General features: G+C 43.3%; 1 protein-coding gene across 2 annotated transcripts; it reads left to right on the top strand.

Annotated features, from left to right (window-relative positions):
• The first annotated feature begins 2,604 nt into the window (after positions 1–2,604).
• Positions 2,605–59,383, top strand: LOC110085072 (protein lifeguard 3). 2 transcript variants are annotated; one of them, XM_020804897.3, is made up of 12 exons: positions 2,605–2,778; positions 43,296–43,512; positions 45,668–45,759; positions 46,282–46,346; positions 46,753–46,806; positions 48,150–48,200; positions 48,745–48,784; positions 49,693–49,730; positions 52,900–52,987; positions 56,161–56,256; positions 56,675–56,728; positions 58,447–59,383. In XM_020804897.3, exons 2-12 carry the CDS (start codon positions 43,320–43,322, stop codon positions 58,591–58,593), a joined length of 918 nt encoding a protein of 305 aa, XP_020660556.3. In that variant the 5' UTR covers positions 2,605–2,778; positions 43,296–43,319; the 3' UTR covers positions 58,594–59,383. The 2 variants fall into 2 exon arrangements, with proteins under 2 accessions (XP_020660556.3, XP_072841378.2); XM_072985277.2 differs by lacking the exon at positions 2,605–2,778 and adding an exon at positions 31,241–31,379.
• The last annotated feature ends 3,804 nt before the right edge of the window (positions 59,384–63,187 follow it).

Here is a 63,187-nt window from a genome sequence, read left to right as displayed (position 1 = left end):
AAGATTGCACCAAGTGGCATATTGCACCTCCACCTGACCCCAGGCAACCTTATAAAGCCCACACCAACCTCCTCCAAAAGAGCTAGGGTAGACTTGTCCAGAGAAAGAGAGAAATCAGTCAAAGCAGCCATGGAAACATCTGGACTCACAGAAGATCAATGGCTTCTGTGCTTATCTTGTGGGACAACCCGCATGGAAGAGAGATTTCACTGAGGGAAATGATATGAGAGTAAATTGTTACACACATAATCCAGTTATGCTGTATCACGACTCTCGCTCCACTCCCCACAAAAACCAAAAGTACACTTAAGTACCCTAAATCTAGTTACAAGTGGCTATACTTTGCCCAGCAGGAGGGCCATGCACATCTCACAATATTGATGCAGAATGTGACCTACATATTTCGGTAACCCAACTATTGTTTCCTGACAGACTTCAAAAACAGCCCTGTTACATCAGAGAATAATCTGGATGCTAGTAGAATAGAGCTAGATGTGGCTAAATGTGGCTTCATTTGTTTCGTCTTGACTATCCGAAGAAAGGGATAGTTCTTTGTGGTCTCTGTGGATGCACACTAATGGGTTTAATCTGTGCTTGCGCAGAGGTCTCCAGAATATTCTAGAGCTTTATGATATGTTCGTCAAGGACTGCCCCCCTAGCCCACTTGGCCCACCCGTCCTGGTAATTACCTCAGTTCCTTTTTGTTGCTGAGGTCTCTCATTGAGCTCCGTTCGTCTTTCATCTTGATATCTGAGAAAAATTGTAAAGACTTTCAATTGATTCTACCAACTTCTATATATAATCAAGGGAAATTGTAAGAGACTTTTAAGCAATTTTCCCTACTGCCCCCCCTTCCCCGCCGTTTATGGCCCCTCTTCCCCCATTTAAAAGATGCACCTTGTGTTCCAACAAGGTCCCCCTTACAGACGGCCACGATCTCTGCCTTTGGGTTTGTTGTTGTTGTTGTTGTTGTTGTTGTTGTTGTTTTGGTCTGGGAGAATCTCAACAGCCTTCTACTTGTCAATTCTGCAAGAATTTCACTAAACAAGCCCTTAAACTCCAGCAACAGCATCTTAGATCATTCTTCTGGGAACGTTCCTTGCAGCCAGTCCCAAATATCTCAGCCCCCGAAAGAACCTCCGGGTGCAACTACTGCATCTCCGGCAGCTAAGTCGATTTCCAAGACTAAACCGAAATCTAAGCCCAAGACTCCCAGTTCAACAAAGTCCATCCTGGTATCTCTTCTATTGTTTTCAGGACTGCTGCTCATCTTCACACCAAGGGTCCCTCTACACACACCGGTGTTGCCTCTGCTGTTCTGAAATTGTTTTTTGTTGTTCTGACTTTTTTTTGGGGGGGGGGTGGATATTTCAATAGATCATCCTGGTATCTATGTCTGTACATGAAAAGGGTATACAGTATGTTGCTGGATAAAATGAGTTGTTCGTGACCTGAGGCATTTATTATTACCACCTGCAGCAAGCAGAGCCAACTCTACCAAGCCAAAGTGAGGGAACAGCTGTTTCTGGATGTCCTGAAAGGGTTGCAGACTTTTAGATATTTAGCTTATTGTTATTTTATTTTTACTGCCAGGGAAAGAGTTATTTCTGACCTGTGTTCTCTCAGGTAGTAAAGCAAACAGAATCATGACCAGCTTCAGATTCTATTTATCTTGTCTCTCTGTGTCCTGATGCAGCCAATTCCCTTTGGACACTTGATCAGTTCTTTCAAGCAGAATTTCCTTAACATTCTTCCTCCTTTCAAGAAGAATCATTTAAAATTATCAGGAATTTTGATACATATGTTTAAAACCATATGTATCAAAGGGGCAATGAAAACAACAGACAGCACATCTACAAAAGTGCTTTTCTGCTGATTTATGGACTGAGTTATGGATGGATGCTTCTTTTCCTGCTAACAAGGCTACACACCAAAGCCTAAACTGGGCCAAAAATGGTACTATGGAATAGGAAGGGGAAATCCTTGGCCCTCCAGATGGTTTGGACTTCAACTCCCAAAGCCACATCCAGCGTAGCTGACGCTAGGGATTGTGAGTGGTTGTCTAGACCAGTGGTTCCCAACCTTGGGCCTCCAGATGTTCTTGGACTACAACTCCCAGAAGCCTTCACCACCACCTCTGCTGACCAGTATTTCTGGGAGTTGAACTCCAAGAACATCTGGAGGCCCAAGGTTGGGGACCACTGCTCTAGACCAGTGGTTCTTAACCTTTGTTACTCAGATGTTTTTGAACTGCAACTCCCAGAAACCCCAGCCGGCACAGCTGATGGTGAAGGCTTCTGGGAGTTGCAGTCCAAAAACATCAGAGTAACAAAGGTTAAGAACCAGTGGTCTAGACTCTGGAGCATCTGGAGGGCCAGACTTTCCTCGTTCCCGATACAGAGGTTGCTGCCTATTTTTCTATGGCCCTCAAAGAAAGTTGAGGTCGTCCTGCGCCCCTGGAGAATTTCGTCTTCCCCTTAGCTCTAATACAGTACCCTAAAGTCGGCGCCACTTTCTGCCGCCAGTACCGAGGAGTGCCTGTGGAGGGCGCGCTCTGCTTACCGTACCCACCGCTTCCCTTCACCGCCCCCTTACCTTTGGGCCAGAAGGGGAGTCACCCTCTCGTCTCCGCCCCGCCAGCACAAGAGGTTCGTTGTTACAACTTCTCAGTAGGAGCCTGGCGAGCGGAAAGGCGGCTAAACTTTAGTCTTTCGGAAACTTGCAAGGAAAAAAAAGAGTAGAAAACGGCGCGCTAGAAAGGCAGGTGTCCATTTCGAGGTAAGGTTCGACCGGTTGGGGAAAGGGAGGAGGAAGTGCTGGTGGTGGCTTGTTTGCGGTTGTTTTTCCGGGCACCGGATCGGATCTGGACGCGGGGAGACGTGAGTCTTGTCCTCTTTCCTGGTCAGATTCCTTGTTCTTTTAGGTGGGTTCGTGGGCAACAGAAACTTTGGCATCTGGCTTTTTTAAAAATTCGGATTGTTTCCCGTTCGCGAGGTTCTGGGCCACTTGGAAGGGAGGGTGCGCCTCGGCTTTGATCTTGGCGTCGCTTCGCTTCAGAAGCAAGCTCCGCGCTCGGCTTCTTTCCCAGTGCCTCGCCCTGGTCTGCGCCCTCGGCCGTCTTCGCTCCCTTCATTTGCTGCCTTTGCAGGGGCGAATTCTTAAAAGAAGGAACCCGATACTCGTGTTGTCTTGCAGATCGTTGCCTTTTGTCCGTCTGCTCAGGAGAACATACAAAAACAGACTGTGGTTACTGTACTTGTGTTAAGAACATCAGGGTTGTCACTTTGCTGGAAAGCCAAACCTCCTCGAATACGTTTGAAATCGCCTTCAGTGCTCACACAGGGGCTGCTTGCGTATTGATTCGGGAATACACTGGATTTGTTTAATCGGTTCATGCCCTATTTATTTATTTTTATTTAGTTAGAGAGTTTCATTTGTAAGCCTCCTTTGAGAACTCAAGACAGTTTGCAAGGTTAAAACAAATAATTTTTTTAAAAAAATAAACAACACATTAAAAACAAATTGAACTGTCGCAATAATTAAAGCATTCTTTAAAAACAAGCGGAACGCTAGAAATGAGCATGCAGGGACTCGGTTTAAAAGTTTCATGTTAAAATTAAAGTTAAAAGCCTTCCTGAAAAGGTGGGTCTTCATCTGTTGGCAGAAGGATAAAAGGAAGGGGGCAATCTAATCTCTCGCGGGAGAGCGTTCTACGGTCTGATCCCACCTCCGCCAATCTTTTTTATGAGACCGAATACAAGAAATAATTATGATGATCGAGCGATTAGGTGATAGGTAATCTAGCGCTAATTTCATTATGTGAGAAAGAAGCACCACCCCTTCCCCATCATTACAAGAACATAACACAACCCACCATGCAGGGAAAAGTCCATTTGAATGGTTCCGGCTTCAAAAAGTAGAACCCCCCCCCCTCCCCAAGCGGCAGAGAAAGAAAGCTGCTTTGGGAGCAAAAAGGGCTGGACCAGTTTGGTCAGCCTTTGTATCATGCGGTCAGTAAAAAATACTTTGAATTCACCCATTTTATAAGTGGAGCAAATCCTGCAGTATTTCACCATGTAATTGCAGCCACAGAAGCACTATTGCCTTGTGTATTCTAGGACTTGCTTAGCCTAGATAGGGAAAGAATTTGTGATTGCAACCGGACACAGATTAGGTCCAAGTGGCTTTCTCAGTGAGAGCCACCTTGGCCTTCCTATGACATTCCTCGCCCAGTACCCTCACCTCACTGGGTAAAAAGGTTTACAGGTGTTAATATTATAGGGTAAGAGACTCGAGCACTTTCTCTACTATTGCAGAGATGCTTCTATTCCAGAATATAGGGAAGTTACTTTTTGGGGCTATAACTCCCAGAATCCCCAAGGAAGCATGGTTGAGGGATTCTGAAAGCCATCGTCCAACAGAGTAACTTTCCTGAGCACTCTTGTCTGAGGCACAGAAAGATGGGCAACAGCTAGCTAGCTGACTGCCATGACGATTTTGCTGCCAATTTTTTTTCTCCTTGGGTTGGTTTGTGATGGGTGTGGTACTGAGACCCATCAACCAGCTTCACATGTACTTTGCCTGTATATGATGCCCCTCTCAGGATTCCCCCATCATCCAGGACAAGGTCAAATGAATAGAGAGGAATGGGCTTTCTTCATTAAAGCACGCTAAAGGTATGGGGCTGTTTCCAGGGAGATTTTTTTTGTCTGTCTGTCTGTCTTCCCTGATCATATTTTGGCATTGGACAATAAGTATTATTTCCCCTCAGGCCCTTAGTTTAATTTGATTTTGACTCTGCTACACTTTCATGTTGCTTGTAGTGATTTTGGTGTTTTCATGGTTGGTTTGTTATATATGTGTGTGTTTAGCATTTCTGTATGTGTGTTTCCCTTTTGGCAGCTGTCTTAGAAATCGGTATAAATCCCTCAAATAAACAAATTAGACTCTTGATAACATGAGAGAATTGATTTATGGGCCTACTCAGTTTTGGGCCAGAGTGAGGCAGCTGCCTCAGACAGAAGTTATGGAGTGTCCCAGAGAAGATAGCAATGTACTGGAAGACAGAGCTGCCTTTGTTGTGCAGCCTGCCCTGATCCCTGCAAGCTAGCCTTTTGCAGCCTTCAAGGACAGTGGAAGGCTGTAGAGGATGCTATCCTGTCACCAGAGTTGGGAGTAATACAGTTAGTTAAATTGCCAGTCCAGTTAGCTTTCATCTGTAGATGAAATGTTCTGGATGGACATATTTGGTTTTTTCCTCTGGCAGCAAAACATCTTGGGCTGGCCCTATTCTGTGCTATACACAGCAATAAACAAAAGGAGAAAGAATTACAGCCTCTTCTTCTATGAGGAGTCAGAGCAAAATATCCTCTTAACTCAAGTGAAACTTTCCTTAAGCCCCACTGGGACAGGGGATGAGACAGCTGCTGACAGAAAGTGTGGTCTCTTAAAGGAAGGGAGGAATCCAAGCAAAACTTCATGAGAATTGTGTTGGTAAAAACACAGTGACATAATGGGTGGGGCAAGAACTGCGTCAGCGTCTCGGACATTGGTCAGCTGATGACAGCCGTTCCTTGGTTTTCCCATGAGTCTCTCCACGTGTCTGACACATTTATTTACATTCTGACTTCAAGCTCTGGCATGCTCTAAATGTTTTCTATACCACCCTCCCCATACTATTCTAGTGCTCCATTACAGTCAAATTTACAGTTTGTTTTCCCCACCCCCAGTGGAAATCTACTGTTCCGTCCCTGGTAGCTCTTTACCTTTCCCCAAGTTCTTGCCTGTATAATGCATGGAATGAGGCTGCAGTCTGTACGCATACACTAGTACACATTAGGATTTATGTCTGATAGAGAAAACCTGTACAAGATTATACTCTTATGCCACTTCAACTCTTCTGCACACGTATTTGGATTTGGCTGGAAACCCACCCACCCCCACTCAATGTTGCTGTGGTTCCTTTGCTATAATCAGTTATTGCCATGTTTAGGGTAGGGTGAAGTCAGTTAAGATGTGTTAAGTTATCCACCAAAGCCATCTGGTTTTTAGTTGACTGATATAATTTGACGAGTCACAATGCACATTTGTGCATAATCAGAACTTCCTCCTAGGCTTCTTTTTGGGTTCCACCACACATTGGATTATTTCAAAAGTTTCAGCTCGCTTCACTACTGGGAGACGAGCACTTAGCTGTGCACACACTTCAGGATGCCCTCGGACAAACTAAAAGACAATCCTTGAAGTCCAGCCCTACGACTGAGCAGAGTGAGGTGGTTGTCTCATGTTGCAGATGTTGGGAGGTGGCAGCAAGGTTTTGGAAGACAAAACTATGTGTACTACTTGGCCCTCTCTTCACTCCCTGAATCATCCTGCATTCTTTAAGCGAGGTGGACGATTCTGTAGCCAGTGCTGAAGGAAGAAGATTCAGGGTTTGACGATCAAGTGGGAGAGGATGCCATCTTTGTCTCAGACAGCAAAATGCCTTTGACAGGCCTTGCAAACCATACCCTGAGTTGGGACGTGTAAATTCTTCATGTCTGAGGCGAGGTTCTTCTTTTGGAACCTAGTGAGGGCCCTGCACTCAAGAGCCACTATCCAAATATTCTCACCTCTGTTTTTAATCTTAAAGCAAACTTAAAACAGCCCACACCCTTCCTTCAGAGGCTAACAGCACTCCAGGAGACTTCCCTAAAATTTTCAGTAGAGCTTTTCATCAGAATGAAGGCTTGTGGAGTGTACGTTCCTTGTTTGAAAAGTTATTAGCCTCTGAAGGAAGGCGTGTGAACTCCACAAGGAATATTTAAAACGAAAGTCAGATGTTCAGCAATTGCTGTAGCCTCAAGTTCTTCCTCATAGTTTTTTTTTAAATTGGGTTGTCCTGTCTTTCCTTCCTTCCAGCCTGATCAGTCCTTTCCAAGCAGGCACAACCTTCAGGCACCTGACAACATGTCTTGCTCTACCAGCTTGGTGTTTTATTAGTCCTTGCGTACTGATTCCTGTTGCGTTCATTTTGCCATTCAGACCGATGAACTTGTTGAATAAGGAACTGGGAACTAGTAGCGAACTTCTTCTGAGGTGGCCCTCCAGAGGAGGAAGCATAGGAGTTGTAGCCCAACCCATCTAGAAGGTAAATGGGTGGAGGACATCTTCCCCAATATGCCTGCAGGATGTTAATTTGGGGAAAGGGCGGTTTAGGGTTTGATGAGACAGAAGGGTTGTCCTGGGTTGAATCAAAGTTTCTTATGGCAGTTCAGTTGCTGTTCTTATTCACATGGGATGTGTATTTATCCTGAACCATTTTTGCAACAAGAGTCTGCACTGCATCTCAAATCAATACATTTCTCATCAGGATCATAGGTCATCCACTCTCCTCCATCATTAACCCTCTCCTCTTCCTCACCTCCTTTAAAAAAAAACAATCTTGGCAAGTGGTGTGGCACTGAATTGATCTAACAGTTTGTGAAGCTGTAGTGCTTATCTGGTAGTGCTCAACTGGAAAAGCATGATTTAAAAATTGTTCAAAGGAGAGCAGAGAGGATGCTTCTGCTGTACAGGCATAGCTTTCAACATGGTGCAGTGTGCCAGCTGAGCAGGAGGATCGCCTTCAAGTGGCTGCATCTTGTGTATCCTCTGAATTTTTAAAAAGTTATTTTCCATTTTTGTGTTAGATAAGCAGTGCAGTTCCTGTTAAATCAATTAAGTGCTGTGTAACTTGCCTTTAAAAAAAGATACTATACCATACTGTCCTGTACCTAGGACACACCCGCCACTGCCCCTTTGGACTGATGCATGCCACAAACCAGAAAAAAGTGATGCTAGTGTAATTGCTACCGAAAATACTAGCTCATGCCAGCTGAATAAATAGCAATGAATATCTATGAAAAAAAGGCTCAGTTTATTTGCTGTTAGCTGTATGTATGTAATTGATGGGAAATATCAGCTCTGGCACAAATCATGGGGTCAATTGCAGTGTTGTTGCATCGTGAGATTTTAAATGGAAAGGCCCTTCTTGCAAATTGGGTTAGCTCCAGGGAACTCATCTCTGCAGATGTACCTTCTGATGTAAACGTCTGACAGGCTGAAGACATAAGATTCAATATTTGATTAACATCCAGAGAACGACAGGCTTAGGCTTATCAAAACACAAAACTAGTTTCAAACTGTATGAGTTTTTTACAGAAACAAGGAAAATCTAGGTACCTACCACTAGGGATGTGCCCCTTGTAATTTTTGGGATACAAATCCCATAATTATCTGTTCTGGGAGTTCCACCTGACAGATAGATACCTAAATGTGTCTCAGTTGGAAGAAAGGCATAAACTTGAATTCTTAGCGCCCTGTGTAGGCACAGTTCTGCCCAAACTTCTTGTTCAGAAAGGAAGCTCCCAGTAGCACAAGAACAGCTTCCTTTCTGAAGTTTGAGTAGAACGAGACCTAGTATGGCCACTAAGCTTTCAAGTTTAGGCCTTTTCCCCCAGGTGAGCCACACAGGTGTCTGTCTGTCAAGTGACACTCCCAGAATGGAGACTTATGGGGTTTGTCATCCAAAAATTCCAAACAGCACATCTCTAGCTACCACTTGTGGTTTGAAGCAAGATTTTGAAGGGGGTGGGGAAGGGCAACTATCAGACCAGCTATTACTTCTCCAGTTGTGTTTAAGGAACTGAGAGATTTTCTGTGACATTGTGTCAGTTAAATGTCCCTATCAGTTGCTTTCCTGGCATCCCGACCCTTTCTACGCATATCTGGTTGAATAGCTGAGGATGGGAGCAAAATCAATGAGAAATATAGCTTGACTTTTTTGTTCTGATTTGTTCCAGTTTGGCTGGATTTTCAGGATTGCTTTCCTCTCAGTTAACATCTTTGTTCTTGGAAAAGGCCAGATGCATCTTTAAGGCCAGATGTATCCTAAGGTCTAGATTTGTAGCAGAGCCATTGGCCATGCTAGCTGGGGGATTTACAACCTGGCAAAAAATAAAAGTTTTCAAACTTCCCTGGGCTACACACAGTGACTTTGCACTGAAATGTGAGATTGCAAAACTTTTTCCTATTTCTTTACAATAGACCTTTGTAACACATTGGGAGGAAAAATGTTAACTGAACAAGTTTCTGGGGGGAGAGAGAGCGAGAGAGAGAGCACTGCTGCCATAGCCTCACTCCATACTAAGTACATTTTTTTAAATTTAAAATGTTTTGAGAAAGTGTGTGTCAGTCACACCCTGCTTAGAATGTTTTCCCTCAGGGCTAAATCAAGCAACCTAGCATGCTTAAGATTCACTAGTGTTCTTTTATTGTCTTTGTTTTAAAACCCATCTTCTAGCTAGGAAGGGATCAAACTTTGGACCCATCAGCAATAACCTCAAGTCTGGGAATTCCAGCTTGTTTTTACGTTTTTGTTTTGTTTTGTTTTTTTGTAATGAGAGACTGAAATTGTCAGCAGATGTGAAATAGAGTCAGAGTTTTGAGCCACAGAGTGGAGAATTACAGGGCAAGATTACTGCCTGAGGCAAAGGGTGAGATGCTGTTTCGTATACAGAAGTCAGCTGGACTAGGAGGTGAGCAATGCTGGTGATGGCGCAGTGACGTCTGCTGCACGTAAAGGCAGCAGGCCAGTTAAGGGGTGCAAGACAGATACATGCAGCTCTGTCCCTTCAAAAGAAGGGAACAGCCATCAATTTGAGAGTAGAGTGGCCATCTACGCATCACCAAAAGAAGATGTGTAATACCATGGAGAAGATCTTGACTTGTATAAATTGCATATGACCATGTATACATGCAAATACAAAATTAAATACAGTGGTGCCTCGCTTAACAGGTGCCCCATTTAACGACGAAATCGCATACTGACGAACTTTTTGCAATCGCTTCTGCGATCGCATTGCAATGTTTTAAATGGGGAAAAATCGCTTTGTGATGATTGGTACCCTGTTTTGCTTACCAATTATCGCAAAGCAATGATTTTCTAACAGCTGATCGGTGATTCCAAAATGGCCGCTGGGTAAAAAAAATGGCCGCCTGCTGTGTTTAGGGATGGATTCCTCGCTTACCGGGCAGCGAAAATGGCCACCGTGTGGAGGATCTTCGCTTAAAGGTCAGTTTTAAGCCCATATGAACGCATTGAAGAGGTTTCAATGCATTTCTATGGGCTTTTTAAAATCGCATAGCGATGAAATCGCTTTGCAGCGATTTTTGCTGCACCGATTAATGTCGCTATGTGAGGCACCACTGTACTACATCTCATTTGACTGAGGAAGATTGTCACCAGGTGTCCAGTGGGCCTACTGAGTCTGCCATCTAGATGATACCTTCAAGATGGGCAGCTTCATGAACCTCTCTCACTTTCTGGTTATTTATTTTCAAGTCAAACATGGATTGGAGGTCTGAGTAAGTGGATTTGTCCACAAAAGCTCACATTAATGTATAGCAGTTGGTCTTTAAGGTGCTACAACATTTTTGTCTTCCTAATTTTTTATTTTATTTTTGCCTGATATAGATTGAACGGCTTATCAAATGGAGGTGAACTTCAAAAAGACAAGTGTCCTCTGGCAGTATTTCAAATAGAGGACGGTACTGCCCTTCCTAAAATGAGAACATTTGGGCCACTCTATTCAGAAGGGAAGTCTTGGGGACTGCCATTCCTGCCCTCCTCGTCTGCCACCTGAGCTGACTGATTCTCACATTCTGCTTAATGGTGGGGCCCACCTTGCATCTAGAGTTCCTAAAAGTTCGCCTTGTTCCATAGTGAAGTGCCCTAAGGTCTGATGGAGAGATCATTCTGCCTAATAGTATGGTCAGTCCTGGAGAGCAACTCTTTTGTATGTAATCATAGTGGTGGGTTGCATCCTGATCCTGGAAGTGGCTGTCACCACTCCTCCTTTTTTAATGCCATGAAACTGTGTATGAGTCGACAATGCTACCTCTCCCTCTGCCCCTCTCATAGAAGCAGTTTTCCTATGATACCTTCCTCACATGGATGTGAGATTTATGCCCACTTTATGACTGAGGGGAGGGGGACTCAGAATTTGCTCTTAATCATCTGCTTGATACATCACACTTCTCCACTTGCAGCTACCAGTTGAGTAGGATTAGGCAATACTGTCAATACTGCCCACATGGTTATCTGTGACAGGGATAAAACAAGAGTGTCTGCACTTTCAGTCTTGTGACATGGAACAAGTTGCAAAATATCCTGTGCTTAGATTCCCCGGAGTTGTCACCACCACTTTAAATGATGTCTGGGTCTGTGAAAATCCAGGGATATATGCCGATGGGGGAGGATAGATTCCTTTTCAGAGATTTTATGAAACAACTTAATAACTAAGTTAAGCAGCCCTGCAGAGATGTAAAACCAATCCTGGACCTAGATAGGAAAATAAAAATCTACTCCAGTTTCCAATTCAGTGTATTTATCAATAACCAAGCAGAGATGTTTAGAAATAGCCAGCTGCTTTAAAAACAAAATGGAACACAAGTAGTGTTGTTAAGTACGTTTGTCCATCTTTTAAGAATATCTCAGTAAACACCTTTCAAGTGGGAGAAACTGGAGAGTTCTTATACCTGAGATTTGTGGCTTTTGTTGCTTTCTATGAAGTTGCTCCCAACTTGAAGCAATCTTAAAAGGGTTTTCAAAACATGTGAAATGTTCAAGGAGTGGTCTACCATTGCTACCCTCTCATGGGTTTTCATGGTGGACTGGGGATTTGAACCCAGGGCTCTTGAATCCTAATCTCACACTCTATCTGACACTACCTTTCTACACTACACAGGCTCTCTTAGGAGTATTCTGTTCCCTCTTCACCAATCATCCAAGAAAAAAGGAAGTTTCTTTCATAAGCACCGGTGTGTGGGCATGGGTCTGACGGTTCCTAGAGAGGGAAATTCAGTAGGTTAGGGTGCAGCTAGGGGGGAATAGAGTGGGCCTCCCAGATGTTTTTGGAGTGGAATTCCCAAGGTCTCTCTCCACTGGCTGTGCTGACTAGGGATGGTTGGAGATTGTGTTAATAACTTCTGAAGAGATCCACGTTGTACACTTTGAGACAGGAGGAGCTGACCATACACCTAGCAAGAATTGCCTGTGATTCTTACAGGTATGGCTCTGGCCACTTTTGAGGGGTTGACAGGTTTGGTGTGATTGTTTAGTTTATTATTATTATACGGTCATAGACCCGAAAATACAAAAATAAGCACATTATATAAAATATACAAAATAAGTAAATTGTTAAAATATATCAGCAGTATAAAACATGAGTCATGTACTTGTCTTATAACATTTTGGTGTGATTGTATTCCTGCATTGAGCAGGGTTTTGGACTTGATGGCCTTGTAGGCCCCTTCCAACTTCACTTTTCTATGATTCTATGATCACAATGGGACGTAGTGGCACTGCGGGTTAAACCGCAGAAGCCTCTGCTGTGAGGTCACAAGACCAGCAGTTGTAAGATTGAATCCATGCGACGGAGTGAGCTCCCATCGCTTGTCCCAGCTCCTGCCAACCTAGCAGTTCGAAAGAATGTAAAAATGCAAGTAGATAAATAGGTACGACCACAGTAGGAAGGTAACGGTGCTCCGTGTCTAGTCGTGCTGGCCTCTTGACTCTAGAAATTGTCTATGTACAAACGCTGGCTCTACAACTTGGAAATGGGGATGAGCACTGCCCCCTAGAGTCAGACACGACTGGACTAAAGGTCAAGGGGAACCTTTACCTTTGCCTATGATCACAATAGGGCTGTTTAGGCATTCATTGAGGTACAAATAAAACAAGGGAGGAAGAAGTCAGGATTTTGCCCATTGGCCTTGTCCCCAGTCTCAGATATTCAAGTGTCTGATTTGCATTTAACCTACACATGTAAGAAAACTTCTGCCCTAAAGCTGGGCACCTGGAATGTACGGACAATGACCCCTGGCTTTCCTGACTACGGCTTTCCTGACGACCTGCAAGAAATAGGCGATGTGCGCAAGACAGTTGTCATTGACATGGAACTGAGTAGACTGCAGATGGACATTGTTGCCCTGCAAGAGACAAGACTGCCAGACTCGGGATCTGTCAAAGAAAAAAACTTCTCATTCTTCTGGCAGGGAAAACCATTGAATGAGACCAGGGAGTATGGTGTTGGCTTTGCAGTCAGAAACACCCTTCTGAGATCCATTGTTCCACCTACTATGGGGAGTGAAAGAATCCTGTCTCTGCAGCTCCACTCATCAGCAGGACCAGTAACCCCCATTAGTGCATATGCACCAACACTGTCATCCACTACAGAAGTGAAAGGCAAATTCTATGACGATCTGGCAGCTACTATCCAAAAAGTCCCTGAAAGAGAGGCACTGTTCATTTTTGGAGACTTTAACGCTAGAGTTGGTGCTGATCACAACTCTTGGCCCACGTGTCTAGGCCGTTTTGGCATTGGAAAGATGAATGAAAATGGCCAATGTTTACTGGAGTTTTGCTGTTATTATGGTCTTTGTGTCAGCAACACATTCTTTAATATGAAGCTGCAACACAGAGTTTCCTGGAGACATCCAAGATCCAAGTATTGGCATCAGCTTGATTTGATCCTCACTAGACGTTCTAGCCTTCCTAGTGTTACGATCACACGCAGCTACCAGAGTGCTGATTGCGATACTGATCACTCCCTGGTGTGTAGTAGAGTAAAACTGCGAACAAAGAAATTGTATCACACGAAAAAGGAAGGAAGACCACGTATTGACATCAGCAAGACTCGTGATCAAAGAAAAGTGAAGGAATTTGCCCAAGCGCTTGAGGAAACCCTTCCAGGTCCAGCGAATGTAAATGCACCTGAACGATGGGAACACTTCAAGACCGCTGTGTATAACACCGCCTTGTCCACCTTTGGCAGGAAGACCAAAAAGATGGCTGACTGGTTCGAAGCCCATTCGGAGGAGTTAATGCCAGCCATCGAGGATAAGAGAAGAGCTCTAACAGCATACAAAACCTGTCCTAGTGAGTACAACCTGCAGGCTCTTCGAGCTGCTCGTAGCCAAGTCCAACAGGCTGCCAGGAGATGCTCCAATGATTATTGGCTTCAGCTCTGCTCTCAGATACAGATAGCAGCAGACACAGGTAACATCAAAGGAATGTATGATGGCATCAAGCAGGCCTTAGGTCCATTACAGAAGAAATCTGCTCCCTTGAAGTCTGCTACAGGTGTGATCATCCAGGACCGAGCACAGCAGATGGAACGCTGGGTGCAGCACTACTCCGAGCTATATTCCAGAGAGAATGTAGTAACCGAAGAAGCATTAAATAACATTGAGTGCCTGCCTGTCTTGGAAGAGCTGGACAGCGAACCAACCTTAGCAGAAATAAAAGCTGCCTTGGATTCCCTCGCCTCTGGCAAGGCACCTGGAAGGGACAACATCCCTGTTGAAGTGCTGAAATGCGGTAAGGAGATTATCACCACCGAACTGTATGAAATCTTTTGTCTCTGCTGGAGGGAAGGTGGAGTACCACAGGACATGAAGGATGCAAATATCGTCATATTGTACAAGAACAAAGGAGACAGGGGCGAATGCAATAACTACCGTGGCATCTCTCTTCTTAGCGTTGTAGGGAAGCTGCTTGCCCGTGTGGTGCTGAAGAGGCTCCAGGTGCTTGCAGACAGAGTCTATCCAGAATCACAGTGTGGATTTCGAGCTAATAGATCCACCACTGACATGGTATTCTCCCTCCGACAGTTGCAGGAGAAATGCAGGGAACAACAACAGCCACTCTTAGTGGCCTTCATAGACCTTACAAAAGCATTTGACTTGGTTAGCAGGGATGGCCTTTTTAAAATACTTCCCAAGAGTAGATGTCCACCTCGTCTCCTTAACATCATCAGATCCTTCCATGAGGGAATGAAAGGCACTGTAGTTTTTGACGGCTCAACATCAGATCCCTTTGACATCCGAAGCGCAGTGAAACAGGGCTGTGTCCTCGCACCAACCCTTTTTGGGATCTTTTTTGCTGTCATGCTGAGGCATGCCTTTGGAGCTGCAACCGAGGGCGTCTATCTCCGGACTAGATCAGACGGAAAGCTCTTTAATCTCTCCAGATTGAGAGCAAAGACCAAAGTCCAACTGAAATGCATGCGGGACTTCCTCTTCTCAGATGATGCAGCAGTTGTTGCCCACTCTGCTGAAGACCTCCAACAACTCATGAATTGTTTCAGCAAGGCCTGCCAAGACTTTGGACTAACAATCAGCCTGAAGAAAAAACAAGTCATGGGCCAGGGCATGGACTCACCTCCTTCTATTAGCATCTCCACACAAGAATTGGAGGTTGTTCATGACTTTGTGTACCTTGGCTAAACCATCTCTGACACCCTGTCCCTGGATGTCGAGCTGGATAAACGCATTGGCAAAGCAGCTACCATGGTCTCTAGACTCACAAAGAGAGTATGGCTCAATAAGAAGCTGACAACACATACCAAGATCCAGATCTATAGAGCCTGTGTCCTGAGCACACTCCTCTACTGCAGTGAGTCCTGGAGCCTTTGTGCACGGCAGGAGAGGAAGCTGAACACCTTCCATATGTGGTGCCTCCGACGGATTTTTGGCATCACCTGGCAGGACAAAGTTCCAAACAGAGTAGTCCTAGAACGAGCTGGAATATTCAGCATGTATACATGACTGAAACAGCGACGTTTACGTTGGCTTGGGCATGGCGTGAGAATGGCTGATGGTCGGATTCAAAAGGATCTCCTGTATGGAGAATTAGTGCAGGGAAATCACCCCAGAGGGAGACCACAGCTGCGATACAAGGATATCTGCAAGCGGGATCTGAAGGCCTTAGGAATAGACCTCAACAGATGGGAAACCCTGACATCTGACCGTTCAGCCTGGAGGCAGGCAGTGCATCACGGCCTCTCCCAATTTGAAGAGACCCTTGTCCAGCAGGCCGAGGCAAAGAGTAAGTCACAAAAGCAGCAAAACCAGGGAGCTGGACAGGGGACAGATTGGATTTGTCTTCAGTGTGGAAGAGATTGTCACTCTTGAATTGGCCTCTTCAGCCACACTAGACGCTGTCCCAAGTCCTCCATACAGAGCACGTCACCATAGTCTTTCGAGACTGAAGGATGACTAACTAACTAACACATGCAGTCCACAGGTGCTCCTGCATGTACACTCTGTATTGTGCTTCCCATGTGTTGGCAGGATTTGCACACAAAGGAGCCTGTTCTATATGTATGAACAAGACCATTCTCTTCCCAACCCTATTCTTTGTTTGTAATTCACTCTTTTCTATTTAAATGAATGTTTGAACAAGGTCTTGAGTGAGCAAGGAAGCAACAAACCGAAACAGAGGAAATTACAGTAGCACTGGAGATGGTAGTGGCGAGTGTCATGTGGCCAGTGCATAGTATGTCAACAACTTGGCAAGAGGAACCTAGTAAGGGTGGACTACTAATGTCACTATAGAACAGTTCTTTCTAAAAAGAGGCTGATGGCTGAGGCATTCTATTTTTGGTGGTGTGTATAAGAATTACTCAATTGACCCAGTGTTCCTGTAGGAGTTGTCATATGTGACATGCCTTCAAGTTGAAAGGACTCGATTCTTGAATTGTGATTCATGCAAAAATGTAACAGATATCCCTCTTTGATGGAATGCTTCAGTCACACCCCATGTAGAGTTGGAACTGAATTGTCCTTTCTTCCAGCAGAGGACCGAAAGTATGCACTGACACATTAGAGGTACAGCAGGCAAACTCTAATGGATGACCAGTCTCAGGATCTTTTCCTGGACTTAGAGAGCAGTTTTGGGAATTGTTGCTTTTGAACAGAATGGGAAATCTTTGGCCTTCCAGATGTTTTTGAACCCCAACCTCCACCAACCCCCAGCTTTCCAGAATGGAAAAGGAGTTGGAGTCCAAGAACATCTGGAGGGGCACAAGTTGTCCACAGTTGATCTATTAGAAAGGGATGGACAGCAGCATAAGAGGAGGAAGAAGACGGTGCAACATTGTTGTCCCTCGGTTTCTATGCATGAGAGCCAGGTGTCAGCAAACTGAGGACAGGTCTCTAAGATTTGCATGAGATTTATACATGTAGAAAAACAAAGAATGGGGAGATTGAGGGAATAAAGAGCCTCCCAAACAGCACAGTGAGTACCATGTGTGCTCTGTGACCATGCAATACTATTTTGATTGTTGAATTGGAGGCAGAAGGCAGAAGACCAGCGGAGAGGAAAATTATATCATTGGAAATAGTAACATGGAAAAGTGTGTGGTAGGCAGAATCCCAAACAAGAGTACTCTGTCTATTGCAAAATTTGTTGCAGGTCTGACTCATGTTCATATGTTTTTTCTTGGGTCTGTATTTCTAATTATGGTAGCTATTAAACAAAATACACCTTTCCTGTGGACTTTGGAGTTTGATTGTTGGCTGAAATGTCATGTATGGGTGTGAACATGAGTGTGCATAATGTTTGTATAATGTGCCCTATTAGTGAACTGCATCCTCCCACCTGCAAATTTGAATAGCTGTTCAATTACTAGTTTTGGTTGATGTGTGTGCTTATTTCAGAGCAGTTGAACTGGGCATATTAAATAAGAGCACGAGCTGTAAATCATTTGCTGCTTATAGAACTGAAAGGACCTGTGTTCTGCTCCAGCAAGTATGTTAAGTGACATCAACTCTTTGTAAAGAGTTCAGAGTTATTAGATGATCTGCATCGGCATTGCAGAGTAGATTTCTAGCTTCCTGTAATGTAAAATGTCACCTCCACTGTTTAGTCTTTTAAAGCAGAGGTCCCCAACCCCTGGTATGCGGCCTGGTGCCAGTCCAGGGCTGCAGAGACAGACGTCCCACCCCACCTCACTCCTGTTTGTGCACTCCGGTGCACCTGCACAAGCACTGCCATTTGCACATGTGCATGAGCGTGGGTGGTGCCCTGCCTTCCCCAGCCTGTCCATGGTGTTAAAAAAGGTGGGTGATCCCTGTTTTAGAGGAAAGGCTAGCAACTACTTTTTGGGGAGGGGAATATTTTTAGAGTTTGGAAAAAATTATAATTCTAGATGACAAGCCACTAGTCATGCTAAATAGGGAATACTGAAAATCTAAGCCCAAAACCATAAAGTTTTGCAAACTCTGGTAACAGTTTGTATGGTTTCCAACAGGCATAAAAATGTAGCTAAAGGTGATCCCTCCCAGTCTTGTTCTATGCAAACTATTGAGGAAAGATAAGATTACTAAAATATAGTAATTCAAGTTGAAAAATGTTTTGCAGTCAAAATATATATATCAAATGGCATTATTTTGAATTTGCTGCCTTTGGGCCAATACATTCAAAATGATTGCTGCAATTGGCCACTTTGAATTAATCCCTGAAGTGGCTGTTTCTGTATAGCAATTCTATAAAATTCACCAAATTCCACACAGGTTTCAGGTGACTTTTTTCATGTCACTTGTTCTCTCCCCCACCCTGTTCATTTGTGTCAGGAGGACCACAGTACAACTGATAAATATATCGTATAATTCTCACCTAATAACTGGCAATATCAAGAACCTTTGGGGCAGCTAATATCAACTTCCCCATGGTACATGTTTTGGGGCATAGAGTATACACTTAGTTGTGAAACTTTATGTTCTTCTCTGAACTCCCAAAGAACTGAGTTCAATCAAAAGCCCCAGTTTCGTAGGCTTACCTTAGTTCTGCCAACTCCAGTTCATAGCCTATTAAGTGACCTCAGGTAATCCAGTTCTTTGTGACTGGAGGCTAGACTTTCCTAGGGTGCCATACAATTTAATAGGTGGGTCATTTTTTCCAAATTATAGTTCTGGCATTCTCTGCTATTTCTTCAGGATTCACAGATGTTCTTAAAAACCTTCTCCTTCATTTTAACCTGGGAAGGATGGTAGCCAAAGAGTGGATGCCCATTTGTTGTTGAGGCTTTAAACCTTTCACTGTTAGCTGTTACCTTTCTCCATATGTAACTGAATACAGTGCCCATTAGATAATGGGTTTTATCCACAGAGATTGGCTTCAGACATCCTGTGATGATTCTGCAGCTTTCATTGAGTTCTGTGTTGCCTGGGCTGAACTACACTACATTGGGCTGGCATATTTGCCTGTGGAGTAGCATAGGGGTGAGGCTGTAGTTCTTAGTGTTTGTCCTTATGTCCCTCAACTGGTACCGAGTAGCTTTCAAATAATACTGTTTCCCGTGGAGATATTTTGCTTTGTATTTTCACAGTGGTTCTTATAGGTCAGTGTATAATCCAAAATAACAACTAGGTATTTGAGTACAAAACAATGATCTAGTAAAATTGAATGCTTTTCCAGGTAGGCCGAAGTTTCCAAGATGCCTGCTTGTTTCTCAATTTGAAAGACACATACAGTGGTGCCCCGCATGACGATGATAATCCATTCCATATAAATCGCTGTTTAGCGAAATTGTCGTCATGCAATGCATTGAAACCCGTTTAATGCGTTCCAATGGGGAAAATACATCGTTGTCCTGCGAAGATCGCCCATAGGGAAGCCATTTCGCGAGCGCCGATCAGCTGTTAAAATGGCTGTCCTGCGAAGCATGGGTCCTGAAAACACAGGGAAGCCATTTTGCAAAGCCGCTGATCAGCTGTAAAAACCATTGTCTTGCGGAAAAACGGTCTGCGAAGCACGGACCAAATCATCGTCCAGTGAAAATCCCCCATTGGAATCACTGTTTTGCGAATCGCTATAGCGATCACAAAACCTCATCATCATGTGGATTTGTCGTTTTAGGAGGTTGTCGTCTAGCAAGGTACCACTGTATATCATTCTTGTAGGACTGGGTTTAAGTTTTCAAAAAATCTTGTGTTTTTGCAAAAGGGTTGCTATTATTTTAATTTGTTTATAATCCTTGTTTAGATCATAGAGGTTTTGCATACTTGATGATGAACAGTACCAGAAGCAACTGAGAAATCAACAAAAGCTGTCCCCGTGATATTCCTAGTTTCAAAGCTGGCCTCAATATATTGAATTAAATGTAGAGTTTGTGCTGTACATTTTTTCCCAGGTCATAGAAATCATAGAAAAGTGAAGTTGGAAGGGGCCTACAAGGCCATCAAGTCTAAAGCAAGCATGTTTTGGTGACCAGCACTTCTGCTCAAAGCCCTTTGACAAAAATGTTTTACCTGTCATAAAGCTGTAACTGTTGAATCACCTGATTAAAGGTTAAAGAAGCCTTTGTCAATAAAGCAAGATATTTTGCGCCGGTTGAGTATGGGGAAACATCGCTAAACGGAACGGGGAAACCCATTGGGCACAAAACTCACCGTTCAGCGATGTTCCTCCATAGTGGCAGCCATTTTCGCGCCCTCGGTAAGCGAGGGCAGGGCGTGAAAATGCTGCGCGTGGCCATTTTGGGTCATCTGGCGGCCATTTTGGAACCGCCGAACAGCTGATCCCCTGACGTCGCAATGTGAGTTTTGCCCATTGCGACCGTCGGTATGCCTTCCCATTAGCGATCCCAAAAAACGGATCGCTATGCAAATTCATCGTTCTACCGTGCGCTCGTTAAGCGAGGCACCACTGTACTTTGAAAAGGCAGCCCTGGTACACTCCATGATAAAACTGCCTCCTACTCTAATTAGGCTGATTAGACCTCAGCTTTTTGGGACTGGTAGAGTTGAAATTTTGTATCTAAACTGATTAGTATTGGGGATGCACAAATTTTGTTTTTTTGGACTACAATTTCCAGAATCTCTCAATCCAAAATGCCAGAACCTCTCATCTGTATGAGTTGCCTGCCTCCCAGTCTGCCAAGCCCCTCTGTTACTTTATAGGTACAAGTGCATTTGTGCAGACGGATTAGACTACAGTATTTGTTCCAGGTCCTTAAGGCATACTTCAGGTTTGCAGGATTTACTTACCCATGAGATCCAGGGCCAAAATATCGGCCGGCTGCATGAAGCAGACAAAGTATTGAGAAACAAGGTTTTCCGCTGGCCCAGCACTGGGACTGGAGCTCCCAAACAATTGTGCTCACACACATATCTACTATATTTCTATCTTTCCCTAATATTGTTTACTTCAGCAGCCTAAGGTAAACAATTTTTAAAAAGGTTCTTTGTTGTTACTGTTGTTTAACCACTGGGGTTTGGAAACTGTCCCTCCTGCCTGGCCCTGTTTTTAAGAAGTCTATTACATGACCCCAAAGGGGTTTACCTCCCGCCACAATAACTGAATCTGAATCTTGGATCCACTATGTTTTTTAAAAATGGGCTAGATAGGATATTTCCAGCTTGTGACAGTCAATGCAATAGGGACAACACCTCTGGATTTACTAAAGAACCCAGAAGGGGTTTGCTTGAAAAGTTGTAAATGTTTCTTCTCTCCTCCTATACACAAATACACAGAAGGATGGCTCTCCTCATTCTGTGTTCTAGCAACAGGACTCTCCTATTTGAAAGACAAGTACACACCAGCTGCTTATATTTGTACAGTCAGTTGGTTGAGTGACTGCTCAGCCTGGGAACATGTGAAGGCACAATAAGAACTAGACATGGGGATGAATATAAAAACAAATTGCGATATTCAACAAATATTGCTGATTCGTCAGGTACTTGTTGCTTCGTATTCTTCAGGTCCAGAGACCCTGACGAATACGAAGCAAGAAATGTACCCCTTTTATATTATTCCCTTTGTCTATCCCTGTCTGCTTATGCCCCCAGGGATCAGCTGTTCCTTGAGGGCATACACAGAGAGGGGTTTTCCCTTTGGCCAACTTGAAGGGAATCCTGCCCCCTCTTTACAAAGATGCTGGGGATCACTTTGCTCAGACTTCCCCTGTGGCATAAACAGGGGAAGCCTGACCAAGAAATTCCCTCTGCTATCTTAGCAAACAGCGGGGGGGGGGGGGATCGCTTTGGTCAGGCTCCTCAGGGTCTATGCCGCAGGGGCATAGAAAGAGGAAGCCTAAACCAGTTGATGTGTTCCCCCCCCCCCCCCCGCACGCTGTCTTTGCAAAGACAGTAGGGTGTGGAATCACTTCAGTCAGGCTTCAGGCTTCCCCCATCTTTCTATGCCTGGGCAGGCATAGAAAGACAAGGGAAGGGGGACCCAAGTGATTCCCCCACCCCTGCTGTCTATGCAAAGAAAGCAGTGGGGGTGGGAATTGTGTCAGTCAGACTGTGGGGTGGAGGGCTCAGGTTTTTTTAAAGATAGCCCCATGGTCTGTCTTAAAAAAAAGACCCAACAAACCAATGAATTGTTTCATGGTTCTTTGGGCAACCGGGGTGTGTGTGTGATTCATGGGTCGTGAGTCATCAAGGTCGACCGCATGTCTAATAAGAATCAAAGGACTGTTTTTTTTTCTCCTTAATGCTGAGTTCAAATTGGCCTCTTGCAATTTGAAGAGACCCTTGTCCAGCAGGCCGAGGCAAAGAGGAAGTCACAAAAGCAGCAAAACCAGGGAGCCGGACAGGGGACAGACTGGATTTGTCTTCAGTGTGGAAGGGATGGTCACTCTCGAATTGGCCTTCTCAGCCACATGATATGCTGTTCCAAGTCCTCCATACAGAGCACGTTACCATAGTCTCTTGAGGCTGAAGGATGCCTACAGGGGAGTGCTGAGTCACTGCTACAAGTCCTGCGTACCTAACTTGAGAAGGATGGGCTCCTGGATGAGAGAGTTTGGTGTTCCATCAGATGGCGGTCCTGCAGCACCAGAGCTTGGAAAAAGGTTACTTTTTTGAGAACAACTCCCAGTATCCCAGTGTCTAGAAAGCCAGTGGGCATGCTTGGTGGGAAATTCCGGAATGTGTACTTGAGATATATTGCATTGAGAATTTATTTCACTTTTGGAATAGGTCAGGCTCTGGCACTGGAGCCTCTGGCTAAAAATAGTCTGAGAGCAAAAGGCTTTCCTGTATTCCTGTTTGTAACTGCACAGCATATCACACACTCTCTGCCTTGACTATATAAAGGCAAAGTTTTTTTGGGGGAAAAAGGACATTGGAGTCTGGGAATCAAGCAAAAAACAAACAAACAAACAAACAACCCAAAACTTATATTGGAACTCAGAATTCCCAGTGCTTATATTGGAACTCAGAATTCCCAGTGCTTATATTGGAACTCAGAATTCCCAATATATAATTTTTATTAAGCAGATTTGCAGTTCACTTTTTTGAGTACAGACTTCACATAGAATTGCAACTTATATGGGGAGGGAAATCAAGAACACTTTTTCCTGCAGTTTGGAGGAGGGTGTTGTGAGAAAACTATGACATGTGGATGAAACAATTATCCCTTGACTTGGAAGCAGATGCACTATAGGTCGGAAATTTGTGTTTGGCACCTTCAAAATTGATCCACTTGGAAGAAGGGGTGGTTTAGCTCTTTTTCCAATCCAAATCCTACCTGACGCTGATGGTAGTGCTGTTGTATATATGTGTATTGAGCCGGAGTAAGTGGGATGGGATACTGTTTCAAGAAAATAGGGACAAGTTAAAATGCCCTTGTTCCTCTGTACCACAGATTCAGATTCTGAGTCATCCTCCTTCCTTGCATTATATATATATATGAACACAAGGAGAATCTTAGATTTCCCACATAATATATAGCTAAGCCCTCCAGGGCAGGAATCCAGAGGCTGTGTATGGTCTTCTGGTCATTTTTGTCGCCACTTCCACTTCCTGGATACCTAAATTTTCACACTGAAACAATCCCTACTATAGGTAAAGATAAAGGTTCCCCTTGCCATTTAGTCCAGTTGTGTCCAACTCTAGGGGGCGGTGCTCATCCCCGTTTCCAAGCCAGCGTATGTCGTAGACAGTTTCTGTGGCCAGCGTGACTAGACACAGAATACTGTTACCTTCCCACTGTGGTGGTACCTATTTATCTAGTACTTGCATTTGAACTGCTAGGTTGGCAGGAGCTGGGACAAGCGATGGGAGCTCACTCCATTGCGTGGATTCGATCTTATGACTGCTGGTCTTCTGACCTTGCAGCGCAGGGGCTTCTGCGGTTTAACCCGCAGTGCCACCATGTCCCACGATGTGGGAATATCATGGCACTCTTGTATTATTTTCACTACAACCCCAGACTTGCAACCACAGATCTTTGCATAAGGCACAAGTGAGATCAGAGTACTGTGTTGTTATTGTTTTCCTTTTGGGTTTAAAACCATGTGTTAGTTAATTTACTTTTAGCTTTCTGTATTTAAAGCAAGAGCAGTCCAGGGGTGGAGTTTCTTGTAGCATTTCTTTCTGCAGAGAGAGACTGGCGGCTTTGCTGGAGTCTCATGACCTAGAAAGAGTGGTCACTTGGAATGATTTGAGGCTGATGGAATCACAGTGGACATTGCCAGAAAAGAAAAACCTGAAATATCAACTGAAATATCTCTGGTTGTTTGTGTGTGTGTGGATGTGCAGGGATGTGTTAAATCCAAAGATTTGGTTTGCAAATCATTAATCCATGTCTGGTTGACACAGGGTTGGATTTGGCTGTTGAGATTTCAATGTTTATGTTTGACCATGAATTTCCATCATGGTTCCTTTACTTGGAAGAATAATAAACCATCATATAACGATTGTGATGAGAAATACAAAAGCTAACAATAACAGTAACAGAGGTGAGAGAGCAAAGCTGCATGGAAAGTTTTTCATTTAGTTTTCAGTTACTAATAAACCTTTAGATATAAAGTCTGTTGTTAATGAAAAATAGATTGCTTAGGAATGAATTCATAGTCTAGAGCAGTGATGGCTAACCTTTTTGAACCCGAGTGTCCAAACTGGGAAAAAATAAATTTAAAAAATCCGGCAGGTGGCGGTGGAAGGGGGAATCCCAGGCACGGAGGTGCTTCCAGACCCCATTCCAGATTCGCCTCCATTTGGGCCCAACCCCCGCCAGTGCCACTTGCTTCGGATCCTGGCCCTCCACCTGTTGGGGCACTAGCACTGCGGCTGCAGCCTCCTCCTCAGGTTTGGCTGCCAAGGGTAGCGATCCAGCGATTTTGGCTCGCATGCCGGCAGAGAGGGCTCTGCGTGCCAGCTGTGGCACATGTGTCCATCGCTGGTCTAGAGTAAAAAAGACATTTTGCATATTAAGTGCTGCTGTCTGGTTTGGTGTTGTTAGTGTTTTCTAGGGCTGGTGGGTATGGAATTCAACACATGAAAAACCATAGATCGCAATTCTTGAGCTGATGCATACATACACTTTATGCATACATTTGACCTTTTCCTTGTGGAAGACTTCCCTTTATGCCTGGTTGAAAATTGGCCACATAAATACTTTTTCAGCCTAAAAAGTCTGGCTGTCATATTCCTTCAAGGGACATTAGGTTCCTTGTGGAACATTATGTTCCTTGTGGTTTTGCATAAATCTCCCTCCCTCCTTCCTTCTGTTAAGAACATGGATGATGGCACCAAAGCAAAACAAAAGCATCCAGGATTCTTAAGTGAGAAACTTCATGCTAATCCTGGCCACTGTTATTTCTATGGGATTGTTCACTTTAATATGCTTTAGGTGCTTCCTCTCCCCAACAGCTGTTTCCAATTCCTAGATTTAGACATATAACTCTGAATACAACTTAATTAGTAACCATTTGGCTGGCTCTTCTCCTTAGGTAGACAGGGCATTTCTCTTCCGCACTTTTTAGAAGCTATCATCCCAGGTCCTTGTGGTAACTGTATTTTTGACAGATTTACTGTATTTGAATTAAGGTGGAACATGAAGCTGTTTTACAAACAGCATGTCGTGTACTTTACGCTTTTATGTTTGTGTCTTAATCTCTTGGTGGTGACAAAACTTCTGCATAATGACTTCAGTTGCAGTGTGTTGTGCTCTTAAGAGGAGCAAACACCAAGGGTGCATGATGTGCAACAATTATATATTGTAGGATAACTCTGGTAGGATCAGCCAAGTTAATTATTTTACCTGTTGCAGGAAGGGATTGTTGGATGAATCTTAAATAAAGATGAAAATAAAAGTACTGAACAACATCTGGAACAGGGCTTGGGAGTGGTGAGTTACAAGCAGAGGTGGGATTCAGCAGGTTCTCACCTATTCTATAGAACCGCTTCCTAAATGTACTATTGGTTCTTAGAACCATTTGTTGGCCTGAGATGAATGAAGGAGGAGGGGCCAGGTGACCAGCGATGAGCGAGGGGGAGGGGGCACAATTAACTGCCTCCCTTCCCACTCCACACTGAGCCGTCTGAGGTGGGATATGGGTGAGAGAGATAAAGAGCAGCGGTGTCACTGGGGGAAAAGGGGGGAGGATGAGTCCTTGATGTCACTGGAGGAAAGCCCATGGCCTCGAGGCAGAGGGGTGTGTGTGATTGACAAGGCATGAGGGCAGGACACAGAGGGAAAAAGTTTTGGGGTGAGACCGCTTCAATCAAACAAACAACCGTCCTCGTTTTACTATGATTTTTTTCAAGTTAAAGGTACCACATAAGACTGTTGCTCTGCCTAGAAACATTAAAATCCCAGAGACTATCCAATGCATGAACCAGTGACAGTCTCACTGATCCACGCAAGCAAGGTATGCAATAGAAAAGTCACTCACACCACAAAGAGATGAAACCTCCAAGCCTCATTTAGAGTAACAAAGAACTCTTCCTCCTGCCCCAAAACTAATAATTTCGGGAGACAAATGACACACAGAGATGGCCCACTCTGTTAGAAGGAGGAAGACAGCTATCAGTATTTTAACACTAGTAAGACTTACTATTCTTGAAGGCCATATATCCAGGGCCAAGAAAGGAAAACACATAAACATATCAATAGATAAGGGGAATTGAAACTCTTCTCTCCAGACATTCAGACGCATCTTGACCACAGGTCAACATGGGGAGTGGGTGGGGGCCGGAGGGACTCCGAGGGGGAGGGACCATCATGAGAAGGCAGCATTCTCCAGAAAAGATATACATGAGAGCATACTAATCAAGCATTTGTTGATATTGGCTGTTGTGGGTTTTTCGGGCTCTTTGGCAGTGTTCTGGACCGATTGAGGTGGTGGGGTTGAGGTGGAGTGGCAACAGATTGAAAAGAGACCATACCTTCCAAGCCAGAAGGAAGCGGGGGGGGGGAGAAGAACTCCTCAACAGGTGTGCAAAGGCAGCCTCCAGGTAAAAACAAGCAGGGCTATCAGTCATTTCAGGAGCAGGAAAGGGGATGGAAGCAATTTTTACTGGTGAGCTATAGGGTGAAATAGGAGGTAAAGGGAAGGAGAGATGTGTCAGTTCTCTGTCAAACCTGGTCATAAGCACCCACTGTGAGGTGTGTGTTTGTGTGTGTGTGTTTGGCACATGCCCATGGTGAGGTTAACAGCAGCGGCATGCCCAAACAGATACACTTATCCAGATATCTTAATCATGTGAGAAGTAGTTGTGATGATAGGCAGTAGGGAGACCACTGTAGAAGAAACTCTCATCGGATCCCACTGTCCTGGGCATTTATTTATTTATTTATTTATTTATTTATTTATTTATTTATTTATTTATTTATTTATTTATTTATTTATTTATTTATTTATTTGCCATTCGGGCATAGAACCTGTTGTTAATTTATTTGAATCCCACCACTGGTTACAAGTAACAGTTTTGCTGTACGTAATGTGTTACTCTCTTGGATAATGAGGACATAAGGAGAATGACAACTGATGGACATTACTTGTTGATGAAAAGAATGTCCTGCACTGGGGTTCTACTGGGGAGAAGAAGGGACTTGGGAGCTGTTATGATGAGCGCCTGTAGTTCAAAAGCTACCAGTTGTGAGCCAGGAGGCAAAATGGTGTGACCGCTCGCTGGAGTGCCGTCCATTCTCACAAAGGAGACACCGAGAGAAGGAAACTAAGGACTCACGATACCTCCAGAGGAAATCTCAAAGGAGTCCTTCCAGGGGGCAGAAGATGAAGAACTGTCTCAGAGCTTGAGGGGTTGGGAGTAAGAGAAGAACAGTTAGAAATGGCGGGAGGAGATAGAAGTAAAGGCAGGGAGGAGATAGAAGTAGGGGAAAGAGAAGAGTTAGGAAGAGGAGAAACATTACCTCCAGGTTGGGAATGGATCTGGCTACAAGATCCTTGGACCCATAAGTGGGAGAAGCTGAAACTACCCAGGGAGGAAGCTGACCATAGAAGGAGAGCGGTGATTTCCCCCTAGACTGTCATACTGGGGAGAAGCGGAGATGAGAGAGTGGAGGAAGAGATTAAGAGAGGAGAAAGAAAGGGTGGAACAGGAGAGAAAGGAAAGGAGTGAATGGCGAATGTGGGAGACGAAGAAGAGGTCAGAGTGGAGAGGACCAGGGAGATATTGGAACCCGGGGAGAAGCCCAAGTGGGAAGATTTCCTGGGAGAGGCATCTGTGCCCCTGTTGCCTATACAGACAGGGATGACGATGAAAGAATGGTCACCTGTCGAGCCGCCGGGCCCATGGAATTTGAGTTTTGGGAACCTCTTCATTTTAGAAGAATGGAAACTCCTTCCAACCTCTTTGGAGGGAGGAGAAAAGGACTATGTTCTGATTCATGATAATTGTTTGTTCAGTAGTTCTAAAATAAATCTTCAAGCGTTAACCTTGCAAATGGCATCTGTGTCTGATGAAGTTATTAGAGATAAAGAAGAACCACATGACTATCCAGCTGAACCCTCACAACAGTACACCTCTCTTTACAAATGGCAGCAATGCAGTACAGTGCCTGGAGCAGAGAGCATGGCTCCCTCTTGCCCTCCGCGCATGGAGAGGTCAAGATGTTTTCCACCTCAGCACAGATCCCTTGGCTTGTTTTGTTCTGGCTGGAGTGGGTCGCTTGTCTGTGCCAGAAATCATGTGTTGTTTTCGACAAACAATTGTTGTCTTGCGAGGGAGAACAATGGAAGTTTATAACGGTCAAACCCTGGAATGCACAGCAACACTTTTAGAAGGGAATGGCGGCGGTGGTGCTGGTGAGGTAGAGGAAAAGACAGTAAGAACTCAGAGATTGAAAGCAGATGGCTCTGTTGCATATTTGTTGGCATACAGGGTATGTTGTGAAGGGCATGGTTTCAGCTGTCGATATAGTTTTCATTTAGTCAGCCAGTTTTTCCTGTCTAGTTTATTTGAATAGTGTGCAATTTTTTAAAGACACACACAGCATGTTTGCATTTTTCTTTGTATTGTATACTTTTTTATCAGCACTTTCCTCTTGGATGCAATTTGTAGAAATATGGGCCTTTTGTATATGCTTTCCCCTAAACGGCATGTATGTGCATGTATTTTGTTTGTTGGTTTGTTTGGAGTACTGCATTGCAAAAAATCCAACAGTTTTGTACATGAATGCTTTGGAGTTTGCACATTGGCATAAGAGGTATGAATTAAATGCATTCATATGAAAATCTACACTTAACAAGGTTCTCCCACATTTTTCATTCCTCTGCCATTGGCTAGGTTCTTGTTCTGTAATTCTGCTCCAGCAACAGGTCTCTTCTGCAAATAGAACAATGTTTGAAGAGCTTGCATGAGGAAGTACAGTATCTGCTACCTCCTCACACAAGCAGAAGCTCCATTTGATTGGGTGCTTTCCATGATCTCCACTTGGACTGTGGAGATAGGGTAGAACTGAGTTGGCAGAGTTTTCAGCTCCAAAGTCACATTGAACAGGATTCTGCCCATTATCTTTTTGCAACCTGGGAATTTCTGTAGAGTGACTAATTCCTGTGTCATGAAATACCCGACGTAAAAGCCTAGGTCACAAGAGAACGGCCCATGATAGGGTGCCTTCCCACACCAGTTCCCCAGAAGAAGCGTAGCTCCTTGTCGTGTGATTTTTGCATGACCTTTATTGCAGGACAAGGAGCTGTGCAGCAGCAACTCCCATCTGCATAGATGACATGAAAGGAAAGGGGGGCCATTGGAAATGCTGTTCACGTCACCTGATTGCACCCCACATTGGCTTATATGCAGGTTGTAGAGGCAAAGTTCTGAGATGTTTGTGGTTGGCCAGAGTATGAGCTGACAACTGCATGTGCAGGATTTGTCTGGCATGCAATCTATTTCTAGTGACATTATCATGTCATATGTTAATACCTACTAGCTCAGTGAGTTAGGTATCTGTCTGTGGAACCAGAGGGCAGGAGTTCACTTCCCCACTGTGCCTCCAGGGGGAAGAGCCAGCCTGCGTGGCCATGGGCATACTGCCTAGTGCCAGGGCATCCCCAGAAGAAGGGAATGGCAAACCATGCCTGCGTATTCTTTACCTCGAAACCCCTAAGAAGGGTTGCCATGCGTCAGAATGTACTTTATATCACATAATGATGCTGCTGATGATATTGTAGAGAAAAAAAGGTTTATTTGTGTGTGTGCATGTACAAAAACACACCTGTCTGTTGACCAAAGTACCGGTGTGTTTTTCAAGTCTGAGATCTGTTGTTGAAGAAAACCTCCCAGATGCCTTTGGAATATTGAGGGGAAACCATTTGCAGCAGGCTGTTTGGTTATTGTTGTTTTGTTCACATCTCTGAGGGTGTTCTCATGAACTCTCAGTCTACAGTCTTCCCCCTTCGCAGATGTTTCAACAAATGTGTATGCCTGTAATCTGAAATACAGTTGATATATACCTCTGGCAGGATTCCCTGGCACACGCTTATAATATGATGTGATGCAAGAAAAGTGGTCAGTCACATGGGGACGGCGGGTCCTCGGCCTGGTCTTACAGCTGAGATGATTAAGAGAACTCTGGCTTTATTTTCCAGCCTTCCTTGCCATTCTTCCCCATACTTTAGAGGAACTATCCATAGCCAGTCTTTTTTTCTGCTTTATACATAAAAGGACCCCCATGAATCTTCATGAGCTTCTTCTTCTCTTAGATAGTGTTCCACAAATCTTTTTTTTTCTTATTTAAAGGAAAATTTAAAAACATATACAAGTAAATATATAAGTTTATACTGGTCTAGCTTGGTATAAAGCACCTTCCCAGTTTCTTATATTCTAAGACTCAAGACAAGCTGCTTCTTGAGCTGCCATTTAAACAATAGAAAGTGCTAGATCATGAGAGGAGGCTTCTGTCTTGAACCCATGTGCCTACCTATTTATTTCTTCATTCCCCAGTGACACTAAGGGGCTGTCTAGCTTTTCAGCAATTCACAGTGCGGCAACAGCAGTTGCAGGCAAGATAACAACTGCTGGTTATTCTGCTACTGATGTAATTGCCATTTAGGTGAAGCCCTAGACACAGAAGAGGCTTTTCATGCAGGGAGTTCCCTGGCACTTCTTGGTACCACCCTATTTCATGCCTGCCTGCCTGATGAGTGTTCTCATTGAGCCAAACATGTTGGGAGGCAGAGTTCTCCTCCAGCCACTCCCTGTGCCTCAAGCAGCCAAATGCTTTCGGCCTGACTCAGAGAGATGGAGAGCTGGGCTGAGGAGCCAAGAATAGAACAGACTCCAGGAAGAGACAACAATATTCCATGCGGCATTAAGTATACCCTGCATCTGTAACCTGCTTGATTGTTACCCTGCTTATTCTGTCTGCTCTCTTAAACTATTAGTTGTCTTACTGTGCACAGCGTTTGTAGTTGAGTATGGAGCATAGCCTCCAGACGGAGCTATTTGTGTCGTTATTTACATACCCTACCTTTTTTCCACTGAGTTCCAAGCAGCATATACGGCTTTCTCCATCCCCTCTTTTTCTCACAACAAGTCTGTAAGGTAGATCAGATGGCCCAAGGTCACTCTGTGAATTTCCTGGCTCAGTGGCAACTAGAAGAACCATAATCACCTGGTACTCTGCACTAGCCATTGGCTTAAATCTCACATTTCTGTTCTGCTTCCAAGTGATAATGTTTTTGGTGACATTATTAATTATTACCCAGTTTGTATGGCACAAATCTTGTCATCATCATCATGATCATCATGATCATCATGATCATGATCATCATCATCATCATCATCATCATCATCATCATCATCATCATCATCATCATCATCTTAGAATGGCAGACCTGGAAGGGACTCAATGGATCATTGAGTCCAGCCCCTGTGATGGAGGCATAGAAGGGAACTGAAATCTCAGCCTCTCTGTTTCCCAATAGAAGGAAAATGTGTTTATTATTTCATATTTCTTTCAAATTCTTGTTGTCCAAGATAGCTGGCAAGTAGCTTTTAAAACCAATGAAAGTCAGCAAAACAATTAAGTAAAAGACCTGGCAACTTGTACACATGTAGAGGGAAAGACACAAGCTATCATATCATAGTGTGACCCATGTCTTCCTTCCAAAAGCTGTTGTACATGACTCTATAACTTCCAGAATCCTTCCACAAGGTGTGCAGTGCATTGGTTCTGTAGAAAAGTCTGATTTCATCCATCCGGATAGTACTGTATTTCTTTTTTTGAGGGAGTTCCCTGTAAGTGTAATGTGAACAAATGCAACTATTTTTTTTTATCTGTCAATTACTGGAGGACATTTAAAAAGAATAAAACTAAGACAGATAGTTTCCCAAGTGATATTTTAAGATGAGGAGTATACAGTATGCTTGCCTTTCTTAGGTTGGCATGTTTCCTGAGCTGGAGTACAATGTTTGTATGGTCAGAAGGTTTTCCGTGATGGCATGGGTGTCTCTAGTCATTTGGCCAAATTACCTGAGTATTCAGATTTTTCTATCTGCTTTAATCTTGACTTGTTCTTCCTGTTGAGGTTGTTCTATGGAGTATCATTGATTTAGTGTCATGCTTTTCTTAGAAGTCTTGCACTCCCTTTGATACCCTGAGGCAATTCCTTTAATGCTGGTTAAGCATGTGGGCAATGGAGAAAGAACCAGCTTTTCCTCTACTCTCTTTGACTTGGCCATGTGATCATTCATTCCTTTATATCCTGGCTCCATCTCTTAGACTGTTCTTCATGTCCTTTCCTAATTGTAACTCCAAATTACAATGATGTACCATCTAGCCAATTCTGACTTATGGAAACCTTCCCAGGGTTTTCTAGTATACAGTATTTAAAACTGATTTACCAGTCCCTCCTTTTGATAGCAGTCCAGGACTATGCAGCTTGCCCAAGGCTGCACAGGTGGCAGGACAGTAACCTCTTCAGCACACATGTTCTGGGAAGCCCAATGTAAATTTGAACAAATGAGAGCTCCAAACCACTGAGCTCAAAAAAAACAAGCAGACCATTATTCACCTCTGAATTTCAGCAGTATCTGTGCACACAGACCTCCTCTCTGGCAGATAGAGATTTCCCAGTCCCTGGTTACCTGCTAAGCGTAGGGTTGCCAGATGTCAGGCAAAAGGAGGACATGTCCTCCTTTTTAGCCTAATGTCCTCCGTCAGGCAAGCAAAGATAAAATGTCAGGCTTTTTTATATTTTATGTTATAGTTCTGGATGGGAGGGGGAGAGGTGGAAGGACCCCCTTCCCCCTGGCTTTCCCCTCCCCCACCTGCCCGCCCACCCCCAGTATTTTGAAAAAAAAATCCTCCATTGAATTTATTTTTAATTTTTAACATGACTGTTTCTTGGTCAGTTCACTAAGAGACATTTATTGGCAGCTATTGTAATAAAATTGTATTGATTGTGGGTTTAATCTGGAATGATTCAAATGAAATATTCAATATGTCCTCCTTTGTCCTCCTTTTTGTCTTTCTATGTCCTCCTTTGTCCTCCTTTTTGTCTTTCTATGTCCTCCTTTTAGTACCCGTGTATCTGGCAACCCTAGCTAAGCGGGTTGCTCCTGCATTTCCATTCCTTCTGGCACTTTTGGTGATCAGTCTCAGAGTGTTTGACCTTTAGATATGAGCAATTTGTGCTGCTTTCTCATCGAATATATTGGGATGGGAATAGAATGGTTCAGAGCAGCTTTCTCCAACTTGATGATTCCCCCCACCAACATGTTGGATCCCAACTCCAGTCATTCCAGTCAGCAAGATCTGAATAACGGGATGATGAGATTGGTAGTCACCAATATCTGGAAGGCATCAGATTGGAGAAGGCTGGTTTATAATGTTTCTTTGCTTCCACTGGAAGCATTCATGTGTTCATATATTTGTATTACTTGCAGTTTCAGAGCATTCTGCCAATCTATAAATTTAGGGCACAACTAGACAGACATTTGGCTGACTATTTATACCAGAGTCCTCACTATTAATTATAATGTTCTTTTTCATCAGCTACATAACCTAAACCCTGATCGAAAGTAGATCTGCTTTTTTGGCATAAAATATTCAGTACATTTTATCTGACTTTTTTGGTAGCTTTTCCGCTCACATCATTTTGTCTCACTTTCTTGCTTGTCCAGTTGCCTATATGGGTCTTGGGGGGCAATGATGGGGCATGCCCTGAGCACACTGAGTGTTTGGTCTTCAGTGGGTCTGGGTGTGATGGTTCAGCATTACTTCTTTTGGGCTCTAGCTCCTAGGGTCAATACACATCTTTAAAAATATTTTTGTTTATTATAATTATTTTTTAGTTTGGTGCTACATCAGATAAGTGATGCAGTGGTAATTCAGAAGTGGCCATGTCTTGTGAATTCACCTCTATACCACTTTATAAAGTGAGCAAAAATGAGGAGTGCCTGAAATGTACTATGGGAGAAATGTACCTAGTTTGACCCTCTCCTATGTAGATGCTTGTAATGCATCTTCATGTGAATGACAACAAAGATTGCAGCTAGTACATCCTTGCCAGAGTAAAGTATAGAATGCTTTGGGTCCATCTGCAACAATTCCCATCTAGTTGTTCCCTTACTTGGGCACACAACGCCTGCTGTAAACTCTGGAAGATGCATTCCTAACACATGCTGCAAGCTGTATGTTTTATCTCTGTGTATTCTCATAAGCATCTTGACCCATGCTTAAGAATGGAGGTTTCCTTCACTGTAATGACCACAACACTTATATTCTTCAATATGAATTTAGGCAGGCAAGTCAATGCAGTAATATTGCAGAACAAGGAACAACCTTCTGAAAGAAAATACCTTGCCTATAGGAAAATTTCTCATCTTATATCCATCACGGGGGTTCCAAATTGCCTTTTACCTTTTAATACTGATGTGATGGGCTTACTCTAGCCCTTGAACTTGTCAAAGACAATTTAGTGTGTGATGCCAAGCAGCAAGCGCCTCCAACGCCAGACTCCCTACAGCTTGCAGTGAATCAACACCCTAAGCCAACCACATTATTTTGGGTCCCACAGCCGAAAATCACACAAGGAATTCTTTTCCACTCGCTGGCATTAAAAATGGAACAATTATAAATTTAAATAATTAACAATTCTTTAGTCTTTTGTGACAGCTAAAATCAGCTGTCTGAAATGTGTGTTCCTCGGTCTCTGATTCCTTCCTCCCCTCTTTTTTTGCACTGCTTAAAGTAGCATTTTTCAGTATCCTTACAAACCTTTATTGGTTCAAGATTATCTCTTTTTTTCCCTTTCAGTTGGCTTCAGTCCCAGGCAAAACTGTCCAGACTGTCCAATAAAAAGTTTTACTTTACTTGTTTAGTAATTTTAAAACTGTTCCCCTCCCTTTTTTTTTCTGCCTCTCCCTCCTCAATTCAGGTAGGGTTTGGCCATATGTTTGAAGGATTTGAAACACTCCTTTGGAGACAGAGTGATATATATCTCACTTGGATGTTATTTCTAGGTTCTTCTAACCAGCCAGGAAATTAATGTGATGTAGGGTTCTGCATATTTTCTATATACACAAACAGAAGATACAAATTTATTATGAAAGTAATAGTTTGAATTATCCCTGAGACTATGGGAGACAAAAGTAATTCTGATTTGCCTTTTCCCAGTTTCTCTTTCCTTTAGTTCTCTCAGTTGTCATAGTGCTGTTTCCAGGAACCAGAGTTCAACCTCCGTATTTACATAAGGTAGAACTGACAATAAAGTGTAGACTAATCCTTGACAAGCATGGAGGCCAGGAAATCTGCAACCTTAATTGTGTAATTCTGCTGAAAGGTCGATAGCTTTTCCTGAATTTTTCTTTCTTTCTGGAGTTTCACCAACAGCTTTCTTCCACATCATCCCTTGCTCTTATAAGCCTCAGAAACAAGGAAGAACTTTCCTTATATGCTGACCTTAAACAATTCACTACCTAGTAATGTCTCCCCAACTCCACCCATTCAGTACAAAGTGAGAAATAGCACAACTGATGATTTGATGACCATGTCAGGTTTACACCTCCACCCCAACCTCTTGCTCCCATGCCCTCTCTTCTTCTATCCATGTGTATTTGTTGGTTTCCTCGTGCATCCCATCCCTCATGTTTCTGTGTCTTTTTCTGTGCTTGGTAGTTTTACTACCAAAGCCCTGGCTGGGAGAAATTATAGCTCTTGAAATAGAAGGGAAGGCAGGAAGGAGGATGTAGGCCAGTCTTGAAGGCATCAGGTTGGGGAGAGTTGGGGTACACCGGAGATAAGAAATATATGACTCTGAAGATATGTGTTGAATGGCAACTCTCATTGCTTACCATGGGCTGTGCTGCGGAGGGCTGATGGGATTGTGGCCTTCCTCGATAGCAGTTTACTTTTACTTTAGTCCTTCTAACTTGACCCTTCTAGGTGCTTTTGCCAGCCTACGTGTAAAATTATTCTCTGAAGAAACCCACTTCTTCAAAAATAATTTGTTATTCTAAAGTATACAGACAGATGCACTGCTACAGTGGCATCCACTGCCTGCACAGATTATGCTAACATACCAGTATGCTTCTTCCACCTACCCTAGAAAAAATCCTCAGACTCTCTTACATAACACTTTCTGCTATTTTTTTTTTTTTGCTAGAACTGAACTTTTGCTCCATTAGAGGGCAGTGCTGCCAATGCAGTCTTTACAGTATTTTCCCTTTGCCAAACATGGAGCTAGAAGTCTTAGGTTTTTGCCTATACATGGAGCAGGATGCAGTGGCATAGGGAGCTATGTGGATCCATATTGCCAACGAGGTACACCTATGTCTATGAGGCTCGACAATTGCACACTGGAAGCATCATCTGCAGAGCTCTCCCTGCCATTAAGGAAATCTAGAAGTTTGCATCAGACAGTGGCTTTGAGATGACATGAAAGGGCAGCAAATGCTTAGTTAAGTGCCAGGGCGTGGTGCTTGTGATATTTTCCATCTCATGCCCAGATACCTTGCCTGGGTTGGTGTCATATGCACCTTGACAACTGTGGAGGGGGACAGTAAAGCATTTCCCGAGAAGATCTCAATCCATTAGCAGTAGCATTAATTCTTTGGTTGTACAAAGGCAATGTGTTTCATATTCTTTTACAAATAAAATATTGCTTTCAATTAATTTTTAGTCCTTTAAAAACTCAAAAAATTGTTCAAAAATCCCTCCAGTGACTCACAAACCCAACATTTTGGAATTAAGGGTGTATAATAAGGTGTAGTTAATCTTCCTGCTAACAAAACTGGGGTTTAGTGTCGAAGTCGAGGTGGTGAGTGTGACAACCCCAGACCTACTGGGATATACCACAGTTTCACTAAGCTGCCACCAACCATTCCCTATAAGAAGTCACACAGACCAGGGATGGATTTTTAACAAATAAAGGAATAGGGTTTATTTAAATAACACACAGGGAAAATAAAATGATCAAGTGAATAAGGTACAGTAACGTGGCTTAGTCTCAATCATACACACACCAGTTTGGTTCACACAGAACACCTTTAAATAAAGCACAGACCCTGAACCTATCAGTTCTGGCTAACCATACAGACACCTGAACCTATCAGGTTGGTACTGACTGACACACAGTAGTACCCTGTCTGACACACAGACTCCCACACCAGCTTCTTCTCTCAGCTCCTCCTTCAGCTCTCCTTCAGCTCTCCCCACTTCTCCACACAGGCTTCACATATATATACAGTACAGCCCCTCCTCCTGATGTCCCGCCTTCCACTCCCCATAGGATGGAACTTTCCCTCCAACCCATGACAGACAGGTAACATCAGTGCTGTATGTAACACCTCCCCTCTTTATAAGTTGTTTTGTAGGGGGAAAGCTAAGGTGCTTTTCACCAAAAAACAACCTGGATCCAAAACATACAAAAACAGTTATACAATAACATACCATACCATACTTACTCTGGATAAACATATCAATTAGGCATTTAAACATTTACCATTTACAATACATCAAGTTACCTTTATTCATACAAACCAGGCATATTTAATAACCAGATACATTTAACCTTTGGTCACCAAAATATATACATAGTCCATGTTTCTTTCGCCGTCTTCATTCTTCGGGTCTTCTTGACAAGGCGTCAGCAACACAGTTCCCTGACCCTCTGACCACCTTCACTTCAAAGTCATAGTCTTGCAGGTTTAAAGCCCACCTCATAAGTTTGCTATTGTGGGATTTCATTGTCTTTAACCATTGCAGTGGTGAATGGTCAGTGCACAGAACAAAATGTCTTCCCCAGATGTAAGGCTTGGCCTTCTGGATCGCGTAGACTATGGCCAGGCACTCCTTTTCCACGGTTGCCAAATGTCTCTCACCTTTCTGGAGTTTCCTACTCAGGTAGGACACTGGATGCTGGTCACCATTTTCATCCTCTTGGCAAAGAACTGCTCCTACCCCGCTGTTAGACGCATCGGTGTAGATGATGAACTCCCGGTCAAAGTCTGGAGCACGCAGCACTGGATAGTTGATGAGGGCCTCCTTCAACCTCTGGAACGCCTCCTCACAGTCGCTGGTCCACGGGATGCGGTCATCAGTCTTCTTCCTCGTCAGATCGGTCAGCGGAGCTGCAATCTCGCCAAACCTCGGGATGAACTTTCTGTAGTAGCCCACCAACCCAAGAAATGATTTGACCTTTTTCTTGGTGTTGGGTCTAGGCCAATCACGAACTGCTTCTATCTTGGCCTCTAGGGGTTTGATCACTCCTCCCCCTACCATGTGACCCAAATATTTTGTTTCTGGGATACCCAGCTGCAGTTTGTTCTCTTTGCAGAGCCTAGGCCAAAGCACTTCCTCCCCTGGGTCAAAGTGCCTCTCTCTGGCTTTCTGGTCATCCCAAGCTTTCTTTCTGACCTTTTGAGCTTGCAGGGTCTCTGCTGCTAGCTCTAGGTTTCTCTTTAGGTCATTCCTTAAAGAGTCTATATATGTCACAACGTCTTGTGGGTCATCCTGGGTGATCTGCTCCCAATTTTGTTTGATCAAATCAAGGGGCCCTTTCACCCTTCTCCCAAATAAAAGTTCAAACGGACTGAACCCGGTACTGGCTTGTGGCACTGATCGATAAGCAAACAAAAGGGATTGCAGCTTCTGGTCCCAATTGTTTGGATTCTCTGCCAAGTAAGCCCTAATCATGCGCATGAGAGTCCCATTGAACTTCTCCGTTAACCCATTACTTTCAGGGTGATAGGCAGTGGTTTCCTTGTGTTTAATTCCACAGATTTGCCATAACCGTTTCATGAGCTTCGATGTAAACGATGCGCCCAAATCTGTGATTATTTCTGAGGCAAATCCCATCCTGGACATATACCCCACCAAGGCATCTGCCACTGTGTTAGTTTCAATGTTAGACAAGGGAATGGCTTCAGGGTACCTCGTGGCATGGTCCACAATGGTGAGAATGAACCTGTTCCCCCTCTTTGTGGCCTTGGGCAAAGGTCCCACAATATCCACCCCTATGCATTTGAACGGAGTGTCAATCACAGGCAAAGGGCACAACTTTGCTTTGGTCCTGTCACGGTTATTCCCCTGCCTCTGACACACATCACATTGTTTACAGAACTCCTTGATCTGCTTCCCTATTTCAGGCCAGTAAAAATTCTGTGTAATTCTCTGCTGTGTTTTGTTCACCCCTAAGTGCGCAGCAAACATGTCAGAGTGCCCCCTTTTTAAGATCATGGGGCGATACTTTTCAGGTACCACTATCTGACTTCTGATCCCATCTCCCCCTTTTGAGATATTCCTCAGGGTCTCTCTCTATAAAATTCCCTTTTTCTCACAAAATCTCACTGGGGTTTCAGGGGTTAGCTGGGCGTCTGTCACCTGTTCAAAACACTTTTGGAGAGTGGTGTCTGCCTTTTGCTCTTGGCCAAATCGGCTGTCTGTGGTTAAGGTTTCCACCACAGCCTCTGAACTTCCCCCACCTGCTTTCGTCTCGGGCTCATCAGTACCCCCCTGAACTGTCCCCGTGGTGGCTTGTGAGCGTGTAATCACTAGCACCCGTTTCACATGTTCAGCCAGGTCATTTCCCACGAGCACGGCTGCTGGCAGAGTCGATGAAATCGCTAGCCGCCAAACTCCCCTCCAGCCTTGAAAGTTCACAGGTACCTCAGCTACTGGCAGCGAGATCACCTGCCCCTCAATCCCTGCCACCTTCATGCTCTCATTCGGGATTACATACTCCCTAGGAATAATATCTGGATGGCACAGGGTCACCTGGGAACAAGTATCCCTTAACCCCCTATACTGATGGTCAAGTATTCCTACGTCCACCCCTGCGGTTTCAAACAACTGCGAATCTGTTCTCACTAGCAAGCAGCGCTTGACCTCCACAAGAGGACCATTTTCCCCAGCCTGATCAGCAGATGTAACTGTTCCAGATTGAGTAGCCATGGCAACAGGCTCCCTCAGTGACAAGGAGCTTTGCTCTTTCTGGACACAGAACACAGCTTTTGGCTTGGTTCCACTCAAATCATGAGGCACATTTCCTTTTAGCTGCTTTAATTTCTCACACTCTGAGATTAGATGGCCCTTTCCTTGACAGAAATAACATTTTCTGCTGTATTTTGAGTCTTTCTCATCTTGTTTTGGTTTTCCCTCCAAAATCTGAGGTCTTTGTTTCGTGTCTGAGGGCTTCCCTTCACCATGGGCCCCTCCCCCTTGCTGGCTTCTCCCTGGTCCCTGAGAGTACTTGCTGTAGGTCTCTTTAGGTTTGCTTATAGATTTCCCCTCACCTAAGGGCTTTCTTATTTGGGAAATAAAATCTGCGATTTCGGCCGCTTCGGCCACAGATTTCGGTTTCCTTTCCCTCACCTGGAACTTCAGTTCCCCATGCAGGACTGAATAAAACTGTTCCAGCGCTATCAGGTCTTTGAGCTGCTGGAAGGTCTCTGTTCCCTCCTGCGACAGCCATTTCTCTAGCAGCCTCACCAGTTGGGCCCCCACTTGGGTAAAAGTCTGCTCTGGTTTCTTGGTGAGTGACCTGAATCTCTGCCTCAGCTGTTCCGCATTTATCCCATGTCTGGCAAACACCAGTTTTTTAAACTCTGCGAAATCTCTCAGCAATTCCTCTGGCATCTCTGCATATACTTCTGCCAGGCTGCCACTGATTAAAGATCGCATGATGGTCATCTTCTCAGTTTCCCTTACTGAGAAGTCCACAAACGCTCTTTCCACGAGGGAAAAGAACACCTCAGGGCAATCTCCCTTGTGGTACACAGGGAATTTCTTCAGGTCAGTTTTAGACAATTGGCCCACCTCAGAATCCCTATTGTTATTATTATTCTGATTCATCAGTTCCAATTTTCTTAACTCAAACGCCATCCTTTCTTTTTCCAGAGCAATTTTCTCTCTCTCCCATCTTTCTTCTCTTTCCATTCTCTCTATTTCAAATTGCCTTTGTTTCTCTCTTTCCTTTTCCTCCATTTCCCTCACCCTCAGTTCATGCTGTTGAGCTATGAGCATTTTCCTGAGTTCTGGGTTCTGTTCTCCCGTGCTCTCATCCTGCACTGAGCCAAATTCATCCTCAGAACCTTGGTCTACCTGGGGTTCCCTCACTTCACCCATTTCTGCCATTTGGCTTCGAGTCAAGGGCATAATCCCCCCCCCAGAACAGGCTGCTTTCAAAAGTCAAGCCTCAAAATAAAGCGACCACTTTTTTTTCTCTTTTGCCTCAGAACCAGCCTTCTATAGATTTGCTGCTGTTCTTCAGCACTAACTTGCAACTGTTGCCAGCCAGAGTCCACCCCCCTCTGCTAGGCCTCTCAGCAGACAAGCTAGATCACTGCTACTTCACTCAGCTTTGCCTCAGCTTTTTCCCGCCAAAACAGGTTGCCTCAGAGCTCCCTAATCTAGCCCCCAATCTGAGGTTACACGTTCTTCCACTAGCTTACCTCCCCGTGAGGTAAGCCTAGAAGATTACCTACGCGCTCTCAGATTGTCCCTGACTAGACCCCCCTTGCTCTGGGCACACTTGCCAAGGCTTTGCTGTACCACTGGACAACTGGACCAGTCGTATCCCACACGCTGGACACCAATCAATGTGACAACCCCAGACCTACTGGGATATACCACAGTTTCACTAAGCTGCCACCAACCATTCCCTATAAGAAGTCACACAGACCAGGGATGGATTTTTAACAAATAAAGGAATAGGGTTTATTTAAATAACACACAGGGAAAATAAAATGATCAAGTGAATAAGGTACAGTAACGTGGCTTAGTCTCAATCATACACACACCAGTTTGGTTCACACAGAACACCTTTAAATAAAGCACAGACCCTGAACCTATCAGTTCTGGCTAACCATACAGACACCTGAACCTATCAGGTTGGTACTGACTGACACACAGTAGTACCCTGTCTGACACACAGACTCCCACACCAGCTTCTTCTCTCAGCTCCTCCTTCAGCTCTCCTTCAGCTCTCCCCACTTCTCCACACAGGCTTCACATATATATACAGTACAGCCCCTCCTCCTGATGTCCCGCCTTCCACTCCCCATAGGATGGAACTTTCCCTCCAACCCATGACAGACAGGTAACATCAGTGCTGTATGTAACAGTGAGCATTTCAAATTCCAAATGTTTTGTACTGTACATGGATTCTCGATGCTCTTAGAACTGCAGAGCTGGAAGGGACCCTACAGGTCATCAAGTCTAACCCCTGTCAAGGGGGCACAGTGGAGAATTGAACCGCCAACCCACTTAAACCACTGAGCTATCCAGCACTTCCCGCAGCCCTTTACCATTGGCAATACAGGCTGAGGATTCTGGGAGTATCAGTCTAAAACATCCAGAGTGCCAAAGGTTCACCAATAGGTGGTAGGGCCAAATGAAGTAGCATAGCTTTTGGTGGCTAGGTGCTGTTAGGAGAGGCCAGGTACTTAGCTGATAAAACCAGGGTAGGTAAAGTACAATCCTTTCCATATAACTCCCATCAGTCTTAGCAAGCACAGTAAGTGGTGATGGAGGGTGGAGAGTGGAGGTCAAACAGCATCGAGAGGGCCAGATGACCTTCTCTTGCCTTACCTTCAGGATCCCTCTCCTCATCAAAATAGGGTTTTGGTAGTGGTTGTTCCTGGAGGCTTCTTGGACTCACATGCAGACAGGACACAAGGCATGTGAATTTATATTAAGAAGGACTTTAGTATGGTTAATATATATATTTTTTAAGCTAAGAAAGGGTTGGAGACAATAACAACATTCTACTTCTTTTCTTTTTCAGGGCAGGGAGTCTTCCTGAGATATCATGTCGCACCCCTCCGCTCCTCCAGGCTACGATGACCGGAACCCTCTCTACCCTCCACCACACGGAGGGTATCCTGGAGGTTACCCACAGCCTCCGCCCTATGCGGCTGGATACCCACAGCCTGGAGGCTACCCACAACCTGCAGGATATCCACAACCGGTTCCTCCTATGCCTACCGTACCAATGAATTTTGGTAAATTGTTTCTGTTTTTCTCTTATGTCTGAGGAAGTGAACTTGTCAATGAAAGCTCACATTTTTAAAAAAATCATAAAAGTTAGTCTTTAAGGTGCTGTCATGTTTTTGTCTTTTTTTAACTTTTTATTTCTATTTTGCCTTTATCGAAAATGTTTCTGTTTTCTCTCTTTCCTGTCCCTTCAATGGGACTTATTCAGGATAGGGGTGGGTGGCACAATGCAATTGGAAAACAAATGAAAAGGAAAGAGGCCAAATTCTGTAACTCAAGAGTTATAAGGGCAGGCCACTGGAAGGCCATAAAAGCAGTGTTGTTACCTATTTGGCCATGGTAAAGCATCTACTATATTTTAAGCAGATATTAAAAGAAAAGAGTTGCCATTACTCACAAGTTCACGATTGAACAGACACAAGACAAAATGAAAAGTGACTGGGGAGGTGGTAGGAAATACTGGTCCAAAGCAGCTGTGGCTTGACTGGTTGAAGGATGGCGTCAGCCCCTCCTGCTCTGTTGTTCCTGGGAGGCAGGGGGTGCAGCTTTACAGTGGCCTTTGAGACCTCCTGGCTGGTGGCAGGGACTCAAGGGGATCTTTCTTCACCTCTGTAGATCCAGGATAAGAAGGCAAAGATAGTCAGAAGCCTTCCCTGAAAGAAGTGTGTACATGCCTGAGTGAGTGCACACATGTAATATATAACCTATTGTCTGGTTATTTTGACCGAAGTCATGTACAGTAATCCATCACAGAGTCCACTTCCTCTCAAACCAATAGTCCGCTGAATCTTCATCAAATTGTTCGAACCATCATCTGTTCCAGCCTCTGGAACACAGAGGCTGAATTACAGCATAGGTGAAATGGGCTCAGTGATGGATTTGGCAGGTCGGTAAGCCTCTTTGGCATGACCTAGGACAGGTTAACTAGACTACAGAAGAGTAATGAGGATTACTACATTAATTAAGCCAATTAGTTAATTAAATCAATTTAATTAGTTAACCATCTTAGATTAAATAGTTTAATCACCCGAATATAGTCTCTGTTAGATAGCTGCTTGCTCCCATCTTTTTGGTGAGCACATGTGCATGTACACACATAATATTCTAATCTGCTTTATCGGCTTCTGACTATGGAGCCAACTGTGGTGGCCAATTATGGGCTGCCTTCATCTGAAGTTAAAAGAGGTGATATTGTGGAAGGGGTGATTGAGAAAAGAAAACTCCAGTGGGAAACCCCATTCATCTGCTGCCCTAGGAGCACCCCTTGACAAGAACTGAGGGAAGGGCCCTTCTGAACACTCAGTTTGGCCCCTGATGCAAAGATGCATTCTAGCCAGTGTCCAAAACTGTCTCAGAACAGATACGTCATGCCATGAACTGCACAATTTCAGGGCAATTAGCAATCAGGAGGAGGCTCCATTTCAATAGCAAGTGCTGGGGGAAAAAATACTATCTTGACACTGGGATCGAACTAATCTGGGCAAGCAGTGCAAAGAGAGGATGAGAGAGCTTGGCTTTTGTGAAAGACAAAACACCTTTTGTGGAAAGAGTTGCTAGAGGCAGAGTGAAACTAGGGCTGCAGGGGACTGGAAGGCTTTCAGTGTTCGAAATAAAGGATGTTTTGTTTCTATAGACAGACGAACACACAGAAATGATAAAGTGTGTGTGTGTGTGTGTGACTGTATAAAATCTATAGATAGATTTTTATGCAATAGTGTATGTGTGTGTTATAAAAACTGTGTGTGTGTGTGTGTGTGTATGCGAATACATACGTGTATGCGTATCAGGGCTAAGTGACCTTGAGGAAATGGTGGACCTACTCACAAGGAAGCCCTGAGGGCTACACCCATCCGTTCTCAGCCCCTCGTAGCTTGTGTTCCCCCTCCCACCGAAATGCCATAAAAATGGCCAGTCATTACCTCTGCAAAGCTTTGGTGTGACTGGCCCTTTTGGCTCATCACCTGCCCCTCAGGCCTGTTTTAGACGCAGGGAGGCTTTTTCCCCCCAGAAGCAGACACATTTTGCCCCTTTCTATGTTTTGGTTACACCGGGCCACCCTAGCTGTGGGAACCTTTCCTGGTCACTGGGCTTTCCAGTGAAAGGGGTTTGGGTAAAGTTCCACAAATACCAGAGAGGTAACACTATGGTATCTTCCCCTTGCAGTCGACAGCTATGGCAACGGTGATTCTGGAGATGGAGCATTCGCGGTAGGAGACTGGGGTGATAAGAAAGTTCGACAGACTTTCATCCGCAAGGTAAATTTGGCCAGAATCAGCTCTGCACGGTCCTCCTGACAAACCTCCACTTCTATGGATATTTGGGTGCTGGGTGGGTTTTGAGAAAGTTCTGTAGTTCAGGAAAAAATGGAGGGAGTTGGCATGCTCAGTAGCAGGAGAGATGCAGGTGAGAGAAAACAACTTTCATGAGCTAAATGAATATTTGTAGAAGAGGCTTGCTTGAATAGAGTCCAATATTCTGATGGAGCTCAGGATATTGTCATCATGAACATTGACGCAGCCCTGATGCTTGGAGCATCAGTGGCCAGAATCCAATTTGGGCAATCATTGCATAACTTGCCACAGCTGATTTGGCTAACTGATGAGGTGCCAGAATGCCTCTTGGTTGTATCCCTGGTCATGCCCCTGATTGCGCAATCAAGATGTGCCCATCATCTGATCAATAAACTACTGTTGGTGCAGCAAGTTACATAAACGTCAGTAGGATCCCCCCAGTGTTTATTTGCACAAATCCCCACACACCCTTTATCTTTCTTTCAGGTCTACAGTATTATCTCAGTGCAGCTCCTCCTGACAGTGGGCATCATTGCGATCTTCACCTTTGTGTAAGTCTTCCTTATAGCACTCATAGACCAGTATAACTTGTTTCTGTAGACAGATGTCTAAAAATGTAAATAATCTGCAACCAACCAATGTATTTCCCCCCTCTTGTTTTTGAAACTCAAGATGCTTACTTTCAGTTTCCACATATTAATTAAAGTTCTAATCATAGAGCTGGGTGCACAATGTTTGGAACAGTCTATTCATTATCATTATTATAATACATGGGAAATGTTAGCATTTATCAGTGACTTGATGATCCGAACTGAATTATTTAGGATACAGGATCCTGAAGTCTGTTTGGGAATAGGAACTATGCATTCTGTCCCTCACCCCCCAGAAGAGTTAATGTGAGACAAGAGACCTACCATGTAGTTACTTCTACTACCACATGATTTTCTCTTTCCACAGTGAACCTGTGTCCAGTTTTGTGCGGAGAAACATTGCCGTCTACTATGTGTCCTAGTAAGTATGGCCTTCTGCTCTAAAGGCTTATTGAGCAGCACTGTAGAAAATAACTCTTGGGTCACTTCTGAGGCAGGTCACTCTCTTGGATGATGCCTGTGTTGTGAGTTTCACTTCTGTTCTGCCTGTTTTCCAAGAAGCTGAAGGCAGTACATACGGGCCTTCTCCTCCATTTGACGCTCAGAGTAAACCCTGAGGTTAATTAGAAAAGAAGAAGAAACTGGCCAAAAGTAGCCTAGTAAGCTTTATGGCTCAGTTGGGATTTGATTTTGTGTCTCTTTTATCCTGGTCCAGTAGTTTAATTACTGCACTAGGCATGTGGGATCTTTCTCCCTGGACAACTTTGTTCGATTACGTTAACAGTATCTGCACATCCTGTTGCAGCAGCTATTTGGGGGGGCCCACTTGTCTTATAAGACCTCCTTGTAGTCAAATGGGAAGTTGGTCCCCAAGAGTCCTGGTTGGCACAAGAACATGGCAAGGTCAGGCAACATGTAGTGTCTGTGGGCATTGGAAGGGCCCACTAAGCTGAGCCCCAGGTCTTGTGCCTCTCTGAGTGCTTGGAAGTCCAGCAAGGTCAATAGGAGTGGTGCAAATGCTGGACTGCTCCTTAGGGATTGGCAGGATTTTTGGTTGTTCCTAGCTATGGTAATAGGAGCAATGTTTGAATTTCCCTGGAGAAAGAGGCCAGTAAAGGCACGTGTCCCTGTTCCTCCAGCAAGGAATATTGCCTCTGGAACAGAAGAGGTGGAGGAGGTTTGAGCACACCGCAACTGAGTGTTTTCTGATAGTGACACCCGACCTGTCGTTTTCTTTATCACCTCTTTGTGTGTATGAGTTTCCCAATAATGCATGAGAAGGAGGTGAAATTAATAGAGGGAAGGTTGCCTTTAGCCCTCAGGCTACCGGTTTGCCACCCCTGGGATAGACTCACTCACACAGAACTGGTGGGATGAGTGTGTTCAGCAGAGGCAGTGGAGGTGAGGCCTCACTTTGCAAAGATGGGAGGAGCTGAGAGAATGGAACAGATGCTGGAATTCTTCCTAACATAGAGGAAACTGTGCTCAGGAAAGGATGTGTTTGAAAGCTCTGAGGCCCCCTAATAAAAGATGAATGTCACTGTAATCGGGGGTGGAGAACCTATAGCCCTCCAGATGCTTAGAACTAACACTTCCATTATTCCTTGCCATTGAAGTCCAAATCATCTGGAAGGCCAGAGATTCTGTGCCCTGATACCAGATAAAAGTGCCATATCTCTGTCTCTTCCTTTTTGTGGTGGGATATTAAGTTTGGTGTAGATGTGGAGCGAATGTGACCATCTCACTGTTGTTTCCTTCCCACAGTGCTGTATTCCTGGTTACTTACCTGGTGCTGGTATGTTGTGAGGGCCCACGGTGAGTCTGTCTTGGGTATAGTTGTGACTCTGAGGAGGCAAGTTGGCTGTCGTAGGCTGCTAAGATTTTGAAAGGACTGGCAGTAAGGGAAAATAAAGCTGTACAACAATCCGAAATACTTTCATCAGAATCTCATATACTCTTCCATGGCTCCCGTGGAGTCAGGAGCACCATGTTGTGGGCTGAGATACATTGGTGTAATTGTTCATTGTCTCTAACAGCAGACACTTTCTTAATTTGGAATGTCAATTATAGAAGGAGGAAGTCATTTGGGGATGGGGGTCAGGAAACAAAGAGGACAGAGCGCCTGTACTTGCATGACGATTTGTACCAGTCAGAATGTTACCTTCTGCACAACTATGGAAGGTAAAAGAGTCCTGTCTTCGTCCTCATTAGGTCACCATGAGGTGGGGTTTTGGGATTGAATGACTTCCTTCACTTCAGAGTAAAAAAAGGTTGAAACCAGGAGGGTTTGCTGAAACACTGAGCTCTGAAGTGACCCTGCTTACATAACCTATATTTCCCACCTCTTAACCTTTTCCAGGAGACGCTTTCCATGGAATCTCATCCTTCTCTTTGTCTTTGTAAGTAAAGATGTGTATTTTGGGGCTTGGGCTAAAAACAAGAATTGGTGCTCAGAGAAGGGAATGTAAAAGTAATTTTAGTATAATTTCTTAAATTGTTGTCTCATAGTATACATGAATAACACTCTGTTTAGTTCCCCTCTAGCCCTATGGAGTAGTTTAAATTTGGAACTTGTGATGACTCAGCAGAGGCAGGGGTGCTCTAGAGTTAGGGTACCACCACCAAAAAGGCTCTATCTTCCATGTTCACTCCTTTGATTTCCTCTGATTGCCCCAGTACCAAGGTCTCCAGAATTGATTTTAATTATTATACAGGTCTTTATAGAAGCAAGCAGCCTTTAAGGCAGTGTTTCCCAGCCTGGGGATCTTGAATCCTAAGGGATTGCAAAGTGTTTTTTTGGGGGGGGCTTGTGGGTCATCTTATATGTTATTGAACAATTTCTTTCTTGACCTTTCAGACCATGTTATTGAAGTTAGTGCATGTAAACAGGTCATTTGGGGAGAGAAAGAAGCCTCTACTTTTTGAGAAGGGGTGACTTTACCCTTTTAAAAATGCCTTTTTATGCAAATGTGGCAGGAGGGTTGCAGGTTACCTGGCTATTATAGAAGGAGTCACAACCAGAAAAAGGTTGTGAACATCTGTCTTAAGGCCAACTGGGCCTAAACCATTTGGGATGTTAAAGGGCAGAGCCAGATTTCCCTTCTTGGTGCATTGATCATAACTACTCTTTTCAGAAGGACAGCTGTAAGAAGAAAGCAGGAGAGGGAGAGACATTTCCCTAAGTTTTCAGGCTCCCCAAATGTTAACCTGAAGCTAGTGAGGCATATAAAGTCTATAGAAGACAATAACTATACTGTATATTTAAGGACAATGATCAAATGGTAATTAGTTTCTCGTTTTCTCCTAGACCTTGGCCATGGGATTCATGACAGGATGCATTGCTAGGTAAGGGACAAAAATACTATTATTCATGTCTATTCTGCAGTATTATGCGTCAGCTGCTGATCAGAGAGGATATTTCGAATGGTGACTCAGTGGTAGGCTTTCCTTGGGCTCTGCTGAAAAAAGATTTTCAGTCTTTCAAAATAATGAGACAATTAAACAATGATGATTCCATATGCACTTGGAAGAACTAACAGATCCTAATTTTGGTGGCTAAACAATCCATTTTTGTGAGGGCTGTAACAACTTTTTTTTTACTAAGGCAGTTTTTTTCTCTACTAATTATGTCCACTCACTGGAATCGTAGAAAATCAAAAAGTATGAGGTGCAGTGCAGTGGTTGCCATATGCAGATTTTCTAGAGCATATAAATCAGAAATACTTTGGGCAGAAAATCCAGACTTCTTATTTATAGACTAGAAAAAAGGGGTATTGTTTTCAGAAAGAGGCATTCATTTCACAATCTGTAGTAATGCTTTTCTTATTAAGAGGGTATCTACACTTATAGTAATTTGATTCCTCTTTAACGGTTATAGCTCCATTCTATATAATCTTTGGAAATGTAGTTTGGTTAGGAACTTAGAATGCTGTGCTGTAATACAGTGCGGTTCACTAGAGGTCTCTGGCAGACAATTCAAAGTCCCTCGTCAGATCCTGATAGATATAACTGATTCCCCCAGGAGTCTTCCAAAGATTCATAGACCTTCCAGGCAAAGAACAGATTATTTGAGTCATCATAGCTGACATTATCCCAGTAAAGGGTTAATCCCAGAATGAAGCCAGGCAATCAGTGACAAGCTTTTGCAAACTCATCTGGGTATCTCATTATGATTGTCTTCATTGTTGCAATAATTCCGGGCAATTCCAAAACTTGTTAATTCTGTACAAGTTCTATTCATTTACATCATCTCTAGGTTCCATACTTAAAAATAGGAGATAAAAAAATCATCAGAGACAATCTTATAGTTGTGAGGAAAAAACTGTAGGCACATATGTTTAAAATCTACAAAAATTGAACTTAAGAGATAACTAGTGGAGTGCCTCAGGGTTCTGTTCTGGGCCCTGGGCTATTCAACATCTTTATCAATGACTTGAATGAAGGAATAGAGTATGCTGATTAAATTTGTAGATGATACCAAATAGGGAGGGGTTGCTAATTCCCCAGAGGACAGGATTAAAATTCAAAATGACCTTGACAGATTAGATTCCTGGGCCCAAACTAACAAAATGAATTTCAATAGAGAGAAATGTAAGGTCCTACACCTAGGCAGAAAAAAAGGAACTGCACAGATATAGGGTGGAAGACACCTGGTTAGACAACATTACCTGTGAAAGGGATCTAAGAGTCTTGGTAGACCACAAACTGAACATGAGTCAACAGTGTGATGCGGCTGCCAAGAAAACCAATGCAATTCTTGGTTGCATCAATAGGAGTATAGTGTCTAAGGGAAGTGATAGTACCACTCTATTCTGCTTTGGTCAGACCTCACCTGGAGTATGTTGTCCAGTTCTGGGCACCTCAATTCAAGAAGGATGTTGACAACCTGGAACGTGTCCAGAGGAGGGCGGCCAAAATGGTCAAAGGTCTGGAAGCCATGTCCTATGAGGAGCGACTTAGGGAGCTGGAAACGAAGGTTAAGAGGGGACATGATAGCCATGTTTAAATATTTGAAGGGATATCATGTCGAGGAAGGGACAGGTTTTTTTCCATGGTTCCAAACACTAGAACAAGGAGCAATGGCTTCAAACTACAGGAAAAGAGATTCCACTTGAAACTTAGGAAGAACTTCCTGACAGTCACAGCTGGTCGGCAATGGAATATGCTGCCTCAGAGTGTGGAGTCTCCTTCTTTGGAGGTTTTTGAGGCTGGATGGCCATCTGTTGGGAGTGCTTTGATGGACTTCCTGCATGGCACAGGGTTGGACTCGATGGCCCCTGTAGTCTCTTCCAAATCTGTGATTTTATGATTCTATGTACTGTTTACTTCCCTGCAAAAACTGGTATGAAACTGAATGAGCCTTGCTACCTTATCAGTTCTGTGTTCCAAAATGACTAGCTGTGTTTTGGTTTTGTTGTATAATCTATATTCACAGAGCACTTTCCAATTGTACTTTTGCTTTTAATGCAATCTTTCTGAGGAACATTTTAAAAGAACTTTCCATGTTTAGGGCAACACCTGTGCACCCCATAAACTCAGTTTTTTTGAACTCTTAACATCTTCAGCAAACTACAATCTCATGATTCATTCAGACAGAGCCAAGACAGTTGAAATGGAATTAACCAACTTTAACTGTCCAGTATAGGTGCACTCTTAAATCTGATTTGGGTCCTGGAATTGGAGATGCTGTGCAAACTTTTTGTTGTAAGGCAAGGAAGTGGTTGGTGTCTTATTTTCCTAGAAGGAGGGGTACTAGTGATGGTGGAATAGCCAAGTTCTGCTGTTATCCTTGTTTTTGGTGAGCTATGCTGTGAGCAAATGAGTATTAAAATGTGTTCTCCAAACATTTTTCTTATGATTTGGAGCGCCTTCTGATGCATCTCTCTTGGAAAGTAATCTCTTGAATATCAGTAGGATTAAATTGCTTAGAATCAGAGTGGAAAGAAAACACATTGTTGTTCTTCACTACTGGATGCCATTATTTGTAGTACAGTGGTGCCCCGCATAGCGACATTAATCCGTTCCAGGATTAACGTCGCTATCCAGATTCGTCGCTATGCGGGGGAAAAAACCCATAGGAACGCATTAAACTCCATTTTGGAACCGCCGATCAGCTGTTTTTAGAATATTGCAATGCGAAGATCGGTAAGCGAAACGCTCACAGATCGTCGCAATGCGATTTTTGCCCATTGGAATCATCGCAATGCGATCACATTAACGATCGCAAAAAGCAGGTCGCTATGAAAATCCGTTGTTAAACGGTGCGCTCGTTAAGCGAGGCACCACTGTACTTTATCACAGTATGCACTTGCCGTTAGTATGTATTTCAAAAATGCAGAGGGATCAAATGACAAATATAGGTGCAGTGTTTGCACACCTTTGGCTACTATAATTAATTCTTCACATTTACATTTCTTTGCTATTTGATACATAAATTGTCCTGACACTATAGAGTCTATCATAATGATAAAAGCAAGCCTTATGTGAAATAATGGTTTTAACTATCTTTCTGCAGTGTGTACAGTACAAAGGCTGTTCTACTTGCCATGTTAATCACAGCTATTGTGGCCATAGTTGTCACCCTTTTCTGCTTCCAAACAAAGGTGAGATGTGCTTTTCCACACATTGGTGTGATCAGCAGATGAGTGGGTCCCCTTTCCCCAACACATTGTCTGAATTTTCTTGATTATTATTATAGATTGAGGTTGAGGAAGGTGGGTTTTTGATATATCCAGTATTCCTTGTATTAACCCTGGAAAAAAAAACTCCCTTCATGCGAGAGGTGAACAACATGATGTTTTTTCATTGTAAACTGCCCAGAGTGGCTCTGGTAGCCAGATGGGCAATATAAAATTAAAACGAACTAATTAATTAATAAATACACCATTCCTCTCATTTTTTTTCCTGAGCTTTTCCCCTCCTCTGAATCTGGTGCCACACCACCAAATGTTAACGGTATGCAAACGGAAGGATTCAATTTCCTCTTCATCCAAAGCGTGCAGAAAACATGAGCCTTGATTTCAAGTTGATCCAATTCTGTCTTACTATCAGATGTGAAGCCTGCCCCAGGATCACACGATCTATAATGATTCAGATTTTTTTTACATACTAGTAGCAGGAGTTCCCCAAAGTATGCCCTTCACAATAACAAAAAGCATATTGGTAGAAGGTCAGTTGGGGTAATAAGGAGATAATGAGTGTGATTTCCAAAACTTTGGCAAGGGCCCCTTTAACTCCCTAAAATGTCAGTTTATTACATTATATACGTCTGAGCAAGTGTGGTATAGTACAGGATGTGAGGCTAAGCTGACCACCTCGCTCCTCTCTTTGCAGTGGCAAATTGACAACAATTTTTTGTTCCATCAGTCTTTCATATCTCATTTTTACATAGCTAGTGCCCTAAGATTGCCACCAATGTATCCTTTTTAATGTGTTTTAAATGATTTTATTCTTAATTTGTTCTTACATGATTACAGTTGTGTTCAAAATTATTCAACCCCCAATGCTGTAAAGGGGTTTAGGGACTATAGTGTACATTTGGAATTGTATTCAGAATGAAATCCTACAAGGACGTTTTAAAGAACCAAATGCAACTAAAATAACATCAATTGTTTATGTAATACAGTAGTAAATGTTTCTTTTGTGGTTTCTTCATTGCCACAATTATTCAACCCCTTAAAGACTACCACTCTGAAGAAGAGAGGTTCATTCAGGTGTTTTCGATCAGGTATTGAAAACACCTGTGGATGTCACCGAGCACCAATCAAGCATAATAAGCACCAATTAGGCAGCTTTAAAATGACTGTGATACTCAGCTCCTTCTAGACATTTACTGGTGTGGTTACAAACATGGTGAAGTCAAGAGAATGGTCCAGGAAGACAAGAGAAGAAGTGATTTGTCTTCACAGGAAGGGCAATGGCTATAAGAAGATTGCAAAGAAGTTAAACATACCAAGAGACACCACAGGAAGCATCATTCGCAAATTCAAGGCAAAGGGCACTGTTGAAATGCTACCTGGTCGTGGAAGAAAGAAGATGCTGACTTCGACTGCTGTGCGCTACCTAAAGCGTAGAGTGGTGAAAAGTCCCCGTGTGACTGCTGAGGAACTGAAAAAAGATTTGTCAGATGTGGGTATAGAAGTTTCAGCTCAGACAATAAGGCGCACACTGCGTAATGAAGGTCTCCATGCCAGAACCCCCAGGCGCACCCCCTTGCTGTCTCCCAAGAATAAGAAGAGTCAAGTGCAGTATGCCAAAAGTCATGTGGGCAAACCACAAAAGTTGTGGGATAGTGTTCTGTGGACTGATGAAACAAAATTAGAACTGTTTGGGCCCATGGATCAACGCTATGTTTGGAGGAGGAAGAACAAGGCATATGACGAAAAGAACACCTTGCCTACTGTGAAGCATGGCGGAGGGTCAATAATGCTTTGGGGCTGTTTTGCTTCTGCAGGTACAGGGAAGCTTCAGCGTGTACAAGGTACCATGAATTCTCTTCAGTACCAGGAGATATTGGATGAAAATGTGATGCAGTCCGTCACACACCTGAGGCTTGGGAGACGTTGGACCTTTCAACAGGAAAATGATCCCAAGCATACCTCCAAGTCCACTAGAGCATGGTTGCAGAGGAAAGGCTGGAACATTTTGGAGTGGCCATCGCAGTCACCAGACTTAAATCCGATTGAGAACCTCTGGTGGGACTTAAAGAAAGCAGTTGCAGTGCGCAAGCCTAAGAATTTGACTGAACTGGAGGCTTTTGCCCATGAAGAATGGGCGAAGATACCCGTAGATCGCTGCAAGACACTTGTGTCAAGCTATGCTTCACGTTTAAAAGCTGTTATAACTGTAAAAGGATGTTGTACTAAGTACTAAGATTGACTGTCACTTGGGGGTTGAATAAAAACTAATAATGATGTGAGCACAGAAAAGACATTTGTGGTTATTTCATTATAAACTTAAGGTTATATTTCTCTGACCTACAAGTGCCTCTTTCATGTAAATGTAAGCAAGATGACTGAATGATCAAAATCAATGTCAAAATGGCCAAAACATTCAATTTCAGTGGGGGTTGAATAATTTTGAACACAACTGTACTTCATTGTTTCCATCGTTAATACATTTTAATGCTTCTGCTATGTTATTTTAATTCCTGTCTGTTAAAATGAGCTGTAAGTTGCCTTGAGTCCCACTTGACTGCATATAACATATAATACATTAAAACAGGAGCATTTCTGGTCTGCACTTTTCATAATCCCTGCCCACTCTCTATCCTGGTTAAAGCTGACACAAAAATTGTAGTGTGTGTGTGGGGGGGCAAGGATCAGCGTAGAGGGGTATAGCTCCTCATCCCTGTAGTACTGTGATTCCCAACCTTGGTCCCCAGATGTTTTGGACTAAAATTCCCAGAGGTTTTCACTTTTAGCTGGCTGGTCAGGATTTCTGGGAGTTGTAGACCAAGAACATCTGGGGACCCAAGACTGGGAACCTCTGCTGGAGTAGATTTTTTTTTTTTGCTTCTCCAAATTGTTATTGTTTTCGTGTGACATACGAAGATAGCAAGAGGTAACACTGAAGTTTGGAAAGTCCTGCTTCCCATCAATGTTTTTTTAATGATTTTTCTTGCATTCCACTATGTTTCTATATTGTCTGACATGGATCGGGGGGAGGGGGGGGCTAAGAAGGGCATTTTGTAGGGCAAAATGAGGAGTTGTTGGTAATGGGTTACTTGCCATCTGCCTCTTTCTCATTTACATGCCTTCTTTACGCTTCTTGGCAGGTGGATTTCACATCCTGCACTGGCTTGTTCTGTGTGTTGGGCATTGTCGTCATGGTGACTGGGATAATTACAGCCATTGTCCTGTCCTTCAAATATGTAAGCACATCAAAAGACATGTGGGATCAATGCTAGTCAGAGCTATACATCTGGATTTGATGCTTGAATTTTTTCCTGACAGCTCCAGACAATACGTTTAATATGTTTGTGATTGAGTTGCAGCATTGTATATTGATATGAATACCCACCTAATTTTGAGAACACCTGGTTCCAGGGAAGCTCAGTTATGGTCTGGAGGGTATTGATGATCTTCATCCTGTCTGTCTTCATGTTCAAATTGCTTAATTGCTAGCCCAGACCATTGGGCCTGGGTCCCTCCTGCTATTCACCTTCAATTCTGGCCTGCTGGGACTTCTTGTGCCACATGAAGAGGCCCTGTTGAAAGTGTTGCTAAGTTTAATGAAGTAAAAAAAAATTGCCTGCAGAGAAACAACTGCTTGGTTCTCTTTGCTTCCAGATCTATTGGCTTCACATGTTGTATGCAGCCATTGGAGCAATTGCCTTCACCCTGGTGAGTAGAGTTATTGTCTGCATGCACAATTGCTGGGTTGCTCATTTAAATTTCTTACCTGTCCTGCTGTAGGATAGATGGGAAACCAAAACCATATCTGTATCTTCTTTGTCCTCTCTAAAGTATTGCAAAGAATGACCCAGGACATAGGTGTGGAACCATTGGCCCTCCAGATGTTTTTAAACTAACTCCCATAATCCTTTACTCTGAGGCGTGCTGAGAGAGGCTTCAGGGAATAGTGCAAAACATCTGAAGGGTCAATGTTTCATGGCTTCTAGTGTTACATGCCATTATCTACTTCTCTTGCTTTCTTAACTTTAGTGCCTTTGCCGTAGTTAAGTCCTCTTTGACATTCCTGCCTGCTTCAGAACTCAAGGCAGAAAATGCGGTTGGAGGGGTACCTGGGTGGCTGAGTGCTGCTCCCATTTTCAGCTGCATGTTTGGATTAGAAGAGGGGGGAGCCCTGTGCACATCATCTATGAGGGCTGTAAACTAACCTTTGTCTCCCATCCAATATTTTAAAACATTCAGTAGCCCTGCGTGGTTTATCACTGTCACAGTACTAAGGTTGGTATATGTGGCGTCCACCCTCGTGCCCCTTTTGCTTGACCTTCAAGCCTCAGAGCACACAAAGGCAAACACTCTCCTCTTTAACACTGCTGCCACCAGGTGATCCTGAAATCACCATTACCTCAGAAAGATTCAGGTCCACTCTTCAAGTTCTTTTAAATAAAAATTTTGGTTTATTGATTACAGAGATTGATTCATAAATATCTTCAGTAGCTAATCACATCTCAGAATTTCGCAAACTACACACACTATTACTTTCTCTGACTTTTCTCTACTGCCTCACTCTTACATTTCTCTTACTGACCCTCTGATAGACTCAGGCTCCGCCTCTTATAGCATCTCTTTCAGCTCCGCCTCTCAGCAACATTAATATGCATGAACCATTATTACATAACAAACATAAACCATTACATAATATAACATAAACCATAGACCTAATAAATAGAGAACGCTACAGTATACATGTCCTTTTTTTCTGTCCTTGTCACCTACAGGCAATATTTCTTTATTGGAGGTGATTTTGCTAATGAGAAACCTCTTAGTTATTGTTATTTATTTATTTATTTGTTTGTTTGTTTGTTTGTTTGTTTGTTTGTTTGTTTGTTTGTTTGTTTGTTTGTTTGTTTATGCATGCTAAACCTTTCTCCCCATAGGGGACCCAAGGCAGCTCACAACAGATAAAACTATAAAACAAAGAAAGGTGTTACAATCCTATATAAAAATTCTAATAGAAACAATTATATATTAAACATTTGTGTACTTCCCCTTCTTACATCGGCAACCCTAGATCAGCCCAGTTTAATATTCTTGCTTTCTGTGGATTGGTCAGACCCTTATCTCAGCTTAGGAACATGCCTGCCTTGAGAGAATAATATTTACCTATCTTAAGCAAAAGCTCAATGGCTGGAATCTGATACATCACCTTCGAGCATAGCAGAGGATTTCTTGTCCTCTCCTTTCCATCCTCCTTTGCCCCATTTCTATCCTTTAACTTACTTTAACAACCATGTCAATGCATGAGGGTATGTACCTCTCCTGTGAATTAGCACTTGGAGTCTAGATCTTCTGCATTTGTATGCTCTGGAAGATAATAATGTATTTGTGATAGTATATTGATTTTTAAGTGTTTAACTCTTGGCTTTCTACAGTTTCTTGCTTACGACACCCAGCTGGTGATAGGCAACCGAAAGCACACCATGAGTCCTGAGGAATATGTCTACGGAGCCCTCAGAATCTACACAGACATTGTCTACATCTTCACCTTCCTCCTTCAGATTATAGGCAGCAGAGAATAGAAGATGGAATCTTGGGTGCTTTGTCTGGACTTTCAGCAGCCTTCCCCAGAGGCCTTGGGGATTGTGACTCTCGAAATAGAATGTTCTGCTGCATGGCTCTTGCCTCAAACCCATTTATACAAGCTACTTAGAGGACTGATATAGCAGACAGAAATAAGAGATAAAGGTGGGAGCCCTTATATGGATTATAGTGTAGATCCTAACCTGCAAGATGCATATTATTTTTCCATTTCAATGTGTGGAGCCTCTTTCTGTTTCTGCTGCTCTGGATACATGAATGTAGAGTGTATTACCACTTTGGTGTGATGTAACCTAGCCCTTTTATTCTGCTACATTTATTTTATCTACTTCTCTGCAATGTAGCTGCCTCATCCAGTTAAGAAATCCAAAGCTCCAGGGCTCTGTTACATAAGTGCAAATAAAGTTTATATTTTTGAATTAAGATTTCCTATATTTATGGTTTAGAGATGGGGAGCAATGTTTACATTGATTGCCTTAGTAAGGCTAATAATAGGGTCATGTACATGTCCACTGAGGAGTAAGTCCTACCAAGGTTAGTGAGACTTACTCTCAGATAAATGAGTACAGGATTGCATCCTAAGGCTGCAGTCCTTTGCATATCTACCTGGGAGTCATTCTCTGCTGAAATGAATGGAGGCTATTTCTAAGTGACACATGCATATCTTGGCATTTTAAGATAACAACCCTGTGCCCACTTACTTGGTAGCAAATCTATTTGAAATCGTTGTTCATTTCTGTGCAGAAATTTAAATAAATGGTTATTATTGTACTTCCCTGTGGTTTGAGGAATATTGCAGTAAAATACAGTATATTAAATCTGTAAAATCGGTTTTCTGATTATAAAAGCAGGAAGAACCAAGCAAGAAATGTCAACAATAGAGTTGGCAAAATGTACCAAATGACCAGTCACTCTTAGTAATCAAGCTACTGTAATGTAAACAGATTGAGGTTTCTAGGTCACCTACAGTAGTTTCACACGTGTTGAACGCTACATGTGTGAAACTGCTGTATTGTTGTCAAAGCACATATGATAACACGCCATCTCTCTTCATGCCTAGAACTGGGCTGTAAATAAGACGATTTCAGAACAGGGACACGGATGGTTAATATCAGAAGAGGATATATCTCTCTGTAGGTGTTGTTGACAGTTCTATGAACAAACTTACTTTGGAAGCTATTTCTAGGGCAAATGTATCTCAAAATTGACCTCCATCCCCTCTCAGAGCCCAACCTGCTCATGACAAACGTGGCAGGCAAACACTTGTCGTCTTCTGGCTGGAACTGTCATGTGTTGCTAGTCCCAGGAAGACTCGGAATGCCCCGCCTCACGAAGCTGAATCCTATGACAGCAAAGAGAGCTAATTTTCAGACAGGAGAGAACAGACAGATGTGCTTAGGGTCCAGAATCTTTAAAATCAATTGTTAATCCCACCTAGAGTAGACCTAATGAATCAATGGAATGTACATAAGTGTTGATTTGTCAAGTTCCTATTGATCTGATAGATCTACTGTTGCTGGAACGGACAACCTGGGACTTTCTGCATATGAAGTATGTACACTCTGTCTTTTGAGTCCTACCCAGTCTGAGCTCTTGTTTGCTGATTCCTCAGTCTAAAAGTGAGTGTGTTCAGTTGCTGGAACCTCTAGGTGGCAATATGTTCTCTCTGGCTTACTCTTTCCATATGCAATACCTCTGTGAGTCAAGGAACTGAGAGGTGATACTTGGTCTGCATCCTAAAATAGTCTATCGATTGCCAGAAATCCAATATCCAATGTCAGTCTCATTTTAGCGAACCTATAATCTTCATTGATTTTACAGCATCGGACTCAGTTCATTATTTGCCTCCGGCTGGCAATCCCTGCCTGAATCTCTTGGAAGCATGTGTAGCTCTGAACAGTTCTATCTTCCATAATCTATCCAATTCCTTTTTAAAAGCATTTTAATGTGCTGCTGCCAGCATTTCTCCTTGTGACAACAAAATCCTAAAGTTATAAATGTGTGCTTTGTTAAAAAGTACTTTCTCTTGTTTGTTCTGAATCCCACACCACTTATCTTCATTGACTGCTTCCAGTTTTGAACCGGAGGAATTTTTATTCTAGATGATTTAGGATTTTGTGGATCACTATCAATCCCTTTTCCCCCTAAGCTAAACATTCGCAAACATCATGATCTTTCCTCATATAGAGGTTGTTCCAATCGCCTGATCATTCTGATTGTCATTCGCCTGCTATTGTATATAGTGGATAGCATGTCAGACTATGACCCAGGAGACCTGGGTTCGAATGCCCATTCAGCCATGGAAACTGACTGGGGCTACTGGTATGTTAAACCACTTCTTAAACATTCCACATCCCTGAAAAAGCTTCTTAGGGTCACCATATGTTAGAAGAGTTGTGATGGCACAAAACAGCAGCAAGAATTTTAAAAAAAGGATGAGACTAGAACTGCACACAGTTTTCCAGAGGTAGTTTTGCCAGAGATTTATAAACGGCTTGGGCCCTGGATACCTGAAGGACCGCCTCCTTCCATATGAGCCTACCCGGCAGTTAAGATCTAGCCAGGGGGCCCTTTTGAAAGAGCCATCCCTCAAGGAGGTAAGAGGGATGGCTTGTAGAGAAAGGGCCTTTTCGGCAGCGGCCCCCAGACTATGGAATGCCCTCCCGACTGAGATTCGTCTGGCGCCGACACTGATGACATTTCGGCGCCAGGTCAAAACCTTCCTGTTCCAGAAGGCTTTTAACTGAAATAATATTAGCTGTGGGTCCGATGGCAATTTTATATATATTTTAATTGTATTTTAATTGCTACATAATTTTATTGTATTTTAAATGCTGTAAGCCGCCCAGAGACCTTCGGGTAGTGTGGACGGCATATAAATTAAATAAATAAATAAATAAATAAATAAATAAATATGAACAAAGACATTACAATATTAACAGCTTGCTTTTTGATCGCTTCCATTTATGGTCCCTAAGGTGGAATTTCCCATTGGTTCAGTCTTTTTGTCAGTGAGTGTATATATTATGGGTTGCATACACAACAAAGGGAGTTTAGAATTGCATTTATTTGTGATTATAGCCCTTTGGTTACACAGTTGCATAAACCAAAGAGTATGTCAGATGCCTTGTATTACATGTAAACTGCGCAAGACAAATATATACTTTTAGGACAAGGCTTGTACTCAAGTGTCCCACAGCTTTTGCTAGGGCTTCAACCTAGCATTCATGTGAAGGGTGTTTGCCATACCTATGGCTTGTCTCCTGGGGACATTCTGGTTCCGTCCCAGAGGGCATTTTTAGCCTACAGGAAGAATTAGATGAAGTCAACTCCCCTGCGCCCTGGACTCTTCCAACTTCCTTCATCACATCTAAGACTTAACACATCAAGCAAGTGTGGTGTTTTTTAAAAAAAGAAGAATCCCGTAAGCAGACTTGCCAAAGTTCTACTCTTCCTCAGAAAGCAAGCAATAACAGGTCACCACACCTGCAAACATTTTGTCTCTCTACCCCTTGTGTCACTTGATGCCTTTTATATTGTACATAAACTGTTTGTGATAATATTTTTACTGGGCCAACCGAAACATCATAAAAACATATGTGTGACTGTCACCTGACAGCAGTAGACTGGGAGCCATGACCGATATAAGAATGCCCATTGTGACAGAGCAAAAGGACAGACCTACTGCTGTGAGAGAGCTAAGTGCATCTATTACCGTAGAGGGATATGAACAGCTTGATAGTCCCATTCTTTCGTCAATGAACGACTGCGACTTTGTTATCTACGTTATCATCAGGACTTGGAGCTCATCAGCATGGAATAAATACAGGGGCCATGTATTTGTACTTCTTGTGTCTGAGGAAGGGAATTTTGATCCACAAAAGTTCACACAGAAATAAATCTGTTAATCTTTAAATACTACAATATTTTGCCTCCCTCTTTTTTTTTTCTTTTTGCCAACGTGCTGGGACACTTTAACAGCTACAAGGAATGAAGGAAGGAAGGAAGGAAGGAAAGAAGGAAAGAAGGAAAGAAGGAAAGAAGGAAAGAAGGGAGGGAGGGGATTCAACAGTCTATAGTTGTTTGTATGCACCTGTCATTAGCATGTGTTTCAGAAATGTAGAGAAATCTAATGACAAACATAGGTGCATTCTTTGACACCTTTGGCTATCATTATTAAATCTTCACTTTTACATTTCTTTGCTATTTGATAGATAAAATGTCCTGACATTAGGCCTTAATTTCCTTGTTTGACGAAACAGACTTGTCCATGAAAGCTCACATTAAAGTATAATAATTAGCCTCTAAGGTGCCCCATGTTTTTGTCTTGTTTTGTTTCTTTGGATTTTGCCTGATATGCTTGTACAGACTAACACGACTACCTGTTCTAAAACAAGGTCTTAATTGTGCAACAATTCGCATCATCTGCTGTTGCATAGTCATAGTCAAGGTTCCCTCTAAGCTGGGTGTGTGCGCGCGCATGCATGCCTCTGCCTCCCTCCACACAGCTGTCTTTCCCCTGTGGCCAGTGATCACATTAGGTTCTGGTCATGATGAAACCCTGTGTGCGCGGCG

This window comes from Pogona vitticeps, chromosome 1, assembly GCF_051106095.1.
Source record: "Pogona vitticeps strain Pit_001003342236 chromosome 1, PviZW2.1, whole genome shotgun sequence".
NCBI classification, from domain to species: Eukaryota; Metazoa; Chordata; class Lepidosauria; order Squamata; family Agamidae; genus Pogona; species Pogona vitticeps.
The sequence above is the reverse complement of the archived record's forward strand: the minus strand, read 5'-3'. Positions and strand labels throughout refer to the sequence as shown.

Coding starts and splice junctions, on each gene's coding strand:
- LOC110085072 (XM_020804897.3), top strand. CDS start 43,320: ATGTCGCACCCCTCCGCTCCTCCAGGCTACGATGACCGGAACCCTCTC. Junction 45,760..46,281: donor GACAGACTTTCATCCGCAAG/GTAAATTTGGCC, acceptor TCTTTCTTTCAG/GTCTACAGTATTATCTCAGT. Junction 49,731..52,899: donor ATGACAGGATGCATTGCTAG/GTAAGGGACAAA, acceptor ATCTTTCTGCAG/TGTGTACAGTACAAAGGCTG.